The sequence below is a fragment of the Pavona decussata genome, unplaced genomic scaffold (assembly GCF_977016875.1).
Source record: "Pavona decussata unplaced genomic scaffold, jaPavDecu1.1 SCAFFOLD_470, whole genome shotgun sequence".
NCBI lineage: Eukaryota > Metazoa > Cnidaria > Anthozoa > Scleractinia > Agariciidae > Pavona > Pavona decussata.
Window position 1 is genome coordinate 97,590 of NW_028145808.1, and position 72,089 is coordinate 169,678.

At 38.3% G+C, this 72,089-nt stretch overlaps 1 protein-coding gene and 1 pseudogene across 2 annotated transcripts; both read right to left on the reverse strand.

The window, feature by feature from the left end:
* Positions 1–17,037: 17,037 nt before the first annotated feature.
* Positions 17,038–22,164, reverse strand: LOC146450255 (uncharacterized). The gene is made up of 2 exons (XM_085100573.1): positions 20,517–22,164; positions 17,038–18,117 (listed from the first exon to the last, which is right to left on the reverse strand). Exons 1-2 carry the CDS (start codon positions 22,140–22,142, stop codon positions 17,914–17,916), a joined length of 1,830 nt encoding a protein of 609 aa, XP_084956699.1. The 5' UTR covers positions 22,143–22,164; the 3' UTR covers positions 17,038–17,913.
* On the reverse strand, positions 22,140–39,081 carry LOC146450256 (uncharacterized; annotated as a pseudogene). The gene is made up of 4 exons (XR_014860344.1): positions 38,512–39,081; positions 31,366–31,734; positions 29,285–29,513; positions 22,140–22,612 (listed from the first exon to the last, which is right to left on the reverse strand). The product of XR_014860344.1 is annotated as an uncharacterized LOC146450256 (transcript).
* Positions 39,082–72,089: the final 33,008 nt, after the last annotated feature.

Sequence of the window (72,089 nt, forward strand, 5' to 3'; positions counted from 1 at the left end):
GAACTGCCAGTTTTTTAGGGCAACGTTTTTTAGAAGCACAATGATTTCCTTTTGATCTGGCACTCTCACGTCTGCTTTGCTACTGGTTCACAACATCACAAATTTCACTCGAGTTGAGTGTTCCAGTAGTTTTTGTCAGTAAGGATTCCCGTCTTTCGAAGTGTATCTGATAACATTGTACCTTTCACATGTTTGTTTACGTTTGCTATCGTTTCCGGTTTGCGCTGATTGGCCGAATTCTGACAGCTAGGACAGCAGGGAGCCGCGGGGAGTATTGGGGGCGGCATTCAAATTCCTGAGACATCGTTGCAAGCTCTCTTCTCTTTCCCCCTCCCGCCCCCCACCCCCAAGAAAGCTTGCTCGCAGGCTAGCCATTTTGAGCGGAAGTGGAGGGAATTTCCCTACCTCGTCCCCAGGGCAGTCCGCGCGGTAGCAAAGACGATAACAAGGACCGGAACCAGGTTTGTGAGCCCGCGAGAATGGGCACCCCTGCACCAAACCTTAACACCAGGCCCGAAGGGGGAGTACTCCCCTATATGGGCTATACAGGGACGTGCCGCTGGATAGGGTATGGTTTTTGGCCTCTCTGCCCTGAACAGGGTATATAATTTCAAACGAGGCTGCCCTGGACCCGTCCTAGACAGGGCATGGTGGCAAGACTGTCGTGGAGTATTTGGCAATCCGAAATCAGAGACGTTAGCCCATGTGGGTTACTCGGGTATAAATGTGACGGGGGGGGGGGGGGGGGGGGGGGGGCGACGGAGCCTAATATTTTGCACCCAAGAAAATACATGGACCTTATATTGTGCACCCAAAAAAATACAAGACTGGACATTTTAGACCCAAAAAAATACATGATTGGCTTGAATTGCGTAAGAACTATTAGCCTGGCGGAAATTCGAACTCAAAAAAATACGCAGTTAAATCCTCAACCCAAAAAAATACAGGAGTTGAAAATTTTAGACCCAAAAAAATACGTTGGACCCCCCGTCACGTTTATACCCGAGTAACCCACCTGGGGACGTTAGTCTGTATTTATTTTAGTGAACAATGCTTCACGTCCATTGAGTTTCCACTTAAGGTTCACCGCTGTTAATGCGAAATTTTGGGATTTTTCGCCATCACTTCTAGGTAGTGTATTACTTTAACTGTTGTGATTGGTACTATTCGCGTTTCAATGCGTGGAACATCACGTCCGGTAAGTGACAGTGGGCCTTTAAATGTTATTACTATTGCTAATAAACACTTGTGTAACACAAGAGCTAGATGTTGTCTTTGTCCTAAATAGGGTCTTAAAATAGAGGACATAGTCCTACACAGGGTAGGTATTTAAGGTTATTTTCGTCAGAGCTTCAAACCCCCATCGGCACCTTTATACCCAAACATGGGTCAAGTGCCTTCCCCCCCCGGGACACCAGGGCCCGGTTGTTCAAAAGATATTTGTGTCAGATCGGAGAAAGAAGAAGTCTTTCTCTCTAGCAAGACAGCCACGGGTATTAAAACATGAAGGAACTTCTTCGTAATGTTTTAATACAGCTTTTAATTGGTTAAATTTTATTGTTTATAAGAGCCCATGATAGGATTTTGAGTAAGCCGTGCAACCAGTAGAACTGGCGGAGAAGGCTGAAACCATACGATAGCACGGAAGCGACAGATAAACGGAAAGAAGAATGAACACAAAGCCGGAACCACACAGGACATTGAATGACTAACTTAATAACCAGACAAGATGCCCCGAGGGCACAAGGCAAAGTGAACAGACACAACCGAATTTCCGCACGACCGCACGACCGAAGGAACAGCACCAAATGCCAATTTCACGGTTGTTTTTCCAAATTGGGGGCTTCTGGTTGTTCTTGAAATACTTATTAATATTTAATGGCTGTAAATTAAATTGATGAAAAATGTTTAAGGACTTTGAAAAATTCCATAAAGAAGAAACTGAATTTTAATGACTTAAGTGCGCTTAGCATAGTTAACTTTTTTGTCAGATATTTGTGTAAGATCGGAGAAAGAAGACGTCTTTCTCAGTAGCATGACATCCATAGGTATTAAAAAATGAAGGAACTTCTTCCCAATGTTTTAATACAGCTTTTAATTGGTTAAATTTTATTGTTTATAACAAGTTTTTGCCCATGAATAGCAAGAAGAACTGGGCATACGGAGGAACAACTGAACAAACCAGAAACGCAAATGAACGAACAAACGGATGCCTGAGCGAACGAACATCCGAGCGAGCGAACGAATAGCCAAATGACCGAGTTAACGATCAAAACGAACGAACGAGAAACCGAGTGAACGAACCCGCGAAATTAGATGAACAGCTGAACGAACGAGTGGACAGCTATTTCGTTTGCAGTTCTGTGCGTTTATAGGAATTGATTTTCTGATATTCTAGTGTAAACTTAAAAGCGCTTATCTTTTTGGAACGAGTGGGAAACGATGTAACTTCGTTCTCATTACTTTAATGTTAAGTAAATATTGAAAATCTTACACACGTATTTTAGTGAGCTCACTAAAAAGAGAATTAAGAAAACAGCATAGATTGACGAAAGCAAAACAAAGCTCCGTCTGCTCAGAAGGTCTGTCATTCTCGTCAGGGGCACAGTGAACAGACCCGGTAGAGAGTTCAAGGAACGCCAAACAGCGAAAACCACACGAAGGAAATATGTAAACGTCAATGCGAGGGAGAAAATTTTGAATAAATCCAGGGCGAATCTCTCTACCACACGTTTCAAACTGTGGCACCACAGCTGGCCCTTCGTTCCTGAGCTGACATGTATCATTCTATGCAGTTATAGCAAATTATAAAACCTATGTTACCTTGTACCTGAGCGTCCGGCGTCTGCAGAAGAAGAGTTCTTATTTTGCATGACATACAGCCGTTTTGATTAACATGGTCTCCTCCTCGAAAGCCTTAATATTATGGTAATAATGCTCGGATATTTAAGAACTAGAAACTGAGTAACGGCTGACATTACTACGAAAAGCTTTCTGGCCATGAGACATTTTCCCAGATCCATCTCTAGCTCTGCCATGTAGTAACACAATCATTGAGAAAGTGAAAGGCTACAAGGGGTAACTCGTGCAATGTTCTTCTACTGTCATATACAATGTCTATATGGACAGACGACTGACAGAACAGACCCAAGAGAAAGAGTAAGATCTTAGGTCAGACATGGTCCGCCATACGCTGGGACATTGGTCCGGTCATATGGTATGCATAACATATTGATCTGACAAAAAAGACCATTAATTATTAATAAGTACTTCAAGAACAACCAAAAGCCTCCAATTCGGAAAAACAACCGTTAAATTGGCATTTGGTGCTGTTCCTTCGGTCGGGCGGTCGTGCGGATATTCGGTTGTGTCTGTTCACTTTGCCTTGTGCCCTCGGGACATCTTGTCTGGTTATTAAGTTAGTCATTCAATGTCCTGTGTGGTTCCAGCTTTGTGTTCATTCTTCTTCCTGTTTGCATGTCGCTTCCGTGCTTTCGTATGGTTTCAGCCTTCTCCGCCAGTTCACAGGAATGAAACATGAAAACAATGAACATGAAAAAAAAAAAACTTTTTGATAATAAAAATCTTTCCAGTCATTTCCTTGTAAAGTTCACTTTTATCTGCAACTGTGCCTTTTTCAAGAAGAAATTCTATACATTTACTATCCAAAATAAACACTAGACGAGGGACGTACCTTGCAATGGAGCGGCTTAACAAAACCGATTTTTAAAAGTCATTATTCATGGTCTTCTTGGATAAGGACGATAAACCGTAGGCCCCGTCTCACAAACCTCATTTGTAAATAACTCTGTGGGACGTTAAAGAACCCACTCACTGTTCGCAAAGAGTAGGGGACGTAGTTCCCGGTGTTGTGGTCTGGTCTTTGTACGTATATTGCGTATGTCCCGGGTCCGCAGTAATTGGCCTTAGCTGTTGCGGTATCCCTGTCCATATTGGACAAAGCTAAATAAATAAATTTCTGTCAAGATGCATCGTAGTCAAGACAAATAACAATTGCGAGAAGCGTGGAGGAGAACGCGTTTCTTTTTCATCCTCTCAGTTTAGTATGCAAAGTAAAATATCAAAGAAGAACGTACTTGTGCCCTGGGTGATCAGTGAATTCACTTATTTTCCACAGAACATCGTATTCAAAAGTAAATTAAACGCTTATTACAAAGTGCGACAATAAATAAATAAATAAATATAATTTGTTATTACAAAGTGCGACAGCTTAATTTATTACAAAGTGCGACAACTTGTTATTACAAAGTGTGACAGCTATTTTATTACAAAGTGCGACAAGTGTTATATATTGGAGACTGGAACGAGCATGGCTGCCGAATAGTCGTGTCTTGCAAGGCTCCGCGGCCTTTTTTTAATTTTTGAGCGTAGCCTTTTAATGGAAAAGACAAATATATCATCAAAGCGCACTAGATCCGAGAGAAGTAGTACGAGCTCCACAGAATCGAGTTCACCGAAAGATAAACGTTCCAAAACTAAGAAAAGCGACCTCGGAAGGTGTGAAATTGAAGTCGCTGAGATCGAAGAAGAAACGGTTCGCGATATGACAAACACACCGGATAACCAGGACATTAAACCAGTACTGGATATGATTCTAAAGAAACTAGAGAAACTGGATGCCATTGAGCTATCTTTGAGGGACATTTCTTCTAGACTTGCCAGGACAGAAAGGACTGTGGAGAAATTGGAAAGTGAGACACGCATGATGGATTCGAAGATTGACACAATGGACGCTGGGCTCACTAATTTAAATGACGAAGTATCCGCGCTGCGAGGTAACCGCACGGAAAAGGAAAAGCAGATCAACGAGCTACACATGAAGCATCTCTATCTTGAATCGTACAGTCGGCGTGAAAACCTGAAGTTCTTTGGCATTCCAGAGAAAGAAGTCAACGCTGTAGAAGGCGGTGAAGCCCTTGACACAAGGACGGTCCTAAACCATTTTTTGGAAACGGCGCTCGGCTTCCATGACCCAAGTAACACTATAGAGATCCAGCGCGTACACCGGGTCGGTAAGTCCATCAATGGTAAACCCAGGCCAATTCTTTCACGCTTTTTTCAGTTCCAAGATCGAGAAAGAATTCTCAGCCAAGGCTTCAAACTAAAAGACACTGAATATATGATACTTCAAGATTTTCCACAAGAAATAATCGAGAAGAGGCGCAAGAAGATGCCAAAGTTCAAAGAAGCCACGGAGAAAGGGCTAAGGGTATCCTTTAGTAAATCAGAACCCGACAAGCTAATAATTAACGGAAAGGTTGTTTCATAAACTTTGAACTGTTTATTGTTTGAATATTATGCTATTTAGAATTATTCTTTAGATAAGCTGCGTTTCAGTTTACTCTATTATAATACTAGAATAAGGTGCAGTGGAGCCTTTGCCGGCCTTGCTGATTAAGCGGCCAAGACTGGTCAGGCTTTCTTATTCGATACGAGTTCCACTCTCAAGGGCAGCACTCGGGATATTTTTCCTTGTTGCCCTCTTAAATTTAAATTTAAATTTTGTTTCCTTGTGCAGTTCTTTACGTATGTCGTTTCTGTTTGTGTTTTTTTCTCTTGTTTTCGCTGATGGCTATTTGGACGTGTCAAAATCTGATTTACATCCTCAATTCTTAGTTGTCATTGTTACTTCATTAGTATTTTTTAAACAAGACTGTATTTTTTTGTTCAGCTTTTTCCATTGTACTATTGTCTTTTTCTCTCAGTCACATGGGGCCTAGCAATGTTAATTTTACCTTTGAAAAGCGGAAAGCCATATTCAATTGGCTCAGTAAATCTGGCGCGGATATTTGTTCCTTGCAGGAAACTTATAGTACTCGTGACGTGGAAAATATTTGGAAGAAACAGTGGAGGGGTGATTTGTTTTTTTCTCATGGAACATGCCATAGCAAAGGAGTTTTGGTACTTGTAAAGAACAATTTGGATTTTAATTTGCAAACAATTAAGACAGACCCCGAGGGCCGTTTCATTATGTTGGACGCAATTATACAGGATTCGCGTTATTGTCTTCTGAATATTTACGCTCCAAATAAGTGCAGCGACCAAATTCAATATTTTCAAAATATTTCAGAAGAAATTAAGTCTTTGACAGCAGAGTGTGATTCATCTCTCATTGTTGGAGGCGATTTTAACGTAATCCTTGACGAGGTTTTAGACGGGCGGGGAGGGAACAAGAAGAGGAAAGAGTCTGCTAAATTTGTCGAAGAAATGTGTGTAGAACACGACTTAATAGATATTTGGCGCATTCGCAATCCTACAGATACAAGGTTTACATGGCGCCAAAAAACACCAATTATCCAAAGACGTCTAGATTACTGGCTGGTCAGTGATTGTCTGCAAGTGGACATTGATACCGTCGATATTATAACGGCAATAAAATCAGATCATTCCGCAATAACACTTGGTATGAATAGTTTGGATGAAAGTCTGCGAGGACCTTCCTTCTGGAAATTTAACTCCAATTTAGTGAATGATTCAGATTACTGTCAACTAATTAGCGCAAATTATAATGTTTGGTTAGAGGAATTTAAAGAGGTTTTGGATAAACGAGTTCTGTGGGATTTAGTTAAATATAGAATACGTCAGTGTACTATTGAGTATAGTAAAAGTAAAGCTCGCGAAAGAAAAGCAAAATTGCAAGAGGTTGAGGAATGTATAAAAGAATGCTCTCATAAATGTGACAAGGACCCCTCCTCACAAAATTTGGAGGAACTGGAATCTCTTGAAGCAGAATATGAGAACTTGTACGACTTTATTACACAGGGAGCTATCATACGCTCTCGTGCGACTTGGTACGAAATGGGTGAGAGGAACAATAAATACTTTCTCAATCTTGAAAATTCTAATAAAAAGAAAACCAGCGTAAGAAAAGTTGTTACAAGTGAGGGATCATTGACACACGACCCCAAAAAAATTATGAATGAATTAGAGTCTTATTACTCGAGTCTTTATGATGGAAATAGTTGTGCAAACTCGGATACCATATCTACATTTATTAGCAAATCAAATCAAATTCCAAAATTACCTGAAAATCTGAGAAATATTTGCGAAGGAAAACTAGGATATGGAGAGTGCTATAATGTGTTAAAGTCTTTCCAAAAGAATAAATCTCCAGGAAATGACGGTTTAACTGTAGAGTTCTATATTGCCTTTTGGCCTCTTATTGGAGCATTGCTAGTCGATAGTTTAAATTATGCATTTGAGTATGGAGAACTTTCTAATTCACAGAAACAGGCTATTATAACCTTAATTGAAAAGAAAGGGAAGGATAAAAGATTGATAAAGAACTGGCGTCCAATATCTCTTATAAATGTGGATGCGAAAATAGCGTCAAAAGCTCTAGCAAAACGTTTGGAAAAGACTCTTCCTGAAATTATTCACTACAATCAGAATGCGTTTGTCAAAGGAAGAACGATTTTCGATGCGATCAGAACGATAGAAGATGTAATAGAGCATACGAAACAAAAAGGCTTGTCTGGAATTTTAGTAGCCGTTGACTTTGAGAAAGCTTTTGACACTCTTAATTTCAATTATTTAATAAGAATATTACACGAATTTAATTTCGGACCTAGTTTTATCCAGTGGATACGCGTGCTGTATAAAAATGCCTCAAGTTGTGTGATGAACAATGGTTTTTCAACAGGGCCTTTCTCATTAGGAAAAGGGGTAAGACAAGGTGACCCTCTCTCTCCTTATCTTTTTATAATCGCATTAGAGGTCTTGGCGATTAGGATAAGAAACGACGATTCCATTCAAGGCTTTAAAATTGGTGAAGTTAATGTAAAGCTCAACTTATTCGCTGTCGATATGACATGTTTTCTGAAAGACAAAAGGTCTTATACCAGCCTATTTCGCCTCCTCGACGACTTTGGAGAGTGCTCGGGTTTGAAAGTAAATCATGAGAAGACAGAAGCCTTAGCCTTTGGTGACAGTTCTATATGGGAAGATTTATCTAACATGCACAACCTTCGCAATGTTATAAAAATTCTAGGAATCTATTTCGGTGGTAACGATAAAGAAAGGGACGACTTAAATTTTAGGGAAACTTTAAAGCCGATAAAGAAATCTTTAAATCTATGGAAATGGAGAGGTTTGTCACTTTTAGGGAGGATACAGATAGTTAAAACCTTCGCGATTCCCAAACTTATGTTCAGGGCATCAGCTATACCTATTTCTTAAGAACTTATAAAAAATGCGAATTCCATTTTCTTCAATTTCATCTGGAATGGCAAAGATAAAGTTAAAAGAAATGTTCTCACCTCCACCATTGAGAGTGGGGACTTGAACATGCTCGATATTGACTCAATGATTTGTACAAAACGTGTTTCCTGTTTAAAGAAATATTTGGAAGATTATCCTAGTCCTTGGAAGTTCTTCCTCGATGAACGTCTGTTATCTGTGGGTGGTAAATTTGTACTTCATTGCAATTTCGATACTACCAAGTTAAGAGTAACATTGCCGCCCTTCTATGAAAAGTGCTTCGATTCCTGGTCTGATATGAACAACAATACACCACTTTCGTTTCAAGAGGTTGCGAATCAAATTGTATGGAATAATAAGTTTCTTTGTGTTGACAAAAAAATCGTTTTTTAGAAGGGATCGTTTTACCATTGGTCTCTTAAAATTAGGGGATTTAATCTCGGGTAACGGTACGGCATTTAGCTTTACGAATCTACTGCTCAATCCTGAACAACGTTTTTTTGTGATGAGTATCATTGACTCCATCCCAGTTCATTGGCGCACGATAATAAAAGAAGCTTCATTTCTACCAATAGTTTTTCCAGTCCCAGATGTTCCCACCATCACTGTTGATGGAAGTTCTTTAAAAATTTTTGATGTCACTTCTAAACAAATTTACCGCCAGTTCCAGGGGAAGAAGCAGGAAGTGCCTACTGCTCAAAAGAAATTGTCTGATAAATACCCACACTCTGCTGTCGATTGGGAGAAGGTCTATTCTTTATCCTTCTGCTCGTCCATGGACTCTAAATTAAGAGAATTTCAGTACAAAGTTCTAAATCGAATTGTTTTTACAAATGAAAAGCTCTTTCGGTTTGGCATTACGCAATCACCGCTATGTACTTTCTGCCAAAAAGAGGACGAATCCATCGAGCACCTACTCTTTTCCTGTAAGGAGTCCTGTGAATTTTGGAAACATGTCTTGTCCTGGCTCCGAGATAAGGATATCTACGTTGGCGAATTAAAGGAAGTTGATCTAATTTTTGGGAAATTCGACATTCAGGACGATTTTACTTTAATCAATCATATTCTCTTGTTGCGTAAATACTATATTTATTCTCGGAAATGCCAAGAAAGAGAGAGAGAAAAAGAGAGAGAGAGAGAGAGAGAGAGAGAGAGAGAGAGAGAGAGAGAGAGAGAGAGAGAGAGAGAGAGAGAGAGAGAGAGAGAGAGAGAGAGAGAGTGCGTGTTTTTGACAGTGCATGTTAATTGTAATCTTTTAATTTTCCTTGGCTGTATATATAATACTGTTTGTATGTTTGTTTTACTTTGCATATATACATATGTGTTATCACTTATCAAATATAAATGTAAAAAAAAAAAATACTTAAATGAAAGGAATGTTAACATGACGTAGAATTGAAATAAAGTTGAGTCAAAAAACAAGTGTTATTACAAAGTGCGACAGGTATTACAAAGTGTGACAGTTTTATTACAAAGTGCGACAGGTATTACAAAGTACGATGATTATTACAAAGTGCGACAGAACACACCCTCCTATTTAACACCAAACCCATGTTTTCGCGAAAACCGCTGGGCTCTGAAATCTGGTTCAGGTCATTGTTATCTAAGGTCTTCCAAGACGAACAGCCCTGGTGCAGGGTCGGCACAGGCTGATCAATCGTAAGATTGTAAGATTGGCAATTAGATTGGCAAAATTCTATTAATATTTCTGATTGGCCACAATTTTTTGCGCTGGAACCCAGATTCTTCTTACACAAATATGGCGGCAATAGGGGCAAATTTAGTTGTCTCCACTTTTCTTTAGAGATTTTGATAACAATAGCAGTGTTTATACGTGTCCCTCTACCAGGATGGTGTATAAAAATAGCAAGGATCTTTTTGAGCGTTAGAAAACTTTGCAGAAAATTTGAAGTTTAGGAGCGATCGAATTTTTCCTACGCGCCATCTTATTTTTTCAATCCTGTGCGACTGTGTGGAAATATTCCGCGCGGACTGCCCTGGGAACGAGGTTGGGGAATTTCCCTACCTCGTTTTCATGTGTCTATTCTTGATGATTAAAATCATGACGTAATGCACTACTTTGGGATCCCTCGATTTTCACGTTTGTCACAGTCATGTTTTAGTCAGTTTCCCGAAGAGAAATGACCGCTTTGTTGTCATACTACAGTCTACGTCAACAATGCGATTATTCTGGTTGCGTTTTTAGTTTCTATGTTTGTGTGAATTTACCATACTCCACAACAAACATCGTTAGTTTAGTAAGTAGTAAATGGGCGATGATTGAATGTCTGCATTTCCAATGACTAAGCGAGCGCATTAAGGGTTTGAGCTAACAGTGAACAAAAAAAAAAGAGAAAAAAAAATAAAAGAAACAAATAAAGAAAAAAAAGCAATTGAAAAATGATTCCTTGGAGCAAAGATATTTTATTTCTCTTCCAGTGCTAACATTTACCAAAATGTATCATGATTACACAAAAAAGATATACTAGCAGTAATCATAGGTTATAGAGTGCGTTCGAGACCTTAAGTTGAACAAATTTGGCCAAATCATGCACCCTTTCATGTTCGTTTCAATTTGAATATTTGTTGTTGTTATTTTTTTTCATCTGGCTTTTCTGTATATTAACCAAAGCTAGCATCTTTATAGCAGAATATTTGAAGTCTCTTTTCAAATTAATAACTGTGTGATCCGCAAAACGCATTTCGTCCAATAATTATTTATGTGAAATTGTTGAACAAATGGAGAGAAATGTAACAAAACAGTGGGAATTACTTTCCTTTGTCCCATTGCAGCCCCAAGTTGCGCGATTGTATGGCCTGGTGCGTGACACTTTTTTACGTAGCCCTTTCACCCTTTTATATCTGTACGTTATTTGTAACTACAGTCGACTCCCAATAACTGGAACCCTCGCGAACTCGAACCTCGCGCTTACTCGAACCAACATCGATTTCCCGTGGATTTCGTTCATACATTTACTGTAATTTTACCCTCAGTAACTCGAACCTCCCGCTAACTCGAACCAATTTTCATTTCCCTTCAGGTCATTTTGTATATAATTTTACCCTCGATAACTCGAACCACGTTTTTCAAGACGTGACAAGAAAAAAATGCAATACTGTAGATCAAAACATTTAATTTATTTGAAACAAACGATCGCGAGTATTCTTCTAGTCAGTCCAGGTCAGGGTCATTTACATTTCATCCCCATTTCATCATGGATTTTATGATCCATGATTTCATCAAGCTTTGCCGCTTAACTCGCTGTTCAAAGTGTCAATAAATTTTTGGTGTCCCTTGAAGTGCAGTGTGCATGGCACTTGCATACCTTCTCCATCTCCGCGGTTAACTGCCTTTCCAGTAAGTAATTCTATGAACTCTGTGGCAGTACCCGACGTTGTCCGTATTATCTGGTCTTCCCCTGGTGTTTTGCAAGTGTTGTTTTGTCACGTTACGTTCTGTTTGCGGAGTATGTAGTCAACAAACATTAATTCCCTTACAATTATAATTAATTTTATCGAAAAGTTTTGCGCTAAAAGATTCTTTTAAAACATGTTAAAAACTCTAAAAAGCGGACGACGTTTCGGCGTTACTCTACGCCATTATCAAGTCAAAAAGGTAAAAGTTAAAACAAGAATATATAAAGACGTAACACAATAAAATATTTGTGTGTCCTATGGGTATATTACCCAAAGTAAAACAAAACGAACCAATAGAAAAAGAAAGGAAAGTGTCAAGTGAAAAGTTTGGCGCGAATTTAAACTTTTCACTTGGCAACTTTTCAGATATTTGTGTCCCCTCGAGAAATTTTTTTCCAGAACTTTATACAAAATAGGGGGTATCATTCCCCCCCACCCCCCCCCCCCATCCCCTTAAGATGGCCGGACAATCAAGTTAACTGTATCTTGAGTAGACATCAGGTTGAACAAGTGAGAGCAGATTTCCGAGTCAATGGCGTTGGTACATTTTGAAAACTCTAACACATTAACAACTAGTCTTCTTCAAAAAACCCTAGGAGACGTAAAGAAAAAAATAACAACGGGCTTTGCTGTGATAGTTTTAGCCAGCGCTTAGGGTCTTTTAAGAATCGTTAAGTTGAAACCCGTTCCGCCCAGAAAAAAGAATCTATACGAATTACGCAAAACCAACATTTTTCAATAAGCTTTAATTGCTTCGTTCATAACTAAAGAACGCTAACTAATCAAAAGCTAATCAGCAAGAAAGACGAACTTGAGTATTGATTGAAAGTCATTTCAAAGCTGCGAATATATATAGCTAATTAAACAGATTTAAAAGACGAGTATTAGTACTAGAAGTTTTTTAACACAAAATCGAAAATCGCTGAGCGAGCACTTCTAATCCTCAAACTCTTTGGCCAGCGGTTGGTAGCCAGGAGAGACTCTGGAGATTTCGAAAAAATTTACATTTTTTGATTGGCTGCACGTAACGGGTTCCATTATTTTACAGCAGAAATCGCGGTAATAAAATTCCAGTACCCCAGAGTCTCTCCCGGCGCCCACGCGCTGACCAAAAAGCCTGAGGACTCTGGGTATGAGATTGAGTTAAGAGTAGTCCACCTTTTTCTACTGCGCATACGTTGTGCGCATCTCGGGATGGTCCGAGAACTGTGCCTCCTAATTCAAAGATAATTTTGGGCGGTTTATGATAAAGCGGGAAAATAAGATCTTAGCAAGGGCAGTTGAAGTCCAAAAAGAAAATTGGAGGCATTTTTTAAATTTGATTTGGATTTCGATAGCCCTTGCTAACCTTAAGATCTTCTTTTCCCGCACAGTCACAAACCCCGCAAGATTACCTTTGTATTACGAGGCTCGTCCACCGTACTTAAAAAGCTACCGAGCGGCCAATTGTCCATCACTTTTTACAGTCAAAGCACTAAATTGAACTACTGCCTATTTTCGACCACCCCTCCTACTGCTCCCAAGCTCGACGACAGGCTCGATATATCTCAAAATGTAAAAAGCAATAATAAACACAATGATTAAAGCCAATTGCACCAATAGCAAAGCTACGCCCCTGCATCAAGGACACACAACGACTCTTGGTGAAATATCTATTCTATACGGATCAGATAACAACTGAAACGCTGAAAACCGTAGTTTTATTACTAAAATTTCAGTCTATAACATGAGGAAATGAATTCTTAGGCATTCAAAGAAATATAAGTTCTTATGTGCGGTTCAGTGGAGATTGAGTATTTTCAGGAATTGAGAGGATATCAAAACAGGACTGTCAAGTTTCTTCTTTGAAACGAGTTTCGAAGAAAGAACAGTGCCGATCGACCTACGTGTGCTAACGAAGATTTCTCACCAGAATGCTGTAAACGTATTTTCTCGTTGTGTGTCCATGCTATATTCAGTCGTTTCTTTTTCCTCTCAGTAATTTGTATATGTAATAGGACTACATGCTGTCCAATTTGGAAATAATTGGATTCAAAAAATTCCGAGGACTGCCAAATTGGACGAGGCCGTAGGCCGAGTCCAATTTGGCAGTCCGAGGAATTTTTTGAATCCAATTATTTCCAAATTGGACAAGCATGTAGTCGTATTACCTATTAATTATATTGCGAATTATTTAAGGGTAAAAAATAATGCTGATTTTGTCAGGAATATATTATTTCAAAATATCTTCGGTATCCAAATTAATAGTTAATTTGGATCGGTATCCAAATTAACAAATAATACAATGGTTGCTTGAATGGGATTTCTGACTAGCAATATAATTATTCTAGATATTGGATTGTCATTCATTTACAATTTAAAAAGATAATTCACATTTTAAAATGACTGTGAAAAGTCTCCGGAGATCTTGGATCGGAGATCCTCTGTCAGCACATTTTGTTTTCTTAGAAAACAAGAAGTCCTCATAAAACAGATAAGCAAAAATAAATGGTAAATATAAAACACACTATAATACGCACTGTATTGAATATGTAGAATAATGGTTAAACTATCTATTGTAATTATATGTAAATAGCTTTGATTTGTTCCCCTGAAATTCTAATAAAAAGCAGCTATCTAATCTAACCTATAACAAAATAATCTATTTAATAAACATTCAACTCTATCTTTGTTTCCGTCAAAAATATCTGGGCGTTAAATGCAGAATTAATGAAAATATGTTTGCAACGACACAGAAAATGATGCAATTTATTTACCTGTTCATAATAAACCATGCGGACGTCAATTATGCATAAAAATCCTAATTGGTTATTTTAGTTTTGGATAAAAAAAAAAGAAAAAAGCGAAGAAAAATTTACATATCTGTAATTTTAATCGCAGTTCATTTTCGCGATTCTTTTTACGCAGCCACGGATATTAAGTAAACCTCGTAAAGAGAGGTCATACACACAACTTTAATCTTACCATAGCAAAAGCCGATAATGTGCTGCAGGAAAATGGCCAAGTGTGACCACAGCTACTATGGTGCTAAAATGGCATTCTCCTTTTCACGTTATTGCATACATTCAACTTTATTTTAAAACGCTGGCCACAAACAACTGAAAGCTGGTTTCCATGTGGCGCGTTTACAAATGAGCAAAGTACATAGGTACAAATACATATTACAAATAACTGTGAGCACATTAAATTACACCACAAAAGAACAGACTACACCAAAACAATTACATTAGATTACATCACAAAGACTAGTTTTGAGAATAGCGTAGCCCTGCTAACGATAGGTAGGTTGTCTCCCGCGGAATTCGCCGAACGATTTGGTAAGTTTAGCCTCCTTTTTCAAATTGTTTCAGAGCATAGCACCACTATAACAAAAAACTGCCTTAAAGAAAATTTGTTTTAGGCTTTGCAAGAACTAAGTTTATCTTACTGTTCCTGAGTTCGTACTTTTTTTCTCACAATCAGTGACTTTCAGGAACAGGTTTCTCAGCTAAGGAGCATATGGCAGTTTACTGATCACAAGTCTTCAAAAACACTATCATATGGGTACCACAAATCTCACATAGCAAGATGCCCGGCTAATGGCATTAACACGGAATGCTTAATGTAGCCCCAATTATTCCCTATTGTATGTTTCGCAGATATTTAAAAACTATCCTCCCATGGCAATTGAAATAATTGTCTGAATGGTTTTATTCAGATATATTTCGTGATACTTATCGTTGTTTTACTAGGAATCATACCAGAAATAACTCTGCAATAACGTCATGACCCCGCTGAACTGGTCTGGCCTCCTCTAGCTCTTATCCTTCGCGTTGATTATTCGATCTGTTTTTGAAAGCGGAGTTTCTTCGCTGTGAACTCTCCCAATTTTCACCGTTTCAACTGTCGAGTACTACCTAGAAGTTATTATTTCGATTTACCGCTTGAAAAAGTTTTTTTTCTCTCTGAAAACGGCAGATCAGAGTTTTAAATTCATACATGTGGCCGCCATTGAACAAAAACAACTTTTCGAAATGATGACTTGCTTTGACGTCACACAGGTAGAGATAACTGGGTCCCCTCCCTCGTGATATACGCGCCGATAATAGATTTTGATTGGGCTGTTTTTGTTCAAGACAATCAGAACAATAAATCCTTTCTGGGAGAGGGTAGAATTTAATCAAGGTTTAATGAATAAATCAAATAATGATTTGACGTCACACAGGAAGGGATAAATGGGTCCCCTCTCTCGTGATATGTGCCCGAATAATAGATTTTGATTGGCCTGCGTTTGTTGAAGACAATCAGAAACATACATCCCTACTAGGGGAGGACATATTTTAATGCATAAATTAATGTGCACGTTTGTGGCTACGACGAATAAAAAAAAGATACTCGACCCAAACCTAGACACGGCCTGCCCTGCGGGCATTCCGAGTAAAAATGACACAGCTTGTTTTTAAAACATTGATTCTGTCAATATTAAACTCGTTGTCCACCTAATACAAACATTTAATGTGACGCAGCTGTGTGCACACCAATGGATAGAAAAAGTGTGTTGAAGAGTATTAACTGAGCAATGTTCAGCCGATCAGAACTTAAGCTAGAATACTATTATTATTAAAAAACGTATAATCGCTTGAGCAAACAGAATTTTGGATATCAAATTAAAAATTTAAAAAGTCTTTCATCTGTACAAAGTTCATTTCTTTGCTGAGAATGTGTTCGTTGCCCTTTGTGAAAAGCCGACTGTTATCCCATAAGTATTTATGACATTGGAGGAACCGTTGACAATGTCCTAGGCTTCCCTTTTGCGGTCTAGGAATTCCTGGTAGGACTGAAGGCGCTTCACAATCGGTTAATTCAGCTCGCGCCTCCGGACGCTTTGTTTGTGGTCTGGATCCTCACTATCTTTCTATTCATCTCAGTTGCTATTGTTGTTGTCGCTGGTGATTCTGCTAGGTAAATTTATTAAGTCTAGCTCAGAAATTTTCATTTGAATACAACCTGTTTTGAAATGTACTACCTCTTATATCAGACACACAATAACTTTGAAAAAGGCCACTGAGGAATCAAATTCACGGTAACAGAAGTAAGTACGTAAGTGATAAAAAAGTAGGACAGAGAGAAAGTATACACTAAGTAAGTTAGGTGGCTGGCTGGCCAGCTAACTAGGTAGCAAGCTTGCTAGCAAGGAGGCAAGGAGGCAAGTAAACAATGTAGTTTTAAAAATAAGGTGACAAGAAAAACCTATGTAATTTTCGTCTAGGCTATTATCTGAAACAGAGAAAAGAAGGTAAAATCGAAAAGAATAAAAAAGAAGATAGAAATACGGTAGGTTCACTGATTATAAAACTCGCAACCTAAACTTTCAGAATATTCCTAGAAAAAACTACCTATACGAACTACATAAATTACTAAAATCTGTTCACATACTATTCTAACTCAGTTTAGTCAATTGTACGCTATACTATATCATCTTTTTATTGGTTTGGGTACGACTACAACTTGTTTTGAATTGTCCTTAATCTAAAACCACTGCAGAATAATAAAAAATACTAGAAAATAGAAATACGGTCATTGATAAAAAGAACCGGTACCTAACGTAAATTAAAGTGCTAACAACTATTGATAAAACATATTTCTCCTAAAAACTATTTACACGAGCTACATTAACTACTGAAAGCTACCAAAAAAGGTATTCCACCTCCACTTTTTCACCTTTAGTCTACCACATTATTTTCTCAAACTCATTAATAATTTGTTAAGAGAAAACAAAGAAAATCACTACCGTAAACGAGGTTTGGATATGTGATCCTAATTACCATAAAATGTTGACAACTTTAGCCTTGAATTTCTCCAAGAATTATTGCTCATTCGAGAAGCCATATCAAACACTCGAAAGTGTGTTTCATTAGATATCCAAACACCTCGAAGTCGTTTAAAAAATCTCGGCTGCGTCTCTTCTTTTTAACCTACGTCTCAGTGTTGGGATATCTGATGAAACACGCTTTCTCGTGTTTGATATATTACTTCAAACACTTTGGCTACAATTGCCTCTAAATGTCCTAAATCTGTATCAGATAAACATTCTGTGACGTACAAGAAAACTACTTGAAAATAATTTAAAATATTTGAGATATCCATAGCCTATAAAAATTGCTACCTAAAAGCTACTGTAGTTACATGAATAAGAAATACAAACTACTAAAAACTATGAAATATTTTTTTCTATTAACTATTCACAAATAATGAGAAAGAAAGATTAAAGAGACTTACATGTCACTTCATATTTAATTATGTTTCAGTAAATTGCTCCAGTTCTTGAACAATCTCTTCCATATTTGGTCTATGTGCAGGATCTGTCTTCAGGCACCTCCGTACCAGGCCTCTAATCACACGGTTCGTCACCATTAAGAGTTGCTCTGCACGCCTTTCAGGGTCTGGCATTTCCCCGATGCACATTTCACAGAGAAGAACACCGAAGCTGTAAACATCAACCTATAAAAACAAAGAATAACCTTATTATAAGTATTGAACTATTTATACATCTGTCGTCAATTTTAAAAAAAATTGTGACATTTTTACTGCATACTAGTGCTACTAGTCATTGAAAGGAAGTAAAAGCGTTGTGCGGTAAAAATCACGAGGCTGTCAAATGCCGCGGGGAAGACTAATACCCAGGGCCTCGGGAAGAACAATGAGGAAAATGCCCCCACTAATGCCCGGGGGGGATTGACGCTGATGGAATAGCCCATTTCGGAATAGACACTTGTCCAAAATGGCGGCAACAGATTTGAATGAGTTAAAATTAAACTGAATGCAAAACTGATGCCAGCAGTAGAAAGGCTAGGGTACCTTTACTTTAGTAACCTTGCAAAGTTTCAGCATATTAGGTGTTACATCAGCTTAGGAAATGTAAGATGAAATTTGACAAATTTACAGACGTTTGTATGACTGGGGGTATACGTCATACCCCCAGTCATACAAACGTCTGTACATTTTTCATTTTTTAACTTACATTTTCTCAGCTGATATTACACCTGATATGCTGAAACTTTGCAGGGTCACTACAGTAAAAGTGCTTATTCCAGTGCCGGTATACGTTTTTAATTTTTATCTTATGTGAACTTTCGACCGGCATTTTGAAGAAGAGTCTATTGCTTTGAACCTCATTACGAAAGTGGGCCTAGCAAAGCTTTTGATGTGAAAATTAGTTTTGCTTGCATATGAATGAAAACTGATTTTCAGAATGAAAATTAAGTACGAAGCCTCGCTTTCATAATGAGCTTCAAAGCAACTGGAAAAAAGGGCCTATTACATGTACCTAAATGACCTAAATGAAATCACAAGAACGGCTTCTGTTGCAAAATACAAGAGGCTTTGATTTCTCACTGGGCGGAAAAAACAATAGGCCTTATCACGGTTTTCGACGCCATTTTGACGAGTAGGCAAACACGTCTGAAATAATTCAATTCAATTCAATTCAATTTTATTTTTCACACGTACAGCGAGATTCAATACAATAAATAAAAAACAATAAACATTTATATTACAGTGTTTGTATGGAAATCCGATGTCAAATAATTGTTGTAAAACATCGCTTCAGAAAAATTCATGAATTGGAAACTTTTGGCACCAGGAAAAGGATTTTAAGAAAAGAATTGGAGGGATGTAGCTTTGCCAGAAAGCGTTCAGTCGTGTTTTGAACTTTCCATACATTTCCCCGTATTTTTTCCCGCGAAACTATTTTTAGTAGCAGTTCACGGCTGGTTCGCTATACAGACAAATGTATGGAAAGTTCGAAACAGGACTGGACGCTTTCTGGCACAGCTACATCCCTCCAATTGTTTTCTTAAAATCCTTTTCCTAGTGCCAAAAGTTTCCAATTCATGAATTTTTCAGAAGAGATGTTTTATGAAAATTATTTGACATCGGATTTCCATACAAACACTGTTATTTTAAGACTGTTTGCCTACTCGTCAAAATGGCGTCGAAAACCGTGATAAGGCCTATTAGTGTAGAGCTCTTCTCAAATGTTTAGCAAGCATTGGCCTATGAAATCGTGTCGGAGATTTCTGCTATGGTACTTCAAAACAAAGTATAGGCGATTTGAAGTTTATACATCCAAAACTAAAGCCATTCTTGTAAATCACCGACCTGGTTTTAGATGCCAATGCCTGCTACAGATCTTACAACCACAGAATATTTAATGGTTATTAGTTATGCGTGTAATTCACGTTTATAAGGCAAGGTCGATTTGCACTTAAGGTCTTGTAGTGCGTTTAATTTTTGTTTTATCCAAACTTTTAAATAATATATAGGTTTGGGTAGTTTGCTCTTAAACTGAGCGCGACAAGGTCAAAAAGATTTAGTGTTAAATAGAGTTACCAACATAAGATTTGGCCTAATCCGCGACCCTTCGGACTAACAGTGAACAAAAAAAAAAGATGAAAGAAAAGAAAAGAAACAAATAAAGAAAGAAAGAAAATAAAGAAAACAAATCTTGGAGGAGGCAGCGTGGTCGAGTGGTTAGGGCGCCGGACTTGAAATCCGGTAGTCCCTGGTTCAAGTCCCGCTCTGACCGCTAGCTGGAGTTGTTTCTCGGTAGCCCCAAGTTCAACTCCTCGGCCGCGCTTGTAAATAGCCAGCTGGTCTGCCTCCTGCCAGTTGGGATTTTTAACTAATGTTATTTTCAATTTATATTGTTTCTCTGTGAAGTTTAATGCTCGGCCCTACTAGCACAGGTGCTATAAACACTGCCGAGGGTAAATAAAAGTTATTTATCTTTTTTTATTTTTATTTTTTGGAGCACTGCAACCATTCTCAAACAATCTTCAAGAATCTCAAAGAACCACTTAATAGTTCAGTGCATTTTTAACTCAATAAATTGTACTGACCATGGCTGTCTGACTTGAAGAAAGTGCTTCAGGCGCGCTATAAATTGGAGCTCCAGGAGCCACTGTCATGGTCTGCTGAATGAAATTAGCAGTGCCATAATCTGAAACTTTAGGTCTCCACTGGTCACCCTGTCGCCATAGCAATACATTAGCACTACTGACATCACGGTGAATAATAGGAGAGGGCCTCTTTCGGTGAAGGTAGTTCAGTGCTCGGGCAACATCTAGAGAAATGACATTGATTTCTGTTTCAGAGAGTTCACGCTGCTCTAACAACGCTCGTAAACTTCTTTCCATGAGCTCGGTGACAAACAAAGGGCTTCCCTCGTCATTTGTTGCACCAATGAATTGCAACAAGCAAGGATGGCGGCATCTTGAGGCAATGTTCATTTCTCTCTCAAACAAACGTCTGTTATGACGAGACAAAATTAACTCATGAATCTGTTTCACCGCTATACTACAGCCGCAGTATGTTCCCTCGTTAACGCTTCCCCAACTTCCCCTCCCAAGGCACTTGTCTGTCAATTGAATTTCGTGGCGGGAAATGACCCAGTCACATGTTTCTTGTTGACGCTGTTGGTTCAATGTTTGCCGAGCTGCTGTAAGACTCAGCTCTAGTTCATTCAGCTCCTGTTCTTTTGCTCCCAGCTGTCTCTCTAAGGTGGAAACGCGTTGCTGTATGTTAGCCACTTCTTCATCTTTTTCTCTAATTTGCCCTTCACAGTTTGCAAGCCGCTCCTCCATCTCTGCCCGTTCTCTGAGTGAATTTTCTTGTTGTTGTTCTTTTTCTCTCAGCTGCTCATGTAAGCTGGCCTCTCTCAAGTCTCTCTCTTGCAATTGTTCTTGGCAATTTGTCAGCCGCTGATCCATCTCTGCCCGTTCTCTTTGTGAGTTTTCTTGTTGTTGTTCTCTTTCTCTCAGCTGCTCACGTAGGCTGGCCTCTCTCAAGTCTCTCTCTTGCAATTGTTCTTCGCAATTTGTCAGCCGCTGATCCATCTCTGCCCGTTCTCTGAGTGAATTTTCTTGTTGTTGTTCTTTTTCTCTCAGCTGCTCATGTAAGCTGGCCTCTCTCAAGTCTCTCTCTTGCAATTGTTCTTCGCAATTTGTCAGCCGCTGATCCATCTCTGCCCGTTCTCTGAGTGAATTTTCTTGTTGTTGTTGTTTTTCTCTCAGCTGCTCATGTAAGCTGGCCTCTCTCAAGTCTCTCTCTTGCAATTGTTCTTGGCAATTTGTCAGCCGCTGATCCATCTCTGCCCGTTCTCTTTGTGAGTTTTCTTGTTGTTGTTCTCTTTCTCTCAGCTGCTCACGTAGGCTGGCCTCTCTCAAGTCTCTCTCTTGCAATTGTTCTTCGCAATTTGTCAGTCGCTCCTCAATCTCTGCCCGTTCTCTTAGTGAATTTTCTTGTTGTTGTTCTTTTTCTCTCAGCTGCTCATGTAGGCTGGCCTCTCTCAAGTCTCTCCCTTGCAATTGTTCTTGGCAATTTGTCAGCCGCTCCTCCATCTCTGCCCGTTCTCTTAGTGAATTTTCTTGTTGTTGTTGTTTTTCTCTCAGCTGCTCATGTAAGCTGGCCTCTCTCAAGTCTCTCTCTTGCAATTGTTCTTGGCAATTTGTCAGCCGCTCCTCCATCTCTGCCCGTTCTCTTTGTGAATTTTCTTGTTGTTATTCTTTTTCTTTCAGCTGCTCGTGTAGGCTGGCCTCTCTCAAGTCTCTCTCTTGCAATTGTTCTTGGCAATTTGTCAGCCGCTCCTCCATCTCTGCCCGTTCTCTTTGTGAATTTTCTTGTTGTTGTCCCTTTACTCTTAGCTGCTCATGTAAGCTGGCCTCTCTCAAGCCTTGCTCCCTCAGCAGCTGTTCCATCTCTGTCAGATGCCTTTGTGAGTTTTCTTGTTCTTGCTCCTTTGCTCTTAGCTGCTCAAGCAAACTGGCCTCTCGCAAAGCTCTTTCTCGCAACTGTTCTTGGCAATTTCCCAATTCTTTCTGTATGCTATCTCTTTGTTCTTCTGTCTGTCTTAGCTGTCGGATCAAGTTGGCTTCACGTTCTTCTTTTCCTCGTAATTGTTCTTGCTGTTTTCCCCCAGCATGGCTTGTTGTGGTTTCTGAGAAATTGAAAAGTATGAACTCATAAGATGTTTATCGCAGTTCAATCAATTTTGAGTGAGGTATTACCTCTTTGTTACAAGTTAAAAGTTAAAATCCAGTTATTGTCATCGCAAAATTGCCAGTATTACCCGGTCTTAAGTTTAAAGAATATTAACTTCGCCTTCTTATAGTATAATCTAAATTGGTTCACAAAAAAAACTACATGGTTTATTTTTAAAAACAAGTCATAAAATTTAGAAGCTTTCTTTTTAAACAAAAGTTGGTGAGCTGATAATAATAATAATAATAATAATAATAATAATAATAATAATAATAATAATAATAATAATAATAATAATAATTAAAGTTAATAGCCGACGTTTCGTCGTCATCGTGACACCATTCTCAAGGCAAAGTGGATAAATTAATGCGAAGATTTGATTTCTATACTCTACAGTCTCTACAAATTAGCATATTAACAATGAATCACAAGTTCTTCAGGTGAATACCTTGCGATCCATTGTTAATATGCTAATTTATAGAGACTGTAGAGTATAGAAATCAAATCTTCGCATTAATTTATCCACTTTGCCTTGAGAATGGTGTCACGATGACCCCGAAACGTCGGCTAATTATAATAATAAATGTTATTTAACCAGGGTCACCTCCTCAGCATAAAATTCCGATATCAATATAACAAGGACTCTAAAAAAAGACGAAAAGAGCCTAAAATGCCTAAATACAACCACTAACTTTAAAATAGAAATGCCAAACCATCAGAGGCTTTCAGTCTTAAGAATTTTACATGAGAATACAACAAAACAATCAATATTGGGGGCTTTTGAATACTGAGAGGAACATACCGAAAATAGAAAGAAAGGAAAAATCCTTGTACTTGTCTCCTAACCCGACAGGATGAGCCAAAAACAACGAGATGACAACATAGATTTTATTTTTAAATAAGCAAGAACAGCGTGCTGGGCCTTAAACGTACTTAGTCTAATACTTGGATAAAAAGAGATTATGGACATTCTAATATTTGTATTTAAATGAGAATTTTTCCTTATCTGATGCGAGCAAATAAGATGTTGAATTACCCCTGTAAATCGTGAAGGTTCTTTTCATTCTTGTCGCATTCTATTGATGAAACTTTGTCGCGCTCAAATAAATTAAAATTTCCTATCAGGAGTCGAAACTTAGACATTCCGATTACTAGTATCACTGAGCTACAGGAGACTTGTGGGAGCTAAGGCCATTAAACTAGGTTCACGAGACAAACATCCTGCATACTGCTAGGATTGGAATATCAATGGGTGGCAAATGCGCAATGGAAACAATGCGATGGAATCTGTTACGCCAGATATGCGAGGAGGCACTCAGATTTTTTTTTTCGAGTATACCTATGTCATATACTGATTTATACATTATTCTCATTTATTCACCAGGCTTAACATATTCTTATTCTAACTAGTTATCATTTACATATGAAAAACAGTGAGGCTTGTATCAAAACAAGAACACCCTCAGCCTCGCTTTCAATCCAAGGTCAGGTCACAAAGCACACAACTGTAAAATGGCCTACTGAAGATACACCACACAGCCAGCAATCACTTCTGATTTATCAGCTAAGGGACTGTCTTGACTTTCTTCGATGGCCGCTATTTTGCTTAGATTATGCCGTGCCCAAAAGCATGCTGGTCATAAAACTAACTTGCCGCGCAGAGTCAACTTACACGAGAGGATGTGTCTTTGCTCCCACTCTACAGGCGTTCAAGACGGCCGCCCTTCCTACAGTTACATCCTTGCAGTGGCCACCCTGTAGACTATAAAGCCTGTTCCCTGTTCCTGTGTATACACCTAAATTTAAGCTATCTAGCTTTATTACTTTAAGACTTAAGACATGTCCCCGCCGCATTTTCTTGTGTGTGAGATCGATGCGATTTTTGTCTCTGCTATATGTCCTTGCTACAAGTCCCTCCTGGACGTCAATTAGTGTGCATAGCACACGATTTTGTCGTTGCTACAAGTCTCAGTGACATGTCCTTACAACATGTTCCCTCGTGTTCGGGCAACTTAAATTTCTAACAATAGTTAGAGGAAACAGAGGCGGTCACATTACCAATTGTCTTAATCCAAGGCTAGCTATAGTTAACGGGTAGATTCGACCGCAACCAATTTAATTGCAATTGTTGTCACAGAATTTAACAAGTTGTCCCGGACAGCTTTGTGCGTCAATTTCTGTCAAAATTGTTGCCGGCCAAAAAAAAACCATTCTTATCTCTTCCGCATTTGCCGTCTGGCCTAAACTGAGTAAATGTGATGAAGGAGAAATTCTTTCTAAGCTCTTAAACGCTGTACTTTGAGCAACTGATGTTTCTTCGTCTAAGAGAAAAAAGGGCACTAACAAAGTTTGTATTTCTTTGACGTGGCACATGACGATGCACTTCTGTTTGTAGCCATAAGGTCGCGCGGGACCCTTGCTCTCCATATGTATGTATTTATTTATTTGAAAGAGTAACTGATTCCGACAATACACAGAATATTCATGACAATATTTTTTGCCATTTCAAATAATTTATTCAATGCATTCTGTTTCGGCGTGATAGTAACTACGCATTTGCATGTAATGAAATTTTGACGTAAAATATCAAACACGAGGAAGAGTGTTTCACGTAATATGTCAAAAACGAGGGCGAGTGCTTTATCACGGGTTCCAAATACTGAGAAACAGATGAAAGCACGAGGCCGCAGGCCGAGTGCTTTCATCTGTTTCGAGGTATTTGGAACCCGTGATAAAGCACGAAGCCCGAGTTTTTGACATGTCTTCTCAAATGAAACAATAAGAAATTAATCTCATCAAAATGCAAATGTTTGATCTCAGATGAAAAACATGTTTCATCTCAGATGAAAACCTGGTGGTGTTTCATCTGGTGTTTCATTGGGGTATCAAGATTCATCCACCTGACCGAAATGGAGGTCATTTATTGGCTTTTGACTGCATGAATTATTAATGAGTTTGAGAACAGATATCCAAACACTGAGAAGTAGGTTGAAAAAACGAGGCGCAGCCGAGTGTTTTTTTAAAGACTTCGAGGTGTTTGGATATCTGATGAAACACGCTTTCGAGTGTTTGATATAGCTTCTCAAATGATCAATAATTCTTGGAGAAATTCAAGCCTAAAGTTGGCAAAATTTTATGGTAATTAGGATCACATATCCAAACTACGGTCACGGTAGTGATTTTCTTTGTTTTCGTTTGATGAATTATTAATGAGTTTGAGAAATACAAATTAGGCCCGGTTCATACGTCGAACCTTACATGAGCCGAACCTAATACCTATTAAGGTCGACCCAAATAATTAAGTTCGGCAGTTGATTCAGACGTCGAACCTAACTTAAGTCGAACTTAATTAAAGCTAAAGTGAGAAAGTAGATTTTCGTGGTCAGCGGCTGTTGTTTTTACTCAGCAAGATTCAAAATGGCGGGAAAGATGAATTCTGACATGGAAGAGCTTGTTTGGTAAAATAATAAAGACAGGCCAAACACGGCTCCTGCTGGTCGAGATAGGAAGAATATGACCTTCAAAGCTAATTTGCTCTTACGAGTACGTCTTTCCAAGATCTCCCTTTTCTGTACGAAAGTAAGGAAGGGTCTTTGTAGATCTCCCTTAGCAGAGGCAGATTTTCTATCAAGTGTCATTTACCAGGAGCCGTAATCAGGGATGGAGACCGTAACGAGATGCCATTTTGACTTGTGGGCCTGTTCCCATGTATTGCACAAAAAAAATCTATTTTCAGAAAAAATTACGCCATACGGCGTGTTAACGGCCAGGATCGCGCGTGGAGAAATTGAAATTTTTTTCTACCCGTTCAAAATGGCGTCCAAATTTTAAAATTCTGCCAGGGAATATCTCCTCAGTGCTCACATTTAAGGAATTAGACTCTCACAAAGAAAAGGTAACAATTGAAAGAAGACAGGAAAAGTTGGAATAAGCGGCCTATTGATCACATGACTCTCACAGTATAGTCAAAAAGGCGCCAAAACGTGGCGCTGCGTGCGTTGCTACTGTTGAATGAATGAAAAAAAGCTTACACTATACGGACATGTACTCAGACAGGTAAGGACTTTTTTATCTTTAGTGAATTTTTTTCTCAGCTGCTTTCCGTGTCACATATAAGGTAGTAGCCCCACGCAAATTTGCGTGTATTCACGCGGGTTTATGACGTGAGCGGGTAGGGGGGCAATTTTTTCTAAAAATAGATTTTTTTGGTACAACTCATGGGGACGCGTGGACCCCACGCTTACGGTCTCCATCCCTGATTATGGCTCCTGTATTTACTCATCTGAATTGTTTTAGGTTAGGCACAGGAGGGCGATATTCCATACCAAACCTCAAAATGTTTTTGCGGGTTTTTAGCTTGTTTTGTAGTGCCGACATTCTTTCGCGGAGGTTGACTTCTGAAAGAGTTTTATTATAAGGTTATTGAGGTAACCTCTCTTGCGTAATCTCTGTTTGAATAGAGTAATGTTTTCTTCAAATGTTGTTTTTTCAGATTTTGTTCTGAGAAGTCGTGACGCTTCGCCTTTGATATAGCCTGTATTGGAAAGTTTCTGTCGGTTTGAAGTGCATGTGCACTTCAAGAATAGATTCTTTTTTTTTTAATCTTTCGCATCTCAGACAAATATATTCAGTTGTTTCGAAACAAGAAAAACAAACACATTCCTCTTTTCCCGCCATCTTGTTCAGAATAAAGTCCTTTGCGCACATGCCAAGTCGATGGAATGCATAGACCTCTGGGATAGATATAATTTATACGTAACGTATGCATTTGGTTCGGCACATAAAAAGTTCGACGACTGAATCGAAGTCGAAGTCGAAGTCGAAATCGCCGTTCTATTCGACTGGCGCAGTCGAATAGAACGGCGGGTCGACCCAAATACAAATCTGTCGATCCTAACTGATTCATACGTCGATCTTTACATGCGCCGAACCAAATGATTAGGTTCGGCTCATGTAAAGTTCGACGTATGAACCCGGCCTAAGAACTCCTTGTGCATTATCTCAGAAACTTATAAAATTTACGTTTGAAAGTTTGTTTTATAGGGTATTTTCAATCTTTTTTTTTCTCTTTCTAATATGATTAAATTTAGAAATACAGTTAACAATAAAAATGAGCGAAAAAACGGAAAAGGAAAAGGTGAGGACGTGCACTAGATTGTTACAAATTATCATAATTACAGAAAAAGCATAATGTTGAAGATATCATTGACTCGTATGACCGTCGGAGACGAAAAATCAGCATATTTCCGCTCTAAGTTTTGGTTGCGGATACAAAATTTCAGGGCATGATACACGAGGGAGGCAAGGTAAGATGATTGTATGTTCCATATATACTGATAGTAGCGTATTAATTAGTTATTGTGACCTGGTCGCACGCGTTTTTGCGCTTGAGGCAGATTACATGTATTTGCTTCGTGTTCTGATTTGTTCATTGTCTTGTATTGGGTCTGTTGTGATTGGTTAGAGTAATTCCTTATGTTCTAGTAGCTATATAGCTTAAAACATCACGGTAATGCACGATGCGCCAGCAAAATGACAACCATGATGTAATTGCATTATCTGCAAACATCCCCAGAAATTTTCAGCGCAATCGTGATTGATTCGGGAGTAAACACCTAACACAGAAGGTTGGCTTCTGAATTTATTCATAGGCAAGGGTCCTGTGTGACCTTAGGAAAATTTTGTTTTCTTCTAAAGCTTCAAATCCCTGCGGTTTGGAGGTCAATTTCGCTCAAACTTAATAGGGATATTGGCAGACGATGAAATTACACTGTGATGGTCATTTTACAGGCGGGATCGCGCTTTGTTGTGACATTTTGAGCTTCTAAAGTTAAAATAGCTGCAAAGTAGTTTGTGTCCAAGCACTAAGCTTGAGCAGCTTCCTTAGTTACAGGATTCTATTACCTAATAGTAAATCACAACATCTTTTGTGATGTGAAGGTAGCAGATTTTGCAATTTCAAGACTCGTCAAAAGTTATTGGCTATTAAAGGAGTAAAACTGTGGAATTTAGACTTTGAAACGTTCCATCCTTTTTTTAATGGTTTTTCCACGATTAGATACATACCTACATAATCTTTATTTAAACACGATACATTACTCAAAGTCTACCCACCCCTCCTCGTGTATCATTTTTCGATCAGAATAGGACATTTTCACCATGGCGTCCTTTTACTACAACTACCAGAATCCTTCTCGTTTTTGTTTTCTCATGCTCATTAGAGCTATTGTTCTTTGCTGTCCACTGGGATTACAAAATTTGAATTTGAAAAGAAAAATGAAGTGAATTCTGGTAGTTGTACCGCGACGAAAGCTTGGACACAATGTTGCAACTTCTTCCGTCTGCAAAAATCGTATAAGTCAATAATGTATTCAAAATCGTGCCCATTGAGTCAAAGCTGTGAATATAATTATGATAATAATTGTTAAATATTTTGGTGCGCATAAACGTCCTGTAATTGCAGTCCAGGAAAAAAGAGATTTTTTTTTGAATTGCTTGACAAAAATGCCGGTTTTGAAACAACGAGCTCTTAAATGTAAACAAATACACCCACAATGAGAGCAGGGATCCTGCGCGTCCCTAACGGGTCAAAACTATCTTTTATCAATAAATTATAAAGGTAGTTTACCTGATGAGCAAGCACCATAACTAAATGATTCCCATCGAATTTTACCCTTGTGGACCTCAACATTCTCAACTTTCCCAGATGTCCTTGTACTTCTAGCATTAACAGGCTTCTCATCAAAGTCTTCCTCTGATATAACTGTTTCAATGGGTACAAAGAGTGCATAATCTTTTCTACAAACAAACAATTGTCTACCATGTAGCTTGCCAGTACCACTTCCATCCTTTGTGTCCTGTTTAACAAATACACGTAAAAACACAAAGTAAGCCTACACTCTTCTGCACATGTATTAAGACATGGCTCGCAACTTTATCTGACCCTTTGGAAGGCGGTAGGTAGAACTGATCTAACACAGACATTGAAGGTGTCCACAAACTGCAGAAATTGGTGTTTTTAAAATTGCAAAATAAACCGACCAACTTTCAGACAGAAGCACAGCATGTCTTGCGCTCACTAAAGAGGATTCAAACTTTCAATATGCAGTACAGCTCAAAAGTAACCATTTGCGTCTCGTTCCGTGCGCTACGCGAAATCGCATCGCACGAGATTCACTGAAGCGGAAATTACGGCATAATTTACAAGCGATTTATTCTCAGATCTCGTGAATCCTTCTCACGGTAGGCACGGTTTTCTGCAATAAGCTAACATGGACATCAACATGCAAATTATCCAGTTATCCCCATAAATTGGTTGGGCACCATCTCCTAAGCCCCATCAACTACGGGTTCCATCTCAACTTTCACTTGCCAAATTCATTGGGATTCTACAACCAAGTCTTGGTATTTTCAAATATTTTCCTGTTGTTGTTGTTATTATTAAAAGTAATTAAAGACAATAAGGCCCTTGCATTGAGCAAATTAAGTAATGGTGAACCCCTTCCAATTTAATTTGACGTAATTCGTTGTAATCTTTATTGTTATATTCTTTCTATACAGCTTTTCTTTATTGGTAAAATCCTCATCTTTACAGAATACTTGAAGTTTTCTTTCGCCGTTCAACCGGAGCGCTCACGTAGTTTGTGAGCGGCCCGCTTTGAAAGAAAGAAACTCAGTGTAGTCACCACGCAATTCCTTCAGCAAACCAAAATGCTGAGTATTGTTTGCATGCAAAAATGCATACAAAAGTTAACATGCAGAGAAAAATCTAAATTTTGAGTACTAATGAGATTTATTTTCCGCGTTCCCCCTGAAGCTCTTAGTTTACAGCGGTTACCAATAACACGCGACCTGCCGCCTTCAAAAGAGTCCGATAAAGTTGCTTTTTGGTGGACGTCAATCAAAGAAACACCGGCAAAATAATTTTAAATTCTGACAAGAACTTAAGGCAACCCAGCAAGGAACTGAGAATTTTACCCACTATGAGTGCGATAAGCTTCATTAAGATTTGTAGTTGTTGGCATGCTAAGATAGAACCTGTTCTAACCAAGCAGTCCCTAGGGGCAGGTAGTCCCAAACAGAAAAATAACACTGGTCCCCTAATTTACGAGGTTTCAGTGTAGAGCGAAAGCGGTGTCTACAAATACGAAAATTCCAAGTTACATGTAACATTGTGATATAATAACTACTGCATGTACATGTAGATTGAGAACAGATTCCTAAATTAAAGGAAAAGATATAATACGCAAAATATGCAAAACTTGGGGGAAGGTAGGAGGGAGAGAAATACATGGAGAAGCATGCTTGAATGACATTGCCAAGTAGGACGTAACATGTGGTTATTTTTACCAACAATAACAGGCAAAACTAACAAAGCACAAGACTGCCGCAGCAACACAATAAATACAAAATAATTTAATTACACTAATCAACTTACCAATTGCAAGAAAACAATTGTCCCCATTTTGCCATTACGATTTTTATCTCGGCCAGTGTAACTTACCGTTCCCCTTACGGTAGCCTCCCACGCAGACGTTCTTAGGGGTTCGTCATGCGTTCCTGCCCCACGTGGGGCAGGAACGCGTGACGAACCCCTACGAACGTCTGCGTGGGAGGCTACCCTTACGGGGTATTAAATTGCTTTCTAAAAATGTCATGTATGCTTCATTATTCTAGTATTGTACATTTGTTTAAATCTTATTAACTAACCAGTTCTAGGCCAACAATTGTCCGTGATTTTCCATTCCGATCAATATCATTCCCTACAGAATGAACAGATCCCCTCACAGGCTGATTGTCTTCTAAGAATGCCACTACTCTTTGACCAATTTTAAGCAGCTTCTCAGTATCACTCTGAGCACAATTTTCTTCTTTCTTCTCTTTCAAGTCTGATGACAAAACAGTTTCCTTTAGTCTTGATGAAATATTACTCTGGTGACTTTGCCCCGTTTTAGAAGATTTAGAATCGTCTCATGGTGTTAGTTTATCAAGTCCAACAAACACACCAGAGTCTGGTGCACAAGTAAAATACCGCTTGGTTCTAAAAGTTCCATCTGTTGTCCCAAGGCCTGGATTTTCCTAAAAAAAGAGAGAGACATTGAAAACTTAATTTAACTCTTTATTTTCCTTAATAAAGTACATTGCATCTTTCGTTAGAATTTTTAAATTCATTGACTGGTTAACTGACTGACTGACTCGTAAAAATACACATTCATATTAAACAACTTCCTACAGAATAAATCAAATTAATTGCTGGCACACACTGTATTTCAAATACTGTGTACTCTCTAATATAATAATTATATAAATATAATAAAGAGGTAATACAATATAACAATCTTTACATGTATTTGTTCATGAGATAAAAAGATACACATCTTATGTTACAATAAAATGTAATAGATGAAAATATTATTGTTAATATAATTATTATTATTATTACAGTCAACTCTCTCATAGCGACCACTTCTCTCGTAAGCGACCACTTCGTAAACAACCATTTTGTTTCTCAGTTAAATATTGTTTCAAGAGCTCTCTCATAAGCGACCACCACTCAACTTCCTTAAGGGACTGCGACCACCTTTTAGGCCAAAAATTTGACATATTCTTTTGTTTTTTGTTTCTGGTAAGCGACCACCCCACATAATCACATGATTGTTGGTAAATCATTACTCAGAAGTGACAAAAATTCAATTGTTAATGACGTACCCCGGACTGCTGACAGATAATAACAGTTTACAGACAGAGCAGATGGCTATAATAAGATCTGTATGTACTAGGTAAACAGGAATTGTTACAGTGATGTGTTCCAAAATGTTATACAAAGTTTCATCAGAAGAATGAATAGATTGTCCAGACGCTATTCAACGTGAAATATGCCTGCCCAGTGCTTTCAATCTTTTCCTTAAGCCATGGAATAGAAATGTCATTGTCTTCGTAGAAAATGTAACTATTTTCCTAATTTTAGCTGATGAGGTTATATTTTTATGCAATTAATAAATAAATAAATTAATTAATTAATCAATCCAGTATTAGGCTTATTTTGTTGATCTTTCCCGTAGAGTGTTGACTGTCTTATCAATTATTATTGGAAGAGTAATATCCAGACAGCATGGTGAAATGTTTTGACTGAATTGTGAATTGTTTTGTCAACGGCAATTGATGACAGCTCAGTTTTTTAACCTTCTTGCTTTGACTTGTTGATTCTGTTTCTTCCAAGACATACTTGGATGTGTGCCCTGGGATTAAATGAAATAAATTAAATTGCTGGAATGGCTGGATTGCCTTCAAAATGTTTTCAAGAAAACTAAAAAATATGCAAAGTCTTTTGGGGAGAAATTGCAACAGCAGGGTGTAGTGTATATAAGTGTGATAAAACTGCTTTTAACTCGCTGTATAAATATTGTAACAGAAGTCTACACAGCATGGAAACCAAAATAAACTACTTAAACCCATTTAACCCCTAATATCAAAGAACAGATTCTCCTTTCTTGTCCCTATAGGTTTCTTATAAAAGTACTGGGGAGAAGTTATAGCATATTTGATATCAAAAGGAGAATTTTGATGAGCACTAATCAGTTATGGCACAAAGGGTTAGAGAAGTTCTAGTTTGTGATTTGCAAATTAACGTCGTTGAAAACAAATTCAACAAGGCCCACTATACATTCAAGCCAGTAGGACAAAATACGGAACAAAATCCTGGAACGTTAATGTCTTGTTACAAGTAGGGAACCACAGGTTTGGTGTATAATAGTCTGGCTTAGGGAAAGAAAGTGCCTGAGATGAGAACTGTGGTGTAGGGCATGCAAACACTGGATCAGTCTGTGGTGAGCTTCTAAAAAAAGATTAGAATCTTTGCATTCAGGTTTGCATAGTTCCTCTACTCCAAAAGAGTAACACCGCCAAGCTTTAGTTATTGTGGAGGGGTATTATGGAATAGCTTACCCCTTGAACAAAGGGAAGTAACATTGCTTTGTGGTTTTAAGAGAAATGTTGCCAACAACATTACTACAGTTCTTAGTGAGTGTACAGTAAATGCATCTTTGAAAGGCAGCTGTTTCTTTGAAAATTGTTATTTCTTCTTTGATTAGGTGTTTTTTTTTAGATTAGATTTCATTTACAATTTCTTGGCGCCGTAGGTAGCATAGCTAATCTAGGCGACAAAAAAATTTTGAATCTTCATTTTGATTAGTTAGTTAGTTAGTTAGTTAGTTAGTATGTTAGATAAATAGCATCTGGGGTAGATCTTTAGGAATTCACAGGGTTAAGGGTCAACCCCCCTTAAAATCTAAGTAAAAATTACAAAATAAATAAAACAGGAAAATAAAGCCTTTGTCATTTGATAAAGCCATAACTGAACATTTTTCATTTATTTCACCGGTTGGAAACGTTCATTGTTATTCAAGTTTATTCACGTTACTGTTGCCAAATGACTTGACAACTGTCGATCTGTTTATCAATATATATATATTTTTTCCATTTAATTTGACACAAAGGTTTGCTTAAATGTCAGTAATAAAAACCCTTTAGTTTGCTTCCCAGAAAGCTGGGAAATGCATTTCCGAGGGAAGGGGGCGGGGGGGGGGGGGGGGGGGGAGGAGGGGCGTTTATTTGAAGCCCCTCTCTATAAATCCTAGATCCGCCCCAGAGCATGATTTATATTTACCTGCATTTTGTTTTTTGTGTATTGTCCACGGTAATAAGATTTCAATAGGGTTACTCCTTCAGTTTTTGTACTAGATACAAACTGCTATACATAGATGCCCTATATAATAAACTAAATTAAGTGGAAATAATAATGATAATTAAGTACAAATAAAAATAGCTATAAAATGTCATATAAAGTAAAAAAATTAAAAATCTAAATCTGATTAAAAATTATGCAGCCATGATAAAAAAAAGGCAAATTGCTAATTTTGACTTGAAAACAGCCCAAAAGTTGCCTGTTTGATTGAAAAAAAAAATGATAATAATGATAATAATTGGTTGATAATAAATTACAATTAGGGTTATGTCTAGCATCATCCTCATAGACCCAGGAGCAGATAGTTGGGTCACGAAAAAGTCAAAATTGGTAAGTTTACAAGAACGAATGAGTGAGACTCTGGGATTCTACTCTAAACTGACCATTTTTGTGGCCAATCGGAGTTCAGCTTCTTTCATGACTCTTTATACAAAATAGTTGACCAGCAAACTCTGTTGATTGTCTGTTGACCAAAACTGGTCTGGCTTGTGCAGGAGAGTTTTCCTCAAGAAGAGTTTCTGTCACTGGAAAGGGGACCAACAAAACTGAAGAGATCCCAAAATTTAGCGTGTTCAGAAGCCAAACCTAAAAAACACAAACTGGGAAAGTCAGACTGTGGACTAATCGTAGTTTGAGGGGGCCTAACCTCTTATAAGCTCTCTACAGTTTCTTTTAGGTCCCCTTGCCACTTTCTTTTCTTGTTCTTTTATATTGCATTGATATATATTCCACTTGCAGTGCTGTCAATAAGTTTTAAAGTAGACGTCCCCACTGGGAAAGTAGGCGGCAGCCTACTTTTCGAGTGCCAAAGGCGTGAGCTTCCTTGGGGGGTCTGGGTGCATGCCCCCCCAGAAAATTTTGAAATTTAGATGCTTGGAAATGCTATTTTCAACGTTTTCCAGACAGTATTTGGGCCTTAAGAACAATCAAAATTAAGACTACATGTATATTAACCATATTCTATGTTTATTACAACTGTTCTTTTCCTCAAAATTACAATCACTGGCTTTTAGAAAAGAGTGAAATGAGAAATCTTCAAATGCTGATATAAAAAAAATACATTTAATATTTTAAGTTCATGTTTTGGCACATGCGAAAGCCTGGGATCTAGTCCTGTGAAAATGTCCCAGGCGTTCCACGACCCTTCGATCACCTCGATCTGCTTCAACTTTTTATCAGACTTCCACCGAAAGGTTAACACATTTAAAACTCCTGAAATGTGCCTTTACTTAGACTCAGACGTTTGAGCCAGATGTTTTACAATTATTTTTGCGGGATCTTTTCATTATTTTAAGACGGTTTCTTGCTGGATCCTGTTCCCTGAAAATGTCGCAGGCGTTCCATGACCCCTTCAATCAATTTCCATCACACGTGGCTAAGGTAAACACGTTTAAAACTCCTGAAATGCCCCTTTATTTTGACTCAGATGTTTGAGGCAGATGTCTCACAATTATTTTTGTTGGATCTTTTCCTTATTTTAAGTTACTTACCAAAATTAACAGTAAAGTGAGTTGAAAGTAGCCGGCCGAAGATTGACCAGTAGGCTGTAGCCTGCTGTTTTGGCCGGCTACCGGCCCTTATTGACAGCACTGCACTTGTGTGGCAAAATAAAGTACACGTATGTATGTGTCTGTATGTCTGTATGTCTGTATGTATCTATGTATGTATGCTGAGCGGGCAGGTGACTGACTGCAAACAGCCATGCACAATGCACATGTAAGTTACACACATCCTACTTAAATAATAAATCTTAAATTTTATGGCACTTTTTCAATGTCAATTTTCTTCAATGTGTCACTATTCTTTTCTTTTTTTTGATCAATCAAACTCTACACAGATCCAAAATTTCAAATTAACTAGATTGCCTAGACTTGTCACAAGTCAACTTCTTTGGGAACCAAGACCAACATAACATAAAGAGTAACGAGGGAAAATAATATTGGAAAGGGCTTTTAGGAAGTTTATACGTTGCCTAGAGCAGTGGTATAAAACCTAGACATAGGCAGCATACATATGATGTGTTGTCATTTAGAGAGCAACAGCGAATTGCAATGTTGTTTTGGTCACAGAAGGAATTGAGATTTTAAGTCTAAAAATGCATTTCAAGTTCCTTAGAACCACTAAAGATACTAAAATAAGAAAGTTTGTTGTCCGGATTATTTCATGTCACAGATAAATGATTTATGTTGCATTTTAGATGTGCAAATAGTCAGTAGAACTGAATGAAAAAAGGGCAGACCATCAACTTGCATTTGGAAGAGTCATTAACTGTTGCTCAACCAGGATTATTGCCTAAAGCAACCGTGCTGTCTGGTTTCATCAAAATTATTAAAAACACAGCCAAACTATGAGAACTAGTCCCCAACACTGGCAGCATTCAGGACAGGGAACATGTGAAGGTATTTATGCTCAGTGAGTTGCAGCTATATATGTATCACCTTAATATAACAAATGAACTACCAAAGAAATTACATTACAGATAAAACAATTCACTCTTATTAAATGTCTTCAGGTGAAAGTGCCCCGGGGAAAATTAATTATCAGCATCAAAAGCCACAGCAACACAATATTTAAAATACCCCTTCCTGTATTTTGACTGTTCAAGATCTCTGGAAGTTTTTGATGTACAGTACAGTGTAGACCATTATGAAGGCTTCATTTCCATTCATGTTTGCTTCTGGAGGTGTCGAAATTAATAGTGGATGTTCTACTGGACATAATTTTGGAACTTCTACTTACTGCAACAATAATTTCCCTCTGCATTTCAACAAATCATGGTGGAATTTATTAAAAACACATTTTTCCTAAAAACACTCTGTGTTTGATCTTGCATCTTGCTAGTTGAACCCAGACCCCACGCTTAATATTTTTTTTTTCTCCAGGCCTCTTTCGCTCTGTTTGCAACGCCTTGAACTTGTAGTTATTCCAGCCATGATGGAAAGGTTTCTCTCAAATTACAAACGTCCATCTCCCATAAATTTAAAAGCAAAGCCGAAACCAAAAAAAAGAGACAGAAAGTACATGTATGAAACCAAGAAATGTAAAAGAGCATTCAATTCATCATTCATAATAATAATAATAATAATAATAATAATAATAATAATAATAATAATAATAATAAATAATAAGAATAACAATAATAATAATAATAATAATAATAATAATAATAATAATAATCTTTAAACAGGGTGCGTTCTCACAAAAGTGGTTTTCAGAACGGCCCTGTGTAAAATAAATAATTAGAGAAGAATAACATAAATACAATTTACGGACATTACTATTACAACGATATAAGATAAAAGGGTAAAATAGCTACATAAAATTATAATTTAAAACCCATAGCTCGAATATCACATCGTGAGCAAATGAAGGTAATATGCTCTGCTGTATTTGTAAATCTTACGACTGTTCTGGTTCCTTTTCTGTGGGTAACCCAATGGAAACCTTCAAGTTAGGGGGTGTTTACATGATACCGGCGCGACTTTCATTCCGGTACGAGTTCACTCCACTTCCCTCTTGTGGCTCTGTATTCGTTTACATGATATCAGCACAAAATCTCATACCGTAGCGAGTCATACCCGTGCGAGTTCACCCCGGTAACTGTACCGGGGCGAGATTTTCATTCCGGTACGAAAACTCGTTCCGATGTCGTGTAAACGCGGTACGGCCGTTCGCTCCGGCAGGAAATCATTCTCCTGGGAGTCTGGATCGGATAGCGCATGAGCAGTCTTCAATATTCCATTCAATATGGCGCCAAAATCCCATCGCCGACAAAAAGTATCCCTTCATGTAAACACGGTATGAAACCACAGTGTCATGCCGGTATCAAACTCGCCCCGGTGCGAGTTTTCACATGTAAACACCCCCTTAGAAACAGTGAAAGCTCATGGTAACTCAGATCTGAACATATTGGCATGGCGGCACAAAACGTGTGTGAACAATAATCACACGTGTACATGCCATACTCTGCACACTGGCAGTAACAGAAAACTAGGATTGATCCATAAACAAAAGGATGCTGTCAGACAAGTCAACATCTTGGTTAACATCATGTTTGGTGGTACATCAAACCCACATATTAAACTTTTTAACATGTAAAACCTTATACTTACAGTCAGTTCAACTCCAAACATTGTCCCACTGCATGATGGTAACTCTCCTTTGTACCACACAATACCAGGCAATTTCCTGGAATCGTCTTTCACAGTAACGAAAACCTCACTCCCTGGTCCAATATTTCGCCCCAAAAAAAGGAGTGGTTTGTCCATGTAAGTCTGATATCTCTCTTCGACTGACGAAATAGCCAAAAGCAAGTTAACGTCTTCCTCTGTGAGTCGAATTATACACTCCTTGCCACATTCGAGACGTAAGGACTTACAAACAATTCCAACAAGAGCTATTTTTGAAGAATCATTGGGCTGTTCATCTTCGGGAAGAGCCTCTAGTAACTCACCCCGTAATATAAGGTCTATAACCGATAGACCAGGCGACAGTAAGTTTCTCTGTCTTCTCTCAGTAATCCCCACACGATCCTGGACGAGTATATACTTTTGGGAAAACTTTTCCATGCTGTTTTTAAAGCTAATTCATCTGGTTACAACGTTGTAAAGTAACACGACAACTATGCAGTATACACAAGCCATTTGCATCAAGGGCAGCAGCGTAGCGGCGGCCATTTTTGAGCGGAAGTACTGGGAAATTCTCTGCCTCGATTTCATATTTCTGCAGACCGTGACGAACATCCACTGCCCCGTGGTGGGCATCTGTTCGGAAGGCCCGTTGAATACCGGCCTTAGGTTTTCGGACTTAGTTGAGTTTAGTTTAGTTTAGTGTAATGTTTTCGCCACACTGTTATTGTTATTATTATTACATATTCTCGTTGAATTGCAAGCTAATTGAATCTAGAAACATTGCTTCTATTTACAGTCCTTTAATTAATTAATTAATTAATTAATTAATTAATTAATTAATTATTTAATTAACTATTCACTTTAATTAGTTATTTTAATTAATTATTCGACATTACATCGCAAAACATTTATAACAACAGTTATTTACATGGCAAAACATTTCAAAACATTTCCGCCCGCAAATAGCAGGTGCTAGTCGAGGCGGGCGGAGAAAAGGGGGACAGCAGTCAGTGATAAATTACTAAATACATGACACATACAAACGTAAATACATAACATTTACAAAATCAACCACCTTTAATAATTAAATTATACGTTATCCTAAACTCATTGTAAAACTAAACTAATTTTTTCTTGAAACTAAAGTAAATGAGATTTTCAGTATCGACTTTATAAATTAAACTGTGTATCGTTCCGATAGTTCGCTATTTTTTTTAAGCAGTATGGGCGATTCATCATAATCGTCCTCGGCCTCTAGTATCGAAAATAACATGTCATTGATATGACGGATAATGGTAAGAGAGAGAATAACAAAATTTAACATATTAATTAACAACAACAACAAAAAAAAAAGGAACAGAACCGATAGTCTGACAGTTACAAACAGCAGAAGGGCCACAATAGACCATCAAAAACAATCACAATTAACGAAACGGAGAACTGTAGGTTTCTCGTTTTGACAGATAAAATTGGAGAAGTCTAATTTTAAACATACTTGACGAATTGTTGGTTGATTCAATGTCCGATGGAAAAGGGGTTGGTTGTTAAGAAAATCTCCTGAAGATCAAAATTTCGTAACACAAGAAAACTAATTCCTTTCGTTTTTAAAGAAGGAAATATTGCGTGAAAAGTCCACCGGGTAGCATTTTCGTGAATGTAAATTCGGGGAATGAGGTTCCGTTTAATAAAAATTTCTGCAACTTAAATTTTCAGCTACAGCATCCGAACAGATCAAACTTACTACAGAAGTATTTTTGTGCGGTTTATGACTATGCGGGAAAAGCAGACCTTAGCAACGGATATTGTAATCCGAAATGAAAATTGGGGTTAAGCACGCATAATTTAGAGATAATTAAACAACAATTATTCTAAAAACAATAAATTACAAAGCAATGTATGGCTTTTTTTTTTTTTTTTTTTCAAATTGAAGCTTTATTATTTCTGAAAAATGCATGGTTACCCCAATTTTCTTTTGAGATACCAAATTAAAAGCACTTGCTTTCTCCGCATAGTTTTAAACCGTACAAAAATATCCCTGTATTAGTAGGCACCATCCATACGAAACCCGAGTATCTCAGAGATGCTTAGAACGTATGCGCAGTAACAAAAGTAGGCACCCCCCGGAACGATCTAGTAACGCAGACGACACGATTTTAAGTATTTAAGGGTCTTGCTGACGGGTGCCTCGAAATACCGTACAATAACGAAAAACAGTTAAATAATGTCTGCAAAATTCTATGTCGCATGTATGGCATTTGCACTGCAATCTGAGGATTATTCTTATACCAGAGGTTTTCTTTCTTCTCTCTCCTCGCCTAAAATTGAGCCGGTCATCCTGGATCATTCAATCCCGCTGTCATCAATCCCTGTGGCGGGTGAAAACATTACAAAACTTGTTGCAATCGGTTCGAGTTCTGTTGTTTCGTCTGAACAAACTCTGAGTTTTCCTGATAGTCGCTGAGGAAATCGCATGGAAAAGATGCCGTTTTTAACCAAAGCCAAGGTTAACAAATTTATTGCAAACAGCCGGGAAAGCTCTTAGCAAGTAGTCACCACTGATTCAGTACCGCAAGCTGGAAGAAGTGGGACTGAAAACAAATTTTATCTTTTTAAACAGTTACTGCAATATCGCTGCAAGTCGCATCGCAAGTTTACTGTTTAAAATATTGTATACATCGTAAGCTCTCAAATGATATGTGGCATGTAGGTAAATCAGTAACATTTCGAAGAAACTCGGCACCTCAACGTAAGGATCTCTTTTAGTTTGTTTCTACGATTTTTACTGATTGTATCTCCGCTCGTTTTATCCTCTGCAATTGCATTACGTGTAGGTCTTATTGCTTTTTTGCCTATCAAAGTTATTGTAACGCAATGAGACAGACTCAGTCAATAATAATAACACTCTCTTGTTCAGTTTTTATCAGTACTTGCAGAAAAATCCAGCAGTCATCAAGAATAAATAGAAAAATGTGGCATCGCAGACGTCCTAGCAAATGGTGTTCCTTCAGATGACCCATTCGTGTCAATCTAATGTGCTGAATTGCTGTACACTTGCCGTTTTCTGTGCTTTACACATTGTTTTGTTTGTATCTAAGCTCTGGTTGCTTTTTCCAATAGAAAATCATGTTAATGTTCTTGTTTAAGTCCAACGTATATCGCCCCAGTGGCACAAGTCTATTAAAAGCGGAGTTTTTAATTTGACTGAAGGGCGTTTTATTTCGGGAACTAATTTTTGTGGATAGAGATCAATCCGCAAAATCCGCAAATGATAGAACCCGCAAAATTTTCATGCTACACTGTAGTCGAATTTCACTTGTGGAACAGAAACTGGATTGCGGCCAAATGCTTAAACAGATTTTCATAGACGATGGATGGAACTTTCCACTGATATGTAGAAAAGCCTGTAAGTACAAACCACTTTAATTTGTAATTTATTTCTTTGACCTTGGGCTAAATCGCATGTTGCAATAAGTGCTCAAAGTAGATAAACTTTGTGCCCTCAGATTTATTACGGTCATTAAAGCTTATGATTGCAATTCATCACATTTTAAACGTGAAGGTTTATAGCTTATAACTTGCGAATAAGGAGCTTTTGAATTATCTGTATTCTCCAGAACTAACAGCTGCAAGTCTTGCAAAATTCACGATCTCGCTAGTGGGTTTCGAACACCTCCCGGGGTGCGATAAGTCCGAACCACAAAATTTTAAGAAAATTAAATTTCTCATATTTGTTTATATCTACTTGCCAAGAGCAGTTGATGGAAGAGTTATCAGTGAAATCTATTTTTTAGATAATAATTGAATATGAAGTTCTTAGGGATAGTTCATTTCCCCGGGAGTTCAGTACTTGATAAGGTTTTCCAGTTGTAGTCTTGAACCAGTTTCTTTATCACAATATAATCAGTACATAGCATTGACAAAGACAGAGAATTGATAATGAAAATTTTAAATTACAGCTGTTTGGTCCGTTTAAATAGAAAAAGAACGTACCCGGACAAAAACTAGCCTACGGGCCTCGACACAGGCCTTCGTTGAAAACAAAGTTGAATTCAATTCTCGTAGAAAACATTCCATGGTTGTGAGAAAATCACCGGCATGGGCATCAGTTTGACACGAGATCCGAGTGTTCTTTTCTGAAGTGGAAACCGATGCATTCTGTCATTGCGAAACCCGAATAAGAAAAGTCAAATAATAGACTGACAAAAGAATGTTTCTAAAGAAGGAATAAACAAAAGTCTGTCTGTCTGTCGACGTTAGTTTCCCCTTACCAAAATTGTGGAAACATAAGGAATTGGAAATTAACAGCATTTTACTAGAGTGGCTTGTGCACTACGCGAGAGAGACAAACCATCAATATCCCACTCGATCTTAAAACTCATAAAAAGTTTTGTTAAATCTTTTCTCCAAAGGATATAATTCAAGAATCGACCATGATGGTGGCTGGGTACTGATTGTGGGCAAAAATCGCAGATAATTCACATACCATGTTCCATAACCAAGCAAGGAATTGTGTCCTTGTAGTCAGTCAAAATTACTACATTTGTCTCACGATTCCGGAATCCAATCGATGGAACGAGACCTTGGTAAGGAGTCAGGCTGTACCTTTACTTCAACTCAGATTAAACATAATCAGTTTTTGAATTTTGCAAGTTTAACTCACAAATTCAGCTTCTTCGGTGAACAAGAACTATCTTGGGCAAAAAATTAAAATGTTTTGAACAAGATTCTCAGCTGACCTGAAGAATGTTCCCTACCGTTCTGGCCACCAACATGACAATGACGTACGAACTCTAAAAATAATTAAGGTAAATCAATGATGTTTAAACCACAAGAACTAAGCACATGGTATATTTTGCTGTAGCCATTTTTCGTAAAACATGTGCAAGCTAAGAAAACTCAACGAATAAAAGAAAACACCGGGATTTTGGCCAGTCAAGAGAAATCAAAGGACAGGAAATGCCAAAAACAAAAGTTAACAAAAATCACTAAATTACCATCTATTTAAAGAGAGAAACTAAAGAAATGAACTCACATGACACTTGCATGCATCATCAGATATAGATTAGGGGTCAGTAGTTCTACTTTTTTGTCAGTAGTTGACAATACTGGCTGAAAGAATTGCTGGCAATCTAATTGTGATCAACGTAATAATTGCACTGCAAACTTACGGCAGAACTCCGAAAAGATAATTTTTTAAGACATCTAAAAACTGCTTCAAAGATTATAGCCTTCTCTAATACTTAAATTGGGTGTACTATGCTTGCTACATATCTTGCAGAAACATTTTTACAAACAACTGGTATTATATAACAGATTCTGCCGAAAAAAACCTGCTTCAAAGGCCACAACTTCCACTAATACTTGAACTTGGTGTTCTTGAACAACTTTATTGCTTGTTTAAAACATAAAACAATACTAAACTGTATTATATAGAATAAGCTCGTAAGGGTTTTTCATTGTTGTAGTACGTGTTTGTGAAATGATGAAAGATTACAAAACATTGCTTCTCATCATGTCGACAAACTATAAAAGCTTTGTAACTCAGTTGTCGGGGAATACTTTAAGGACGTTCTGGCGTCATTGCAGTTACCATGGCAACAGGTACGCGCTACAAAAGGACCTCTAACTTTCAGTTTTTGCAAAATACTTAAAAAAATAAGTCAAGTTCAAGCAAGAACCGTGGACGATAATCCTGCTGGTATACGTTGGATCAATTGTTGATCTGATCGGCTTAACAAAGACAAATGATAAAAGAAGCAGAGACCGATACAACGTAGAATTACGGTTTAGTAATAGTATAGTAACCTTTAAACCGTAATTCTACGTTGTATCGGTCTCTGCTTCTTTTATCAAAAAATAAGGCGGCGACCTACCGTTTTTATTGCTTTGTTGGAAAGCACCCTAAATTTTTTAACGCCTTTAGAAATATGACAGAAAGTTATCTAGTAGATCTTGTGTTATTTCAAAAGAGGCATTTTTTCTACTAGACAAATTTCTCCCAAACATTTCTATTTGAAGTGACATACTGAATGTGCCATGCGTGCAAAAAAGCAAGATAGGTCACCGCGCAAAATTTCGAGATAAAAACAAATGTTTCTGCAGCTTTTATTTCCGGTTCGCGCGATTTTACGCTGCATTTCCACTTCCGGTGTTCTGCGCGTGCGACTTTAGACAGACATTTTGATTCATTCAGCTGACGCGTACAGTTATGGCGTGGGTGGGTTACGCGTGAGAACGAGGCTAGAACCCTTTCGAGCCTCCGAAACTACCTCAAAGGCTATAGTTTTCTCTAATATTTAAACGCCGTTTCATATGCTAACTACATATTTTGTAAAAAATGTAGAACAGACATCTAGCATTACAAAATATATATACCTGAAAATTGCTTCAAAGGCTATAGCTTTCTCTAATACTTAAACTTGGTGTCATAAACCAAGTACATATTTTGAAGAAAATACAAAGCCAACAACTAGCGTTATAAAAATTATTTACCTAAAAATTGCTTCAAAGGCTATAGCTTTCTCTAATACTAAAACTTGGTGTCATATACCAACTACATATTTTGTAGAAAATACAGAGCAAACAACTAGCGTTATAAACTGATTATTTACCTATAAATTGCTTCAAAGGCTATAGCTTTATCTAATATTTAAACTTGGTGTCATATACCAACTACACATTTTGTAGAAAATATATATATAAAAACAACAACAACACGCAGCGTAATAAGTTTATCACACGAAAAACCTTAGTTGCTGCTTGAACACGGCTTCACTATAACTGAATAAAACAGGCCTTAACAAGAAAACTGAAAATAGTAAACAACAGATAAATGACTAGCATAGAGAAATCAACACTAAACCTCTGCGGTATCTCAATTATAAAGTAATAGAACGTTTTAGTAATTAAGTAGAAAAAACGAATTACAAACTCCATGGGCCTTTTGGGTATGTCCTTACTCCGTTCTCAACGTTTCGTTTTATCTGCAAAATCTATAAAGTGTACTTTTATCTTATTCCAATCTAAGAGTTGAATATCAACTAACATAGTACTAATGTAGACTGACTATTTATACTTATATGACCCAGTGAGAAGACCAAACGAAAAAAAAACTGCCTCGAGGTTTTGGTGTAGGAGGCGAGGGCAACGATCGGCCGTTCGCCACGAAAGACGGCAAAACATGCCACCTTCTGCTCTTTCCAATCAGAGCTTAATTTCAGGAACAATTTAACAATTTAACAATGAAACCAAGTAATCGATTTCACTTACAGTTTGTGAACAGTTAGGTCTAGGGCAAGGGCAAGGTCCACTCCAGGTGTACTGTATGTGTATTTTTCCGCTCAGTGTCAAATAGGATTAACCACTACCAGGACATAACCTTTTGAGTATCAAAAGTTGCTGTAAACTATGCATTTCATTTACCTTCTACACTTTACTACCCTTATTATGAATGCTTCTCATAGAGGAGTGTCGTTATTGCCTCACTGTTGATACTTTGAGGTCTTACCATAACATACCTAAGTTTATCTAAAAACACTTTGCTTAGCGTCAGGTCTGGTACTATATAATGTGCTTATTATATGGAAACACTCCAGTCGAATTCCACGTAAAATGTCTTCTGTGAAGGTCTTTGTGATATCGGTCTGAATTTCCATGCATTGTCTAGACCAATTTTTTTTTTATATTTTCCTAAAAAAATTGAACAATAACTCAAAACTATCAGAAAATTCGACGTAAACTTATGGTCTCAGGGACGATCATTTTTACAATACTGTACTGTTAATAGGTTAGAAACGTTACCCCAAACAAAAATGGATTCAATACTGAATCAAGCAAGCTTATATGTCGCTTGATATGCAACTATGACACTCCGTTAAATTGTTGCAATTCCTGAATAATTTGTCCCATATTAGGTCTCGCTGCTGGATTTTGTTTCACACATCGCCGTATCAGACCTCGAAAGCTGCGATTCGTTACAAATGCCATTTGTTCTCCACGCCTTTCAGGATCAGGCAGTTCGCGGATGCACATTTCACAGAGAAGGATACCGAAGCTGTAAACGTCAACCTAAAAATAGTGACAATGATAAAACTTAATTTAGTGCAAATTATGCACTTCAAATATTAGAGCTACACCTTTGTTTCTTTAGACATTCACGTCCATTAAGTGCCACGTCATTAGCTATTTTAGAGCGGTTTTCAGTTGAGTGTATTGTTACATCTTTTTATTGTTTATCGTATTTATTTTCTTTAACAGGGCCGCTTTGAAAAGCACGTCCGTTATTATTATCATTATCATCATCATCATCATCATCATCATCATCATCATTATTATTATTATTATTATTATTATTATTATTATTATTATTATTATTATTATTATTATTATTATTATTAAGAAAAAAGGGCACTAGTGGGTTGCTTTGTCCTGGTCGTCACTTCGCGTTTGCTTTGGTTTCGCTTTACCTCGCTCTGTGATTAGTGCACAAAATTCGCACCACTTTCTCAACTAATAAGTAACAAAACCAAAACCAACCGAGACTTGCTCGCATGACTTTCTTGCGCTTGGCGCCGAAAACATGAATGTGATTCGAATTCTAAATGGTTCATTGCGCTGTTTGTGTCTGTTGTGATTGGCCAGAGTAATCACTTTGGTTTTGATTTTGCGACAGGCAATCGAAAACTGCTCTTTATTGTGAATCGCCGTCATTATTCAAGAAAGATCAGACATCTGTAATGTTTTGCCCAAAGAAACCACAGGCTGCATTCCTTCCCTGATGATCATTTGTTACAGACGACAACAAAAGATTTACCATCACAAGAACGTTGTGCACAGACATGTGAGGGTGAAGTTGAAGAGCCAGATGTTTAAGTCTTAGTGCTGATGCTGCTTAATTCCTCCAAAAAAATTGCTGAGGTAAACTCTAGAGTGCGAATCAAAATTATTTTAAGACTCTGATCTAAGTTTGATGTGTCAGTCGGTTTTAGAAAAAAACCATTTATTTAGTGCTCAAATGGAAATGGTAGCCAGCGAACAGTAACGCAGCCCTTCGGTTATTTATTTATGTTATAAATAATTTGTATTCTGTTCCTCTGTTTGTCAAAGTTGAATAAAATGTTTACCGTTTTATAGAAATCACACGGTTACTTCACTCATTACCAACCTTAGTCGTTTGATTTGATGACGTAAGTGCTTCAGACGCGCTGTAGATCATAGCTCCAGGAGCCACTGTCATGGTCTGCTGCATGAAATTAGCAGTGCCGTAATCTGACACTTTGCCTCTCCATTGGTTGCCCTGTCTCCATAGCAACACGTTACCGCTACTAATATCCCGATGAATGATAGGAAAAGGTTTCTTTTGGTGAAGGTAGTTAAGAGCACAAGCTACATCCAGCGAAACAACCTTGACCTCTTCGTCAGAGAGCTCGCGCTGCTCTAACAACGCCCGCAAACATGTTTCCATTAGCTCGGTGACAAAGAGAGGACTTCCCTCGTCATTTGTTGCTCCAATGAATTGTAATAAGCAAGGATGGCGGCATCTTGAAGCAATATTCATCTCTCTCTCAAATAAACGTCTGTTATGCGGAGATAGAATCAAGTCGTGAATTTGCTTCACAGCTACAGTACAGCCACAATACGTTCCCTCGTTAACGCTTCCCCAGCCACCTCTCCCAAGGAGTTTGTTTGTTATGTGAATTTCATCGCGTAAAATGACCCAGTCATAAGTTTCTTGGCGACTCTGTTGACTTATGGCAGCTTGCTGAGCTGCTAAAAGAGTCGTCTCTAGTTCATTTAATTCCTGGTTTTTCAACATCAACCGTCTTTCTAGGTTTGCCCGTTCTTCTTCTTTCTCTCTAATTCGTCGCTCAAAATTTGTTAACTGTTGCTCCATCTCCCTCAAGTGCGAGTTTTGTCGCTCCAACTGCTCGTCTCTTCCTCGTAACTGTTCTTGGCAATTTTCCAATTCCCTTTGTATGTTATCTCTTTGTTCTTCTGTCTGTCTTAACTGTCGGATCAAGTTGGCTTCACGTTCTTCTTTTTCTCGCGATTGTTCTTGTGAGGAATGAGGCATTGCTAAACAATTAAAAGATTTGAATAAATGACATAACCTCAGTAACAGTATTTTCTTGTTTGCCTGCATAAATTGTCAGAGGTTACTCCGCTTTGAAATTCAGTTATTGTTACCACACAAATTGTGTTGAGTGGAACTTATGTTTGTAGTAACTAGCAGTGACTTAACAATCTTCAGGGATTTATCCTACTCCTCCCAAACCGAAATCCGATTTCTCCTGGATCTGGTCCATTTTTCAGTCATTTACTACCAGCTAATTCGAACCTCGTTAACTCGAATTCCCTGCCAACTCAAACTAATTTTACTTTTCCTGGAATCAAATTGACTTCGATTACTCGAACTCTATTTTAAAAGCATTTGTCGGAGAACCTCAATTGCCAGAACACAGCTAATCGACGTGTTAAAATCTTTTTAAAATCTTTGATAGCGTGATTGTAACATACGGAGAAGTCCTTAACGTTTCAATAACGTTTGACCATACTCGGTCGAATTACAAAGAAGAAGGGGGGATGAGGATTTTCACATTTCAGAATTACTGTGAAAAATTAAGTGGGGTCAACTTTGTCTCAGACACGCAATTTTCATATCAACGCTCCCTAAAGTTGTCTTTTGGGGAGGGTTCTCTCGGGTACCCAAGACCATGAAAACGGGCCTTTGAATTCCTTACTTAAGGAAGCTTGCACCAGTTTTTCTGCCCTTCATACTGTACCACCTTTTCAACTATGGTAAAATTTTACTTTCTGGTTGATTTTCAAGCAACAGCTGTTCCTATAGCAATGGTAACAGAGAGCCTTCATTACAAACAATGTCTGCTATTTTGTTAATTGTCTAGTCAGACACTTTACAACAAAACTTTAAAGATTTAAACGACTCAATATAGCCAATTTGTGGTTGAAATTGGAAAAAAATCTGTACAAGAGCCTTTCCAAATAACCAAAACAAATTTTTACGAGCCTATTTTAAGTTTTTCCCACATTTTTACTTGGCCGTCCTGTGGAGCCCAAGTTATAAATTCGGCTTTCTTCGCAGGCTTCAAAAGTGCAATAGGGCTCTAATGCGCGTGTGCTAAGTGTTGGGCAAGTCTGAGCCTTTTGTCTGAGCCGGTTACTGTATCTGTCGATGGATCGCGAATGTAACAAAGCTTCTTGCGTCAGGAGCTCCTGGGTGCTAGGTGTGATTCAACCAAGTTATCAGTAGACGTTGTCTAGCTGGACGACATGTTAAATGCGGCAAGGTGTCGATAAAACAGTAGTAAGGAATAAGTTGCAACTTGAAATCGTAAGGGGAACTATTACATCCCTTTGTTTGGGTGGCAGAGATGACCCCGTGAGTATATTTATACTTCATTTGCTGTTTTCAGTTTCTCAGAGATGTTGCTTAAGCATCAAAAGTGATAACAAGTCCCGCTCTTACATTAAACTTTCGCCAATGAAAATCCCTGTTACCCGACTAAATGCCCCTCCGAGGATGTTGTTTACCTTGCTATTTGAAGCGGCATCTCATTAGTGACTAAACTACTGAAACTCAAAGGGAATTTCTTTGTTTGCCTTCAAATTTGAACAGTAGCTAGTTTAACATATAAACAACAACAACGTGTCTGCAAATTTTTTCTTTCGAAATATTTTTTCTCCGAGAGCGGTTTTTGTACGATCACTCCACATCAACTGTACACGGCCGTGCTATTTCCCTGTCCAATTAGGCCTTTGAATTTAAGATAGCTTTCGATTAACAACCGGACATGTCTGTCAATTTTCGGGCGGATCGGTCCAACCGAGAAAAGTGGTCCACATCGAAAGGTGGACCAGTTTTTTCGAAACTTTTCCGGTTGGACCGAACCGATCCATTCAGTTTTGGACCGAAATTTCCGGAAATTTTGGTTAAATGGATCGCGCCCTAAATTAGCGAAAAAGCAAAATTCGTTTTGACTTGCAGTGATTCGGATGCTTGCATTTAGAGGTCGTGAAAAATTCGACAATTCATTTTATTTCCAAATTCTTGGTATAGTTTGATAGCCAGCTCTATAAGCTCTAATTTGATATAGGGGTTTAGGTATCTACAGTTGAAACTGGACGCGCTACATCGCTTGGACGCGAGACACTTCTGAAGGAATAGGGTAACCTTAAGATATGATTGCTGGCAAAATTGAAAATGGCTTAGAACGTGGCTTTGTTAAACACCGTCTAAACTGTCTTATAATAAATGACCATGTTTAGTAATGTATTATTTTGTTTATTCATCCTTTGCGTGACATTTTCGGTTGAACTACATCTCGTTTATCGCAAATACAAAGTGATGCCTTAGACTTTCAGCGAGTCTTTTATCCTTCACCTGTCATCAAAGACTGAACTAACGTGCATGCTCAAATACGCCTAATACCACGACGCCCAAGTATACACTCCACAGCGTCTTGTTTCGTTAAAAACTCAACAAGTTATTAGGGATACTAAAAGTATCCCTGAAAGAAATCCTTTATCAATTTTAGAGTTGATGGTAGCACACCATTTTTAGACTCTAGTATACGTGCTAGCTAGTACGACTGTGAATTGAGTTGTAAGCGTTCAGTACTTATAAGGGATATATCCCAGGAAGATTAATTTTACTTTTTATAAATGAAAACTTGACCGTGATTTTGAATGACAATAGCAGCAATAGCTAAGCCCTTTTGAGATTGCAAAGGGACGAGATCAATTACACTGCGAGGACTTGTTTTCGACACCACTCATTGTAAAATGACGATGGCTTTCTCGTTTTCCCGTCAAATGGACACTAGTTCACGTGTGCGCGCTTTTTTCCCATCGGAAAATCTCGCACTCGTACCAAAATCTAAAAGTCTGTCAGTAACGACATACCTGGGATGCCACCATTGAGGTTTTCCAAAACAACATGAACAGCCTGTCCAAACGTTTGGGCTTTTCTTTTGGCTAGAAACTTCAAACCATAGAGCTGTCTTTGGACTCTCAGTTGGTGAAACAGTTCTGTAGCTTCTTCGTATTTTGATTCCTTTGTCAATGCACAGTCCATAACCACCTGCCATTCAAAAAATTCAAATAATAAACACACCTCATTTGCCAACTTAGATTATCATTCCATATATCTGTCTGTTTGTCTATCTGCCTCACTGTCTGTCTATAGTCCATAAATTGATAAAGTACCTACTATCCACTACTAATTTTACAATGATGCAAAAAGTTTCTCCAACACTCCTTCACATACCATGGTATCTTGATATTTTGTTGCAACTATTCTGTAACTATTATGAGGATTGGATGGGATCGTGATGAACAATGACGTTCGAGAGTCCTGAATAACCACCACAGTACTCCCATGCGTTTTTTTCACTGTTGTAGAACATTACAGATGCTAATATAGAGGCAATGGAACGTTCAGCACTACAACAGATGAAGAAAGAGATTAGTAATAAAAAAAATGATAACAGCATGCTCTGATGCATATGAACCTTCTCATCCCCAACTCTCTTCTCTCTCTTTCTCTCTCTCTCTCTCTCTCTCTCTCTCTCTCTCTCTCTCTCTCTCTCTCTCTCTCTCTCTCTCTCTCTCTCTCTCTCTCTCTCTCTCTCTCTCTCTCTCTCTCTCTCTCTCTCTCTCTCTCTCTCTCTCTCTCTCTCTCTCTCTCTCTCTCTCTCTCTCGGCTGCATACAGATAAGCTTTAATTTAATAACAATAAACACAATTAACTTTATTTTACACAAGTTGGTTTTTCAGAAGAGCCATGCTAACATGTGTTCCTTAAAATAATACCAACATACTATAGCTTATAATCAACATTAAGTTATAAGACAATTAAAAAAAGACAATAAATATTACACAATCTAAACATAACTATGCTAATTAAAATTAGCTTACAATTCTACAGTATGAGTATAATTAACAACAAGTATTAAAAACAACAACAACAACAACAACAAAATCAGATTATCAAAAAGATTGTCAAATAATCACTCTCTTTCACTAAAGGTGGCAAGTTGTTCCAGGCTTTTGCATCACTGTATGCAAATGGACATTTACAAAAGTTGGTTTATAGGCACTGGTAAACTGAGATTTAAGGAAGAATTTCATAAATTATAGGTGCTGTCCAGAAAGCAAGAATAACCAGAAAGGCATTTAAGCCTTAGAACGTTAAGCATTTTTAATTTTATCTTTTTTATCTAAAGATAGCCAGCGTAGTTCTTTGCATATGTGGCCGTACCTAGGATTTTTTGTCTGTGGGGGCAAACTCCGCACACCCCTCACAGGGGTCTACCGTATGCAGACAGGGTTTCTAGTTGGACATTAATTTTATTTTCACTCCTACACAGAAAGTTGCCTCTACGACGTTTAGAGAAAAAAAAACACACACACACCGATGCTTTTTGTTTTAAATTGTCATGACTTTTTATGGAGTTAACGTCATGTTTAGCTTGAAGCAAATATTGTCTCTCATTTTAAAACACAGTCGATGCACTGTTGTAAACAAAGGGAGAAAATCACTGAGATTCCACAATTCAAACGCACTATATCAGTGGAGCGAAGCATTTGCAAAAACACAGTCGTTATTTAAATACAATTCAAGCCTTTTCAGTATTACTGTGACACGTTGCATAGCTCTATAACACGCTAAAACGATTAAGAGAGAACCAAAAAACCAAATAGCCGTGCCAAGAAACACAACTCCTTGTGACAAACAGTAATAGCCGGGCCCGGCATTGCAAAAATTACGGAATGAAGCTCATTGCATGATACAAGAAATGATTAATTTCTGTCCTAACATTACACAAATCTCACGAGAAAGGCAGTTAAAACTATCAAGCATTTAAAAGAGCCAAGCCAAACCCAGCTGAAATGCCCTATGTGGCATAAAAACACCGTCGTTGATCACACGGAATAAGAGGTCATATTCAAAACGAAGAGAATTCAAAAGAGGAAACTCAAAAATCATTAGGCGCAAATGATCTGTCGGATGATGAACATATGATGTTTGAATCCAAACCCGCTACAAATATTTGCGAGCAGCGCAGGCTTTTAAAACCCATTTATTTCTGAAAAAAAAAACATACTTGTCTAAGCTAGATTTAAAAAGGCTAAAACACGCGCCAGAAAGTGGCGTAGGCTTGTCAGTCTTTATTTACACACCAAATTCTAAACCACAGGTAGCACAAACTGACAAAATCATTATTTTCATAAGAAAACCGGTTCTGGGTTTTGCCTCAAAAGATTTTCCAAAATAATTATCTGGAATTCACATTGAAGGAATATTTTTTCAGTCAATAAGTCGATTTTCTTGTGATCAGTGTGATGTTAGAAACAAATTGAGTTTTCCTGGCGGGGGCAGCTGCCCCCCCTGCCCCCGCGCTATGTACGGCCCTGTGGAAGCGTACACTATAATCCGTTTTAAATAGCAATAATTCTCACAGTTATATTTGGAGCTTTTACAGTTTCTCATGCAAACACTTACTGCAATGAGGTACGGTTCATTTTTATGGGATAGGTGGGATAGGGGGACTAGTGGGATTGGGGGGGGGGGAAGCGAAAAAAAAATGGCTTCAAAGGGGGGGGGGGGGGTGAGCAGCCCAAAAAACATGAAGGAAAAGAGGGGGGGGATCGGGCAAAATAAAACTAGAGTGGAAAAGGTTTTCAATTAATGAAAAATTCTTCTGGTGTATTCACGAAATATAAACATAGCACTATATGCTTAATCAGTTGCAAAATAATTCTCAGCAAAGTTTACATGACAAAAAAACTGTAAAGTTTTTAAAAGTAACATTGCCTTAACAGTAACAGGTTTTTTTATTTATATATTCATGAATTGTCGTTTAGCGACTTCTAAACTGGGATCGCATTCATACTATCAACAGCAAGACATGTTTAGTTATCAAAAACAGGTTTAACAGAATGGTAACAACAACATCTCAGAAGAGGGTTAAATGGGAGCATGTATTTGTGTTTTCATTGTGCTATAAATTTGAAGTCAACAAACATTAGTTTAAGCAACTTCCAGGAAAAAAAATCAATTTTAACCGTGTTTGACAAAACAGCTTTACAAATATGTTTAGCGTTAGTGTGAATTGGATATATTAAAGTCCAAATTTTGACCGGAAACTATCACAAGAAGTTCGTGCTATATGGTACTATATTTTGAAATATTAAGTTCCAGAATGCTACTGCATGCTTATAAAAGAATTTTCCCGTTGCACAATATCACTTATTGACGCAGGTTCTGAAGAAAACACAGAAGAAATCAGTGGACGTTCACTCCGATAAGATGCCTCCTTCCTATTCCTCTTCCTCGTTCTCTTCTTCCTTTCTGTTATACTCTTCTTCCTCTTCGCTGCTCTCTTCCTGTTCGCTGCTATTTTCCTCCTCTTTCCCCTCTTCCTCATCTTCCTCTTCTTGTTCCCCATCACCTATGCTTTGGGTGCAATATTCGTCAGGACAGAGGATACAGTACACCCTGTCCCTAACATCCGGCTCAAGATTGGCGAGCATCCTGCTCCCAGAATGGTTTTTAGGTTAGGCACAGGAGGGCGATATTCCGTAACAAATGGCAAAATGTTTTTGCCCTTTTTTTTGTTTGTTCTGTAGTGCCGACATTCTTTCGCTGAAATTGACTTCTGAGAGAGTTTTGTCTATAAGGTTACCGGGGTAACCTATGTTGCGTAATCTCTGTTTGAATAGAGTATTGCTTTCTTCAAATGTTGCTTTTGAAGAGTTTGTTCTGAGAAGTCTTTAGGCTTCTCCTTTGATGAAGCCTTTCCTGACGCCTGGAGGGTGGCAAGAAGAAAAATGCGTGTACGGGAATGTTTCTGACGGTTTGAAGTGCGTGCGCACGTCAAGTTTTGATTCTTTTTTTAATCTTTCGCCCTTGTATACACATGTGTCAAGGAAAGTGTTTGAGATTCTTTCCACATGTTCGTAGTTTCGGTTCACGAACCGTAGAGAGTGCCTTATTCTTAGTTGTTTGACATCAGTGATTTTTCGCTATTCAAGCTGTTGAATTCTGCGAAGTTTGTTTTTGTTCCGCTCCACTTGCTGAAAGTGATACTAAATGAATGCGAACTCACAGAACTACGTGGCCAGGATACGTGGGCATTACCACGAATCTTCAGATTGCTTTGAATACCCAAAAAATCCCTACTTAAATCAAGCTACCCAGAAAAAAATGCTTGCCAAATTTTCTTGCCCAAAAAAATCCCAGAATCGAAATTTCAAACCCAAAAAGATCTTTTGACCACCCCTGTCACTTAAAATCCAGAGTACCCTCCCCCCCCCCCCCCCTGGAGAGGTAACCACACATTTTCCAGAGGTAATAAAGCAACAATAAGAGTTTCTCTGACCATCCCAAGATGAGCAGAATGTATGCACAGTAGCGAAAGGAGGAATTGTCCTTAATTATGCGCTGCTTTATTTGATTCACCTATCAATAGTTTGCCCCAGGATAGGGCAGGGGGGTGGGGGATCCACAAGAATTTGACTTGATGAAGCTCTACTTGGGTAGGGATTGTGACATCCACAATTGTCCCCTGCGTTCTGTAATAAATTATTTTAAGTGCTTGAGTTTGTTTATTTGACTCTTAATGGAGACCCAAGGGTGAGGAAATTGACATTTAGAAACCTAAAAATGTCAAATTCCCCTGGGTTTGCGCCTTCTTCCCCCCCCCCCCCCCTCCCCATCCTGGACCATTGATAGGTGCATTAAGGTCTTCAGACTCAGAAGATCGATTAATTTGCAACAAAAACAGCAAGTAATTCCGCAATACTGAATGTTGGAAATAAAAACAATAATTGTCAAATCGATTAAAATCAATCATCGAAAACGCAGTCGATAAGTTGATAGTACTCGATATTTGTCGATAATTGTCAATCGAAAGGTTTAATTTGTCAATAAAAGTCGATAATCACAAGATTTTAACCTGAATGTTGATTATTATCAACAGAAATTGAGCCAACTTATATTCAGCTGCGAAAAACCAATAGTATTCCGATATCTTGAACGGCAATTTATACAAGTGTAAAAGTTGCCGAGCACAATCGGGATAGGCCTACTCGCCAAGGTAGAATGTGAGTGGTTTCCACGAGAATGCCGCCTACTTTACAGTCCAACAGTTCGGTTTTGCATATGTCTGTCATGTTAGTGAAACCAGACCACAAAGAATAAAATATGCACTCTTACCTCATCCTCCTAGACAGTGAATATCAGCAGTATAAACTGTTTGCAGCGGTCAAGCAGGCGTACGTGTATGAGTTAGTTCATCAGCTCTTAAGAGCGGCTGCCTGAGAATATCGAGAACTAGCGGTCAAAACTGAAATTTCGGATTTCGTCATATTTTGTAAGAAGAATTCCTTTAGAAAACTGTTACCGAAAATAACAATGACACTTTCCAAAGATTTTTCGTTTTCGAGAATTCCGCCCGGGGCCGTGATTCCGGCATATAAATGTGAAATGCCGTGATCCAGTCGCGTCGCAGCCGGCGTTAAATTTTGGCGAGATTTGGTGCATTTTCAAATCGCTCGGGAAGGAAGACGGCTTAGCGTATTGAAACAATCTTTTAAAGTTAAGTGAGGCATCCTTCTGAGAATACGGTCTTATGAAAATATTGCTGGAGGATTCTTATTTACTTGCAGTTTTCAAAGTCCGAAGATTCCTATTTTCAGTATTTTCGTTAACACTGTAAATTGTGGAAACTTTACGGACAAATATCGTGTCCTGGTATATCGAAATTTGTAGCAAGTATTATACTTTAGGAAAGCTCTATACATGTACTGCAATATATAAAAAATCAAGCTGAGGTAATTTAAAATCCAGGCGTTGACAGAAGTAAACACATAGGGCAGTGGTCACGCAAGGACAAGTTAATAAGTTTAAAATAAATTTATTGTTTATGTTTCATTTCTGGTGGAATAAAACTAAGTTGTTATTCGGAAACAAAATCTCATGTGTTGATGGGCTTATCCCTATAAAAATTAATTTCATTCCTAGTAGGTGATCACCTAGCCTGCGAACAGCAGACGTATTTCCGGTCGTACCTCCGAAAACGACCGAAAATACGTCTGCTGTTCGCAGGCTAGTGATCACCGATCGCAAACGAAAAAATGAAACCTTCAGGTGTTATGCCACGCTTTCCTCGGTACACCAGCGCCAACAATGCGAAGAATACGAAACAAAATCAATAAATATTTGATATCAAAGTGTATCTGAAACCCCCCACAGATGACGTTTCATTAAATTACTACGAAAACGCCTTTGGTTCATAAAAGCAAAAGTTGCAGTTTTTATAAATCCTAGGTTTGGCAAAGATGTATCTCATCTTCACTGTCAATAAAATGTCGTGACAGGCTGGACAAGCAAAGACGAGAATTCTAAAAGCTGAAGAACTAGGTATCTGTGTTTTCAATTTGCAGGTCCTAGACTATATATCATAAACAGAACTGAGATATCAGAAATCATGCTTTCACTTTAGTGCAAGGCTGGCCATAATATTATCTTCAACAGCACACGGCTATAACATATTTGAATGAGCACTTACCGTTCCAATGCCTGCAAAATAAGCATTTATGAATCATCCCCATTAATGGGAGCAATAGTCCACCCTTCTCAGTCCGATCCGAATAAAAGAGCGCCAGAAAATAACCAACGTTGTTTGCATATTATGGCCATCACTGTGTACATAGCTATTTTAAACTTGCTATTTATAAACAATGACGCAAAATGGTTATAAATAGCAATGTGTGTTCTTGGTTTGGAGTGGTTCGCTTGATACTAGAAACTGTATTTCTTCTTCCGCGATGTCATATTTTGCACAGCAGTTTCTATATATTTTCGGTTGCCTTTATGGCTCCGTGCTCATTTTCGTCCTTGATAGACGACGAGTCCGGTTGCGGTCAAAGTTCGTACTATTACATCAACCTGCGCTTCTTTGTGTGAATGCCAAAAAGATATCTCCAGTCATCCAGGTCCCAACGCCAGGAAGGTGTTTGCTGACGACAAAACTAACAGTGAAATGTAATTAATCCTCGTGCGCGCATGTTAGTAAAGTTATCGATGATCTGATGTTGTTGATTGAACATATGAAGTTAAGTTTACTGACTTTACATTGATGGAATACAAACAGCAGTGATATTTCTGATCAAGCTACGATGACCCAAGAACAAAAGTCTTTATATTGATGGAATTTGATATTCTGAAAGGATGAGTCGAATAACAATCTGACCATTTGCCCGCGCCGTCGAGATGTCTACGGTCTTCGTTGGCGGTAGCCTCCCACGCGGTCGTTTTCCGGGGCCCGTCAGTTACCTCCTGCCCGAGTCCTAGTCCCCTCAAAACGACTGCGTGGTAGGCTACCGACAACGAAGACCGTAGTCATCTAGTTTAGACGTCTAGTTTAGTCGGAAGAGGTCGAGAGGGAGAAAATCTGCGTGACTAGCATTCCGCAAGCGTTGCTCGTCTTCGCGCTCGCGAAACCCAGATATGCCTGGATAAGCCCTAAAATCATCATCATTATCATTATCATTATCATCATCATCATCATCATCATCATCATCATCATCATCATCGGTGAATCGAATAAAGGCCTTAGAGGTACGGCATGTTGCTTTTCTTTTTTTGTGAGGATGAGAAACCTGCAGTTACTATTAAATGACATCTGCAGTTCGGAAATACTTCGGGTTATTGTTGGATACCTTTTACGTGAAAGGGTATGTGTGTACTGAAGGAGATTTAAAATTCGTTCAAATTAAAGTAGCCACAGCGATAGAATGATTCCTAAGACCATTGCGGTTTTTCAATATTATTATTATTTTTTTTTAAGTTTTATGTTCACCTTTCCTTCTAAGACCAGAGACCAGAGTATGGTGTCTCTATACCACACCCTCCTCTTAGATAAAACAATAGTTTCCCCGCTTCCTCTTCTCCCCGCATTAACTTCATTCATTGTCCTCCTTTTTAAATGTCATATTCACTTAAGATTGGTTGAGGGCCGATTGGAAAAAGCAAGCGCCTGGGATCTATGGATTATGTTCAGTAAACTTATGTATCTGTTAACAAGTTAAATGCGTTTAGTTTAGTTTAGTTTAACTTTCTTTAAATTTCGATGTACCAGAAAAAGAATTTTGTCCGCAAAGTTTCCACAATTTCAAGTGTCAACAAAAATGGTAAAAATAGGATTCTTCGGACTTTGAAAACTGCATGTAAATAAGAATCCTCCAGCAATATTTTCATAAGACCGTATTCTCAGAAGGATGCCTAACTTAACTTCAAAAGATCGTTTCAATACGCTGAGCCGTTTTGCTTCCCGAGCGATTTGAAAATGCACCAAATCTCGCCAAAATTTAACGCCGGCTGCGACGCGATCACGGCATTTCACATTATAAGTACGTAAATTATGATCATCCGGGTGAGTGTAGTTCTGAGAAGGACTGTTTGTGGTGACTTTGACTGACGTTTCGACAACCTGAGCGGAAGTCATCTTCAGAGTCAAGTGAATTGTGGAACGTCAGTAGGTGGTAAATACGTCTCTGGTTGTTAACCTGATTGGTTAACGAAGTCCAGATGTTATTGGTCGTTTGCCAGTAAGCCGTGATGTTATTGGCTGTGAAGACTGTAAAAAGTGATTGGTGCGTTTCGATCCGTCTTTTGTTAGTCAAAAAGTCCGTGGGTCTATTGTTAGTAAAATGTCTATTGTTTGTCTGTTTCGTTGTTGTTGTCAATAAGTCGTTTGTATGGTGCTGGTAGTTGTAGGCAACGGTTGAGTGTCGTTTGTTCTAAGTAAGTGAACCAGCTTTCCAGAGTGAGTCGTTGATAGTAATTTGTACTGTAGGTAATGCACTTGGCAGAGTCCCAGTCGATTCTGTGGTTCGTTTGTAAATGGTGCTCAGCACCTAACAACAGACCCACGAACTTTTTGACTAACAAAAGACGGATCGAAACGCACCAATCACTTTTTACAGTCTTCACAGCCAATAACATCACGGCTTACTGACAAACGACCAATAACATCTGGACTTCGTTAACCAATCAGGTTAACAACCAGAGACGTATATACCACCTACTGACGTTCCACAATTCACTTGACTCTGAAGATGACTTCCGCTCAGGTTGTCGAAACGTCAGTCAAAGTCACCACAAACAGTCCTTCTCAGAACTACACTCACCCGGATGATCATAACTTACGTACTTATGACATGACTCCTGGGTTCAAACCATTTACAATTTCACATTATGCCGGAATTCTCGAAAACGAAAAATCTTTGGAAAGTTTTATTGTTATTTTCGTAAATAATTCTCCAAAGGGATTCTTCTGACAAAACATGAGGAAATCCGAAATTTCAGTTTTGACCGATAGTTCTCGATATTCTCAGTCAGCCGCTCTTAAAATCCGTTTCCTAGTGCCAAAAATTTCCAATTCTTGAATTTTTCAGAAGCGATGTTTTATCAAAATTATTTGACATCGGATTTCCATACAAACACTGTGTTTGCCTACTCGTCAAAATGGCGTCGAAAACCGTGATAAGGCTCGCGACAGTAAAACACGAAAGCATGACGCAAGCGACACAAAATCTCAGAAGATACCAACATAAACTAAAGTAAAATACAATAAAGACGCGTAGTGAGACGTAAAAAACATTTCATTTCATGTAAACATCATTCGTACGTAAGTCTTCCTTGTCAAATCCATCAGAATCCACCATCAGCATGTATTCAATTCTTCACACTTGCCCTCATGCACGCAAATTATGAAACTAACTGCGTCGTGGTCGTTAAATTAATCCGCCTTACCATGCTTACAATTCGTTCATTAAATTATTTGAGACTATTACAGAACGAAAATGAAACGTCCCTTTGCTACTGCTAAACCACTTCAAAAAGACATCGCGACGGCGTCCTCGATCGACCCAGTTTCTTGCGGTATCTACTCGCTGCGCGCACCGTCTTGAAGAAGTCCCCGTCGTCATTGCTAAATCAACCTTTTGATTCATTCAGCTGACGGGTACACCTTAGTTATGGCGTAGGTGGGCTACGTGCGCGCACGAGGCTAGAAACCCTTTCGAACCTCCTGAAAAACTACTTCAAAGACCATAGTTTTTCTAATACTTTAACGCCGTTTCATATGCTAACTACATATTTTGTAGAAAAATATAGAACAGACATCTAGCATTACAAAATGTATATATACCTAAAAATTGCTTCAAAGGCTATAGCTTTCTCCAATACTTAAACTTGGTGTCATAAACCAACTACATATTTTGTAAAAAAAAAAAAAAAAAAAAACACAGAGCAAACAACTAGCGTTTTAAAATTTATTTACCTAAAAATTGCTTCAAAGGCTATAGCTTTCTCTAATTAAACTTGGTGTCATATACCAACTACATATTTTGTAGAAAAATACAGAGCAAACAACTAGCATTATAAACTGATTATTTACCTAAAAATTGCTCCAAAGGCTATAGCTTCCTCTAATTCTAAAACTTGGTGTCATATACCAACTACATATTTTGTAAAAAATACAGAGCAAACAACCAGCGTTATAAACTGATTATGTACCTAAAAATTGCTTCAAAGGTTATAGCTTTCTCTAATTAAACTTGGTGTCATATACCAACTACATATTTTGTAGAAAATACAGAGCAAACAACCAGCGTTATAAACTGATTATGTACCTAAAAATTGCTTCAAAGGTTATAGCTTTCTCTAATACTTAAACTTGGTGTCATATACCAACTACATATTTTGTAGAAAATACAGAGCAAACAACCAGCGTTATAAACTGATTATTTACCTAAAAATTGCTTCAAAGGTTATAGCTTTCTCTAATTCTAAAACTTGGTGTCAAATACCAACTACATATTTTGTAGAAAATACAGAGCAAACAACCAGCGTTATAAACTGATTATTTACCTAAAAATTGCTTCAAAGGTTAAAGCTTTCTCTAATACTTAAACTTGGTGTCAAATACCAACTACATATTTTGTAAAAAATACAGAGCAAACAACTAGCATTATAAAAATATATACCTAAAAATTGCTTCAAAGGCTATAGCTTTCTCTAATATTTAAACTTAGTGTCATATACCAACTACATATTTTGTAGAAAATATATATAAAAAACAACAACAACATGCGGCGTAATAAGTGTATCACACGAAAAACCTTAGTTGCTGCTTGAAAACGGCTTCTCTGCACTTGAGAAATAACTATAACTGAATAAAATAGGCCTAAACAGCAAAACTGAAAATAGTAAAGAACAGATAATAACTAGCACAGAGAACACTTCGGTTGAATTCCATGTAAAATGTCTTCTGTGAAGGCCTTTGTGATATCGGTCTGAATTTCCATGCATTGTCTAGACTAATTTTTTTTGATTTTATATTTTCCTAAAAAAATTGAGCAATAACTCAAAACTATCAGAAAATTCGACTTAAACTTATGGTCTCAAGGACGATCATTTTTTACAATACTGTACTGTTAACGGCTTAGAAACGTTACCCCAAACAAAAATGGATTCAATACTGAATCAAGCGAGCTTACATGTCGTTTGATATGCAATTACGACACTCCGTTAAATTGTTGCAGTTCCTGAATAATTTGTTCCATGTTAGGTCTCGCTGCTGGATTTTGTTGCACACATCGCCGTATCAGACCTCGAAAGCTGCGATTCGTTACAAATGCCATTTGTTCTTCACGCCTTTCAGGATCTGGTAGCTCCCGGATGCACATTTCACAGAGAAGGATACCGAAGCTGTAAACGTCAACCTAAAAATAGTGACAATGATAAAACTTAATTTAGCACGAATTATGCACTTCAAACATTAGAGCTACACCATTAATTGCCACGTCATTAGATATTTTATAGTGGTCTTCAGTTTAGTTAGTTTTTTTACTATGTATTTTTACATCTTTTTACTGATTTATCGTATTTATTTTCTTAAACAAGGCCGTTTTGAAAGCCACGTCCGTAACAAACGCACCCTGTATAAAGATCATCAGCATCATCATTATTATTATTATTATTATTATTATTATTATTATTAAATTGCTGAGGTAAACGCTGAGTGCGAATCAAAATTATTTTAAGACTCTGATCTAAGTTTGATGTGTCAGTCGGTTTTACACAATAGCCATTGATTGAGTGCTCAAACGGAAATGGTAGCCAGCCAACAGTAATGCAGCCCTTTGCTTATTTACTTATGTTACAAATAATTTGTAATCTTTTCCTCTATATGTCAAAGTTAAATAAAATGTTTACCGTTTTTAGAAATCAAACGGTTACTTCACTTATTACCAACCTTAGTCGTTTGATTTGATGACGTAAGTGCTTCAGACGCGCTGTAGATCATAGCTCCAGGAGCGACTGTCATGGTCTGCTGCATGAAATTAGCAGTGCCGTAATCTGACACTTTGCCTCTCCATTGGTTGCCCTGTCGCCATAGCAACACGTTAGCGCTACTAATATCCCGGTGAATGATGGGAAGAGGTTTCTTTTGGTGAAGGTAGTTGAGAGCACAAGCTACATCCAGCGAAACAACCCTGGCCTCTCCTTCAGAGAGCTCGCGCTGCTCTAACAACGCTCGTAAACTTGTTTCCATGAGCTCGGTGACAAACAAAGGACTTCCCTCGTCATTTGTTGCTCCAATGAACTGTAATAAGCAAGGATGGCGGCATCTTGAAGCAATGTTCATCTCTCTCTCAAATAAACGTCTGTTATGCGGAGATAGAATCAAGTCGTGAATTTGCTTGACAGCTACAGTACAGCCACAATACGTTCCCTCGTTAACGCTTCCCCAGCCACCTCTCCCAAGGAGTTTGTTTGTTATGTGAATTTCATCGCGTAAAATGACCCAGTCATAAGTTTCTTGGCGACTCTGTTGACTTATCGCAGCTTGCTGAGCTACTAAAAGAGTCGTCTCTAGTTCATTTAATTCCTGGTTTTTCAACATCAACCGTCTTTCTAGGTTTGCCCGTTCTTCTTCGTTTTCTCTAATTCGTCGCTCAAAATTTGTTAACTGCTGCTCCACCTCCCTCAAGTGCGAGTTTTGTCGCTCCAACTGCTCGTCTCTTCCTCGTAACTGTTCTCGGCAATTTTCCAATTCTCTTTGTATGCTATCTCTTTGTTCTTCTGTCTGTCTTAGCTGTCGGATCAAGTTGGCTTCGCGTTCTTCTTTTCCTCGCGATTGTTCTTGCGAGGAAGGCAGTACTTTTGGTTTCCTAGGAAGGCTTGGTAAGCTTTCTAAACAATTGAAAGATTTGAATATATGACATAACCTCAGTAACAGTATTTTCTTGTCTGCATGCATAAATTGTCAGAGGTTACTCCGCTTTGAAATTCAGTTATTGTTACCACACAAATTGTGTTGAGTGGAAGTCATGTTTGTAGTAACTAGCAGTGACTTAACAATCTTCAGGGATTTAACCTACTCCTCCCAAACCAAAATCCGATTTCTCCTGGATCTGATCCATTTTTCAGTCATTTACTACCAGCTAACTTAAACCCGGTTAACTCGAATTCCCTGCTAACTCAAACTAATTTTACTTTTCCCGGAATCAAATTGACCCCGATTACTCGAACTCTGTTTTAAAAACATCGGTCGGAAAACCTCAATATCCAGAACGCATCTAATCGACGTGTTAAAATCTTTTTAAAATCTTTGATGGCGTGATTGTAATGTACGGAGAAGTCCTTAACGTTTCAATAACGTTTGACCATACTCAGTCGAATTACAAAGAAGAAGGGGAGATGAGGATTTTCACATTTCAGAATTACTGTGAAAAATTAAGTGGGGTCGAATTTGTCTCAGACACGCAATTTTCATATCAACGCTCCCTAAAGTTGTCTTTTGGGGAGGGTTCTCTTGGGCACCCAAGACCATGAAAACGGGCCTTTGAATTTCCTTACTTAAGGAGGCTTGCAACATAGTTAGTAGAGGAGACTAGTCTCCTATACTAACTATGTTTATATATAATCGTGTATTTTGAAACGTCCCACAAGTGCAATGCTCGCGATTGTGCATCATTAGCAAAGTCTGCTGTAATTTATGTTTGATGATCGTAGTAGTGTGTCAGAAAAAAAACTGTAAAGGTAACTGTACTTAATCTACCAAAGAAAAATGGTGTTCCATTTAAAACAAGACGCTGTGGGAGCGTATACTTGGGCGTCGTTGTGTTAGGAGTATCTGAGCATGCACGTACAACAATACTACTAATATTCCTAACATTTTCAAAGGAACCCTAACTCTTGCCTCTGAAGTTCATAGCTATAACACCAGATTTGTATCAAACCTTAATTTTCATCGGCCGAGGATAATGAATAACTACGGAGCTTCCACTTTAGCATTTGCTGGGTCAAAAATTTGGGAAAAAATTCCCACTAAATTAAAAAAGCTCTCATATAACAGCTTCTACAAGCAGTACAAATTGTACCTTTTAAATGCCAAATGAATATTGGGTATTTAAAAGGTATTGCCCTCACTATTAATTATCATTCCTATTGTTTTTCATGTAAAAATTGTAGTATCAGTTTCTATTATTGCACTTTTATTATTCTTTAATTTTTTTGCTGTTTAGTTGCACGTTATACGCCAGTTAGTTGCACGTGGCAGTGACAAACTCGAAAGCCTAAGCTCCTTTGGTCACTGCGCACATTTTACTTTTCACATTTATGTAATTTACTGCTATCTTTATATTACTTTTCTTATATATTTAAATTTCCTTTTGTTGTGAGCCATTGAAATAGTGCACAATAATAAAAACCTTAAAACCTTCGATGACAGGTGAACGATAAAAGACTCGCTGAGAGTCCAAGGCATCACTTTGTATTTGCGATAAACGTGATGTAGTTCAACCGAAATTGTCACGCAAAGAACGAATAAACAAGACAAAACGTTACTCTCTTACTAAACATGTCGGATTTGGTAATCTTGAAGTGCATTTAAGATAATGATTAATTTTGGCGACAAAGGAGTATTTATGGTTCCAGTGGTAGTGATGAATTTTTGCCAGAGAGGAGTATTTGTGCGAATACCTTACCACCCTGTGACAAAGGACATCACTACGATCATCAAACACAATTGCAGATTTGCTGACGATGCACAATTGCGAACATTGCACTTGTGGAACATGCCAAAAACGCTCAACATCTTTAAGTGTGGGTCTACCGTGAACGGCGTGTGTATTTGAATGTGGAATGAGCGTACTAGACGACACTCAGCAAAACAGCAACGCAATATCGACATGTTCGAGAGTCAAAAACCATCATATGGGTGCGTTTTTTATTTTCGGAGAATCCAAAAACGGATTTGTGATCTCAGATTATTCGGATCATGGTGCATCAAAGGAACCGGCGAATCCACTCCCAGAGTGGATTCGCCGTTTCCTTTGATGCGGCATGATCCGAATGATCTGACATCACAAATCCGTTTTTGGATTCTCCCAAACAAACGTACCGTTAGTCACTGTAAAGAACACCTAATGAGGCTTATCTACTTATAATGATTACTAGTGGCCCTTTCTGATTCGTTAATTACGTTTATTTAGCATTACGTCGTTAACCTTACACGTGGAAACATTTAGTACGAAATAGCGGCATTTTGCCAGTAGCCTTTTAGTCCTAAGTACAGTATCGCCTTGATAAGAGTATTTTAGTAAGAGAAGTCTTTAAGTCATCCTTGGCCTTTTAGAGCACAAGCTGGAACCGATGTGTAAGTACAATTATCTTAGTACTTTTGTCTACAGGTACTCGTCTAGGATATTAGTTTTTTTCTTGTGCTCAATATTTTTACAGTTCCTTTAGCGTGGACTTCAAGTTAAGCACGTGACAACGCCCTAGTCTTTAATCTCGCCCTTTCGTCCTTTTTAGCACTACAAATACTGTAGTCAAACACGTTTTCATGTAGTCTTAGCTCCATTTGTGCTTTTAGACATTTCAAGTAACTTGGTTTTTCACTTTCCCGCTGTCACGTTTCGCTTGCTACGGCATTTCTGCAAGCACAGCCTTTGTTATCATGTACTTGTAGTTTCAAATAGTGCTTTAGGATTTAATTTTTTGTCGAGACTTCTTTACGCATGCTATTTAGCTAAGTCCAAGTGTATAGATTTTTTATCAGTTTCGATTTCGCCTTTTTTATAGTTTAGCTACAAGCTCTTTGTAATTGTAAAACTATGATTGGAATGTGTATCTGCGCATCCGTGATTTTTGTTATCTTGTCATCTTGGTTACCCGCAAACAATTTAGCAATTAGTCTGTAATCTTTTGCATTGTATTTCGGTTTACATTCGACTTTAGTCAATTAACACACCGACAATCAGTGACAATCCGTGGTTCCTGACTTTATTCGATTAGTAAAGCATTTCCCGCCCGCTACGTTCATCGCGACAAGTTGTTTGGCTCGTGACCTTTGGCTCTTCAACACTTGGCGCTACAGTCACCAAAGAAATGCTGCTTTAAACCGCAAGGTAAACAAAAAAACAAACAAACAAACAAACAAACAGTGTTTTGATCGTTATCACTCCAGAAATCACGCTCAGATTGCATTTTGTCTCATAGATTCATTCGTTTTTTCAAATTACTTCAACGCTTGTGTTATGGGTATCCCTCGATGCGATATAACTAGCCTCAATTCACCAAAACAAGCAAAGGCGTCCCGTTCATACCATAATTGACTGCTACGTGCTTGCTCACTGTTTTTAGAGAGCAAACGTAAGATTCGCGGTTCTGTTTTCTTGAAAAAATGAGTACATAGACGAGAATAGTGCGAAATAATTATCACCTTTGATGCTAACGCAACACTTCTGAGAAACTAAAAACAGCGAGCGGCAAATGAAGTATAAACATAGTCACGTGGTCATCTCTGCTACCAACACAAAATCCCCTTACGGTTTCAAGTCGTAAATCATTGCTTGCTGCTGTTTTATCGACACATTGCCGCATTTAACATGTCGCCCAGCTAGAGAACATTGCAGATTTTTAATTTCGTCTACTGATAACTCGGTTGAATCACACAACACCCTGAAGCTCCAGACGCACCACATTTCGCAACGACTGAAATCATCCTTTACTTTCCAGAAAATTATCACCGCCACTCGGGAACACCAGTTTCTTACATATCAAAAATATTTCCTGCGAAGTTTATGAATATTACTACGTACCCATACCATTTAACAGAACGACAACTTAAACTTTGTCACGTTCGCGATCCATCGACAGATACAGGAGAGTCCCAGACTCGGCCAACACGTAGCGCACGCGCAGTAGACCCCTCTTTGCCATTTGAGACTTACCAGCTTACGAAGAAATCCTATTTATATTCTAATCACACTGAAACGATTATAAAATATTTTGTAACTAATCTAAATAATCACAAAACACAGAATAGGAGCGGGCATCTCGTTTATTGATGCCCGTGTTCGAAAATAAAGAAAGAGAAATGGCAAACTAAATATGTAAACTTTTAGACACTGAGAGAAGAGAATCTAGTTTGTCCTTAACATAACCGTCTTTAGCTTGATCCGTTTTCCACCTTCCATGACGCTTAAAAAGCCGATCGCTAACGCCTGCGTTAGCGGCCGCGGAAGCACATCCCGCCCTTAAACTCTGTAAACCAAATAAATTCTTCGGATTACCTAATTCAACAAACGCTTGTAAAACTATTTCTCTCGTTCTAGAGTTACTCATACCCGTACTACGTAAACTATAAGTAGAGGTAGCCTTATGAAAATACAAAGAGCGAAAAAAGGGTAAAGAAGACGACAAATCTAAACAAGCAGCTGAAACGTATCTGCGAAGCAGATTAAAGGGGCAAGAAACGGACCCTGTACTTGCCAACAAAACGTAGGCACCATCCCTATAAACATCCGTTTTACTTTTGTAAACGTAAATCTTGACATAAGAATCGCAAAAACTAACATCGCAACAGCATAGGCTAGCTAACTCATTATAGCGGAGAAAAGCGGTATACGCGGTTACGCAAATGGTTGCTAAACGAAGACCAGAAAGATTAGCATCAGGACCGGCAAACCTGTGACAAATATCTAAAATCATAGCGGGGGTAACGGGTTCTTTTTTAGAAACAGGTTTCGCAAGACCTCTTTTAGCTCCCTCGAGCACGTTCTTAACCAATTTGGAATCGCAGGGACTTCGGAAACCATACAAATTATGCGCCCAATTAATACCATAGCAAGCAGACTCAAGGGAAGAAAAAGGGGAACCACCCTGAATCAGGGACTCTAAATAAAGAGCAACTGACATCTCGTCCGATGGCAGGCAAACGACCTCGTTATAAGGTGAAGACCATTCCCTGAATTTCTGAAAAGCTCTTGAGTAACGGTCCGTCGTCGAAGGAGCCTTCGCTTCAATGGTACGCAAGGGAAGATCGGCTGCTAACTTACGAAGCTCTGGATCCTTTAGATGAGCAATCTTCAAAGCAAACGCACGTCTACCTTGTAGAGACATGAACATAATAAGAAAAGAAAAATAATTATGAGCAAACGACTGAGCAAGTCAAGCGAAAATAAGAAGCCTCAAAGAGGAAAGAAGTCAACCAGCCAAAACGGCTTACACACAGACAGCCAGGGGCGTAAAAACGGACAATCTTGAAAGTTCATGTACTGGCAAAAACTAGTGCGTTCGTCGTAAACTGGCCCAGTGGTCTAGTGGTCCAGCGGCCCAGCGGCGTACAACTCCACAGCTATTTATACAGATTCCGGTACAGCCCCGTCGAGCAACAGAAAAAGCACTGGGGTACTAAAATTCTCAGATCCAAAAAGGGAACTCTTGTTCCCCCCATGGAGAAAAACATCCTTACCATTTTCAACATAGAGACAATCTGCAACAAATGACTTAAAAACACCCCCGCGTTCCACCAAAAGGGGCCAGTAATGGGCTGACGGCCAATAAGGAACTACCAAAATTCCCCGACAACGACACAAACAGACATGAAGGATGACCTTTTTAACTAGCGAAACAGGTGGCACAAGCCAACATGTTTCGCCGACCCAACTAAAGGCGAGCGAATCGACACCCAAGGAATCTGGACTAAAGTACTTGGAATAGAACCTGGGAACCTTGCGATTTTTGTAGCTAGCAAAACAGTCTACTGAGCAGGGGCCCCAAACAGAGGTAACAGCACGAAAATAGAAATCTTTGACTGTCCAGTCATCATAATCGATAATCTTACTCAAATAATCTGCTCTCTCATTCTGAGTACGAGGTATCCACTCAACCTCAATGTCAATCTTATTATCTTTAGCGGTCTGAAATATGTCGCGAGCCAATATATGCAAATGCTCTTTCATACTACCAGAATGAACAATCGAAGGAACTGCTTGGTTGTCAGTAAACCACTGAACATCGCAGCCTGAGAGAAGGTGTGCAAAACGTTTCAGAGCAAAACTAACGCACTGAAGTTCTTTCCAGGTAGAGCTCTGGTTCATCTGTCATGAATCCCAGTAAATATGCGAGACAGGCGTATCATCAATTGCAATAAAAAAGGCAGCACAGCCAGTAGCACTGGCATCTGAATAGATAATGCGAGATGGCTTACGAACAGCATTGAGAAACGACCTAGAATTCAGGTTAGAAACGCTATTCTTCCAAAACTCTAACTCTTTGCGAGCGCATGGGTCTAATTCAACACAGGAATCCAACCCATGCCTGCGATCGAGGGCCCTCTGTAGGCTTTTGGTCATCAGCTTACACACATTGCCAAAAACAAGCATATTAGAAATAATACTACCGGTGACAGAGGCCAATTGCCTGGCTGGTAATCTACTTTGAAGGAGCACAATGTCAATACTCGCTAGTAGCCTGTCGATTTTTTCCCCAGGAATAGATAACAAATTATGCTTTAAATCCCTTTGATAGCCCAACCATCTGAGAGACTGAACTGGGACCCATATGCTTTTAACACTATTAGCTACAAAGCCCGCTTAGGACAAATCTGATTTCACAGCCATAGACTGGGAATAACAGTCAAGAAATGTAGGACATACGCCTAGGCCATCATCCAAATATACAACAATTCTAATAGCCTGGAGACGCCAATAACGTATTAACCCCTTCACTGCCTGTGTGACGTACTGAGTACGTCATATTTTTCTTACGTCGTGTGCCTTTACGACGTACTGAGTACGTCAAGAAAATGAAGGCCTCAGTTGGAACTCTGGCACCCAAAATACAAAAGCGCCTGGCATATTTTACCCAGAAAATCCTTCCGGAGCCTGGGTTTCAGTCTCCAAGAGGTGTCTGCTCTGTTTTCTCATAATGTTCACAAATAATGTGTCGGCCATCTTGGCTTCTTGACGGGTCGGAAAATTCCTTCCTCTACATGGAATAATCATGCCAAAAGTGATAGGTTGTAATACAGACAAGGTAAAGGACATGAAATAGAATTGTCGTAGAGGAGAAGAATCATTCAGTGTTGGCAACTTTAAGAAAAATGTTGAGAAGAAGACTGAGCGATCGTGTCGTGCTTTTTGAAGCAATGTAACATGTCCAATTTCTGTTTCTG

Coding starts and splice junctions, on each gene's coding strand:
- LOC146450255 (XM_085100573.1), bottom strand. CDS start 22,142: ATGGAGGAGCGGCTGACAAATTGCCAAGAACAATTGCAAGAGAGAGAC. Junction 18,118..20,516: donor CTTCAAGTCAGACAGCCATG/GTCAGTACAATT, acceptor TTGTTTTTATAG/GTTGATGTTTACAGCTTCGG.